We start from the raw sequence: 71,909 nt of genomic DNA on the forward strand, positions 1-71,909 counted from the left end.
CGGCCGGCCAGGCTCGTGGGCCCCACTGCCTCAACCAAGGCACGTGGCGCTTCCCTGTTGGCTCACAACGTTGGTTTGGAGTGCTGCGGCTGGTGGCTCCCTGCTATAAATAGAAGGGGGGTAGAGAATAGAACACACACACCACACCACACACCTTTTCCTCTCTTGCATTCCGTGCATAGTCTTTAGGCTTAGTGGAGTTTAAGAGAAGTTTAGGAGTCATCGAGTAGCCGGAGTTGCTCGAGAGTCTGGTATGGGTTCATCTCTAGCTCTCTCTTACAATATTCGGTCGTTTGTAATAGAATTAGACTATGGTTACCGATATCTGCTTGAAGTATATTCTGAGTTATCGACTATATGCTTCTTGTCATGGTTGCGTTATTATTCAATGCTTGCATTGCATGATCGCCCTGTGCTGGAGATGGTTAGTCTTTTGTTCTTAGAACTCTATCAACTGCTCCAGTATTCTTATGATGTCTGTCCATCTGGAGGGTGGGGGCTCCGCACGGGACACTAGAGTATCCCTTACTAGTGTAGACGTGGTGTTTAGATTAGCTAAGAGTTGCTGGATGTCAACTATACCCACGGTTTGTAGAGGTAGCCGGCAGGTGGTGACAGCCCTGTCTGTGCCTTTTAGTAATCCTCCACGTTCGGTATGGGGGGTAGGAGGTACATAAAGTCGCCGGGGTGTACGGGCTCCTCCCGTTACTTCGATAGCGATCTCCCTGTTGTGTAGTTTAATCTCTGACAAGCTAACTAATGAGAAAGTGTAGATATAGCTAGCCTAGAACAACTGACTTGAGCTATGACTTTTACCTTGCTCCCGGCCTAAAGTAACCTTTATTCTTTTATCCAAGAGAGTAGTTTGTGTGTGTGTCACACTACCTTCTACCATGTTATTATCTTACCCCTGTTTATGCATGAGAATATCCAATCTAGATAGAGCTCGCCAACTGATCTATATATATTCTCTCACTCATCGCCTTCCCTGCGGAAATATAAATGACATCCCGATATACTCCCGGGTAAAATGCTATAGCGGTATTCCGTGCGCTTGCGGATCTATTCATTGTTCATGAAATACTGCCGTCCCAAATTGGCATCTGCGGGCGTCATCGCTAGGTGACGTTGGTAGGCGCCAACAGCATGCTGCAATGTATTCGTGAAGATGTTCCCAGGCTTCCGGGACTGTCTCGTCCTGGAGTTGTTCAAAACTAAAAATCCTGTTCCGAAGGGCATTGGTTTTGCCCATCGAAAAGTACTTGACCAGAAAAGCATTAGAGCACGCATCCCAAGTGTTAAATGCTTCCTTGTAGGTGTAGAACCACGTCTTTGCTTTCTCAAGCAAAGAGAATGGGAACAGTCGAAGACGAATGTTATCCATCGTAGTGCCTCTTTGGTTGATTATGCTGCTCACTTCCAGAAAATTCTGTAGATGAGCGTGGGCATCCTCTGATGTCTTTCCGCAGAAGGGACTTGCTTGAACCATGTTGACAAGCCTAGTCTTTATCTCAAAGCCATCAGTGCCTTGGTAATTGTTTAGTCCAGTAGGGATATGGCTATTGGACGGGGCTGAGAATTGACGGAGTGTCTTCTAAGCCATGGGTATTGAAGCTGGTGTTGTCAAACCTAGGGAATTAACTTGAGCCTCCCTAGTCCGGGCGAGAAAACCCGTAAGGTACGATCCCGATAAACAAGATAGGTACAAAGCCTAAGCTAGAGAATTACTTCCGCACACAACTAAGATAACTTGGGAAGATAAATAAATGCGAAAAGAAAAGCTGACTCGAAAAGATAAAGAAGATAACTTATATTGATAAATGTCAAAGGAAAAGATACAAGAGCTTATACCCGACTTCCGATGATGACTCTGGAATCCCGAGAAGTTGAGCACGAGCCGCTGCAATGTGGGGCCGGCCGGCCTCCCCTAGGCCGGCCGGCCTGGGGATCCCATCATCTGGCCACCGACTTTTTGTGGACGGCTTGGATTGTCTCCTGGAAGTCGGTGGAAGAGGATTGGGTCCAAAGCACGTGATTGTTAGGCCGGCCGGCCTAGGTTTGGCTCCTCTCGGCCCTCCGTTTCACCGACGCATCAATCAACGGTTGCACATTCTTGCTCAAGGTGGTTTAGGTCTTGAAACTGCGTTTGGACACTGAAAGTGGACCCAACCTTCCATTGCTCAAGCCTTTCGGTCTTTGTTTGTGAATTTTGGATGGAACCAAATTGGATTGGCTTGGATTTGTGCTCATGATCACTTTGGCAAAGTTTTGTGGCATGGTATGTTGAGGTGCCAGACCGGCCGGCCTAGGGTAGGCCGGCCGGCCTGGGATTTTGCCTATTTTTCATTATTTTGGGAACACTAATTGCTGCGACCACAATTCATCCAAAACTTATTGCACTTGTTAGAAATAAGCAAAATATGTATGGAACATGGCGTAAAGCTCATGTTATTCTCGAGAAATTGACGGTCAAAATGGGAAATAATGGCCGTCAACACTTGGGATTTCAGCTAGTTATCTTGTTCAAGATCCTACATCATGAAGATCGAGACCGAGACTCATCATCTGGTATCAGAGCTGTGTTGCCACGGTAAAATTCTTTACACTTAGCTACATATATTTTTGTCTTCGTCCTATCCAACATAAAGCCAAAAAAAATTATGTCATAGCCTTTTATATTAATCTGTTTATCTAATGCGTTTGGTTAAGTTTCAGTCCATTAGAGTCTTTGTTTAGTTGTTGATCATTTCATCCTTTGCGTGTTCTTTTGTGCTTTTCATATCGCTGAAAAATTCCTAAAAAAAGAGTAAACCAATTCTATCCTTTGCGTAAACTATTATCCTATCAACATATATAGCTGCTGGTTGCATGAGTTTCTACCTTTAATTTTTGCAAGTACTATATCTGATCTTGTCTTAGTATTGTTAAAAAAGAGTCAAAAAGAGGAAAGAAAAGTTGCAGCAAAAAATGTTCTGTTGAGAAAGTTGGAAAAGAAAGTAGGGAGAGAGTGTTGGTATGCACAAGTGCTGAATTTTCATATCAAGTTGTGTAACCAGTTTGCTATCTTCCTTTGGTGCAATTTTTGCTAGGAGTTTCCTTGTGAACCATCCATCCCTAGCATAATCCTTGTTTGCATCAAGTCTGAAATTTCTTTTTGTGTCTGTGTTACATCCATTACATCATTCATATCTTGTGATCAGCACTAGGCATTGGATCTCTAGCTTGGATTGCTATTTAAATTTACAACAACTAGAATTCAGATTGCCCCTTGTGTATCACCCTTACCAAGCTCAACATAAAACTATCGTGTACGGATTGCTTGATCTTGTATTCACTCAATTATCACTACTCTTTACCACCACACGGATTACTTCTGTGATCTGTAGGGAAACATAAGAGCTTTGGTTGGTAAGAGAAGGTGAGGTTGTGAGATCCACATAATTTCCATTCCACATATAATTGCTATTTTGTTTTCACTAACCATACAACAAGATGTCTGGACAACCCAATTTTGATGAATGTGTTACCATTGCACAATTCAATGAGATGAGGCAAAGCATGGAAGAAAGGCAGGACAGGTTGACACAAGATCTTCAGGCCCTTATGGTTGAAATCAGAAGACGTCGCCAACCTCATGACGGTACAAGAAACCATGGTGATAGTGAAGAAAGTGACGGAGCTGCTGCTAGGAGAGCAAGAGAGCAAGGAAGGAGGAACCGATATGGTGCACATGGTAGAGGAAGGGGACAAGGTAGAAGACATAATGAGAGTGATGATTCTAAAGATGTGGGTGATAATAGCCATTTACAAAATCCATTCGGTCGCCGACCTCATAGAAGAGGTAACCAAGAAGAGAGGTTGGGTAAACTGAAATTTACCATGCCAAAATTTGAGGGAGGATCTGATCCTGAAGCTTATTTCACTTGGGAGTTTAAGGTGGATAAAATCTTTCGCTTGCATAATTATACCGAAGAGAAGAAGTTGGCAATAGCATCTCTAGAGTTTGATGGATATGCTCTGATCTGGTGGGAACAACTTCTCCGTGATCGTGAAGAAGATGGGGAACCTCCTATTACTACTTGGGAAGAAATGAAGTATGAGATGAGAATTCATTTTGTGCCGAAGCACTATCGGCGTGACCTTTTTGATAAATTGCAGAATTTGAAGCAAGGAAGTTTGTCAGTTGAGGAGTATTATAAAGAGATGAAGAAGTCTATGATTAGAGCCAATGTGTATGAAGATGAAGAACAAACCATTGCATGTTTCATGGCTGGGCTGCATCGCAATATTCAGCGCATTGTTGATTGCATGTTTCATGGCTGGGCTGCATCGCAATATTCAGCGCATTGTTGAGTTTCAACCATACCGTCATCTTATTGATTTGGTACATCAAGCAAGCAAAGCTGAGCGTCAATTGCAGCAAGACATGAAGAGCAATAGAGGGACATTCAGTACCAAGAGTACTCCAAGTGGAGGTAAATTTACCCCAAGAGCCAATGAAAATCGAGGTGCAATCACCAACTCAAGCAGTGGGTTACGTTCTAGTGCTCATGGTGCTTCTAGTGGGAAAGAATTGGCTGTTCAAAGTGAGAAAACCAAACCTGCAATATCATCATCTACTTCAATGGCTTCTGCAGCAAAAACTAGTGGAATTCAGTGTTTCAAGTGTGGAGGTCGTGGTCATGTTATAAGGGAGTGTCCAAACAATCGCACCATCATTGTAAATGACCAAGGACAATATGAATCTGCTAGTGATGTGGAGCAGGAAGTTATAGATGGAGGAGAATTAGAAGATGCTACTGAAAATGAAGCTCATACATCTTGTGAATTTGAGGGAGGTGTTGCCCTTATTGTTACTCAAATTTTCAGTCTACACATGAAAGAAGCTGAAAATGGACAAAGGCATAATCTGTTCCAAACAAGAGCCAAGATTGAGGGAAAAGTATGCAAAGTAATCATTGATGGTGGAAGTTGCCATAACCTTGCTAGCAAAGAAATGATTGATAAACTTGGTTTGAAGTTGCTGAAACATTCTCACCCATACCATGTACAATGGCTAAACAACTCAGGTTCCATCAAAATTGCACAAAGAGTGAAAGTTCCATTCAAAGTTGGTGAATATGTTGATACCATAGAGTGTGATGTGGCACCCATGACAGTATGTCAACTGCTGTTGGGAAGGCCATGGCAATATGATCGTTCATCTCTACATTGTGGTGCACAAATCAATACACCATCAAGTGGAAGGGAAAGAACTTTGTACTTAAACCAATGACACCACAACAACTCTTAGCTAAACACTTGCAAAAGAGCTCCGAAGTGCAGATTGACAGTGAGAAAGAAAGAGAGAAAAAGAATATGAGTGCCCTCCACAAATCGGTGAGTGAGAGCCACAAACCAATTGACAGAGATAAAAAGAAAAGAGAGGAAAATAATCTGATCATGTTAGCCACCAAATCTGAAATGAGAGATGTGAGGAATAACCCAAACCAAACACTCGTTGTACTTCTGTACAAGGACACATTGCTTTCAGCTAACAACATAACATCTCTTCCTAGTGTTATTTCACATCTTTTGTAGGACTACAAGGATGTTTTTTTCCAGAGGAAATACCAGCAGGGCTGCCCCCATTACGAGGCATTGAACATCAAATTGATCTCATACCTGGAGCTACATTACCCAATCGTCCACCATACCGCACCAATCCTGAAGAAACAAAGGAAATTCAAAGGCAAGTACAAGCACTTTTAGTCAAAGGTTATGTGCGTGAAAGTTGAAGTCCTTGTGATGTCCCTGTTATTTTGGTGCCAAAAAAAGATGGATCATGGCAAATGTGTGTTCATTGTAGAGCCATCAATAATATCAGTATTCGTTATCATCATCCTATTCCTAGGCTAGATGATATGCTTGATGAATTGAGTGGTTCTATCATTTTTTCTAAAATTGATTTGCGAAGTGGTTACCATCAAATTAGAATGAGGATTGGAGATGAATGGAAAACTGCTTTCAAAACAAAGTTTGGGTAGTATGAATGGTTAGTTATGCCTTTCGGTTTGACAAATGCTCCAAGTACTTTCATGAGATTGATGAACCATGTCTTAAGAGCTTTCATTGGAAAATTTGTTCTGGTTTACTTTGATGATATCCTTATTTACAGCAAGACATTGGAGGAACATGCAGAACATGTACAACAAGTTTTGGATGTACATAGAAAAAAAAATTGTTTGCTAACCTTGAGAAGTGCATCTTTTGCACAGATCAAGTTATGTTTCTTGGTTTTGTTGTCTCTGGACAGGGAATTCAAGTGGATGAATCCAAGATTAAAGCAATAAAGGAATGACCAACCCCCGAGAATGTAAATCAGGTAAGAAGTTTTCATGGACTCGCTGGTTTTTACAGGAGATTTGTAAAAGATTTCAGCACCATAGCTGCTCCACTGAATGAATTGACAAAGAAAGGTGTCGCCTTCAATTGGCGTGAGCCACAAGAGAATGCTTTTCAAGAATTGAAGAAAAGGTTGATGGAAGCACCACTACTTGTGTTGCCGGATTTCACAAAAACCTTTGAGGTTGAATGTGATGCAAGTGGGATTGGAATTGGAGGTGTGCTCATGCAAGATGGAAAACCGGTTGCATATTTTAGTGAAAAGTTGGGACGAGCACAACTGAACTACTCCGTCTATGACAATGAGTCGTACACTTGGTAAGAGTACTTGAAACTTGGCAACATTATTTATGGCCAAAAGAATTTGTTATCCATATAGATCATGAAGCATTGAAGTACTTGAAAGGCCAAGCCAAACTGAACCGTCGCCATGCCAAGTGGGTTGAATTCATTGAAACTTTTCCTTATGTGGTGAAATATAAGAAAGGTAAGGATAAACTTGTTGCTGATGCATTGTCCCAAAGAAATATTTTGTTGAACCAACTTGAGGTAAAGGTGCTGGGACTAGAGGGTATGAAAGATTTATATCATAATGATCATGAGTTTTCAGAACCATATGCCAAATGTACAGCTGGAAAAGGATGGGAAAAATATCATATTCATGATGGATATTTATTTAGAGCTAACAAAATATGTGTGCCAAATTATTTTGTTAGACTCTTGTTGTTACAGGAATCACATGCAGGCGGACTAATGGGTCATTTTGGTTGGAAAAAGACCTATGAGCTGCTGGCCGACCATTTCTATTGGCCAAAGATGAGAAGAGACGTTGAGAGACTTGTGCAGCGATGCATCACGTGCCACAAAGCTAAGTCAAAACTGAACCCCCATGGTTTATACACTCCATTGCCTATTCCTAAAGTTTCTTGGGAAGATATTAGTATGGACTTTGTTTTAGGTTTACTAAGGGCTAAGAGGGGGAGCGACTCTATTTTTGTTGTTGTTGATAGATTCTCAAAAATGGCACATTTTATACCTTGTCAAAAAAGCGATGATGCTTCCCACATAGCCTCTTTGTTTTTTAGAGAACTTGTGAGATTGCACGGGATGCCCAGGACCATTGTTTCAGATCGAGATACAAAGTTCTTGAGTTACTTTTGGAAGACATTGTGGGCAAAACTTGGAGCAAGGTTGCTGTTTTCTACAACTTGTCACCCACAAACGGATGGACAAACTGAGGTGGTAAATACAACACTTTCCATGCTGCTGCGTACCCTGATCAAGAAGAATTTGAAAGAGTGGGAAGATTGCTTGCCACATGTGGAGTTTGCATATAACAGGGCAGTACATTCTACCACTCATATGTGTCCATTTGAAGTTGTATATGGATTCAAACCGCTTCCTCCCATAGATTTGTTGTCATTACCATTGCAGGAATGGTGTAACATGGAAGCCTCCAAGCGTGCTACATATGTGAAGGAGATACATAAGAAGACAAAATAAGCAATAGAGAAGAAAACCAAGTACTACGCTAAATGGGCGAAAAAGCATCGTAAGAAGGTGACATTCGAACTGGGAGATTTCGTTTGGGTACACCTTCGCAAGGAGCGCTTTCCAGAGAGACGTAAATCAAAATTGATGCCAAGAGGAGATGGACCATTCAGAGTACTAGAAAAAATAAATGATAATGCATACAAGATTGAGCTCCCTGATGACTATGGTGTTAGTACAACATTCAATGTTGCTGACCTAACACCATACTTTGGCCTGGAAGAATCAGAGTCGAGGATGACTCCTTTTCAAGAGGGGGGGATGATGAGGCCATCTCAACTAAACAAGATATAAACCAAGCACATGATGTGGAAGATGTCAACCAAGTAAGAGAACAAGTGTACATTGGACCAATTACACATAGTCGAGCTAAGAAACTACAACAAGAGGTGAACGCGCTACTTTGTGAAATTCATTTTAATATTAATGAGAATTATATACTGCCTAAGTCGTGCACGTTGCTATTACTCAGGTTCACCAAGGAGGATGACAAGAACACAGAAGGAGAATATTACAGAGAAGGACCACACTCGAACCCGTCCAGTGCTGCAGAACAGTCCGAAAGAATCAGTCATAACTTTTGATTCCCAAAAGCTATGATAGTCAATGAGGATATTTTGGAAAGCTTATCAAGTCTACTTTCCAATGGCATACTTACCGAGTACTTTTGATTACCCAGTAATGGATCTGAGTACTTTAGTGAAGACTGGTCAGAATGTCAACAGTCTGCCAGACGTTCAACTTCCCATGCAAAACTGTACTACTGTAGAATGTTTCGTGCTTCATGCTGCACATAGTTGGAAAGCTTATCACGTTAGCTTTCCAACGCAACAAACCTCATATCATTTGGACTTCCCAATAAGGAGTTATGGCCGATTTAGTGGAGACTGCACAGAAGGCCAACAGCCACGCGAAGCTCCTCGGGTTTTCAGTTCGTGTTGACTTTTGAGTTACCATAACTCCAGAAACTCCAAGAGTCATTCACACCCAACAAGGAGGGTTGTTTCTTGTATAAGTACTTCATGTATCTCAGAGAATAATCAAGACTTTGATAATGAAATAGAACCCCTTTTGTTCAACTGTGTGCTAACAAATTCAGAGAGTGATCTCTACCCCTTTGCTCTTGTGATTTCCCTTGGAATTACAGAAGCAGCCGCTTCATCGGCACCCAATCCGTGCTCCTGCTACTTCATGTGCAGGTTGCGTAGGTTGGTTCTTTGAGAGTGTGATTGGGCGAATCCTTGGTTCAGGATGCCGTATAGAGACGGTGGTTGGCTCCTTGTGCGTGTCGTCAGGTTGCACTAGTTACCCGACTGGTTGTAGCTAGTTACCTTGGATGGGATTCAGCTAGTTTTCTTGTTCAAGATCCTACGTCATGAAGATCGGGACCGAAACTCATCACCCCTAGATCTTCTTGCACTGCTGCCACCAGTCCTTCCCGAGAGTCGTTCTTTGGGGGATTGTAGCTACCTGCATGGTTAGTTCGTGATGACCGCCGGGACGGGTTACCCCATCTAGTGGACACCATGCTGACATTTTCATCAGGAGCCTCGGGTTGTCCCGGGATCTTCCCACTTTCAATAGCAGGTAAAGAAGCAGCAATTTGTGCAAGTTTAGTTTCTATTGTTTTATTGATACTTAACTGATTTCTAAGAGTTGAAGACAAAGTTTCAATTTTAATATTTAGATTTTCTAGGGTTTTATCATTGGCCAAAAGCTTTTTATTTATATTTTTGTTAATTTTAATTTGGCCTAGAACTAGTTCTCTTAAGGGAGGTTCGAATTGAAATTCGAATTAAAAGAAGAGTTATAACCTCCCTGGAATGGTGGACGCAGCTGGTTCCACCCCTGGCCTCCTTGTAGTGGACGATACCCATTGTTGCTATTGAGGTATGCGCAGTCTTCATGGGTCTCGGGGCAGTCGTTCCCCGAGTGTCCATCATTGCCACAAACTTCGCACGTAAAGTGCAAACCCATGGCATAAATGGGAGCATGGATCTGTTGTTGGCTCCATTCTCCCAACTTCTTGATTAGGAGGTCCAGCTTCGCAGCAATCATATCCTTCTCCTTGACAGTATGCATGCCCTTCGTCCGAAGATGGAGTCGTTCTTCGCTCCACCCCTGATTGGAGACCATTTTCTTGACCAAAGCTTTGGCTTTCATGATGGTCATGTCGAGAAAAGCTCCTCCAGCAGTAGCGTCGATATGGGCTTGGGATGTCGTTGTTAGCCCATTGTAGAAGCTTTGGAGGACGATCCATTCGTCCATCCCATGATGAGGATAGGCTGACATATATTCTTGCAGCCTTTTCCAAGCTCCCGGGATGGATTCCATCCCTGTCTGCTGGAAACTTGATATCTTCCCACGAAGGACATTCGTCTTGCCCAGCGGGAAGAACTTTTTGCGAGGAACGCCTTGGAGCATTTGTCCCAGGTATCGATGTCTTTTTCCTTGTAAAACCATTGTTTCGCCTTTCCCAGCAGGGAAAAGGGAAACAAACTCAGCTTGATAACATCGGCAGCGACACCCCATATCACCACGATGTCGCAGAGCTCCAGAAAATTTTGCAAATGTGCATTTGTGTCCTCATTTGGATTGCCATAGAACGGGCTAGCCTGCACCATGTTGATGAGGCTGGACTTGAGTTCAAAATTCACGTCCCCAATGTTGATGCTAGATCCAGTAGCCATATTGGCGGTGGAAGGGATAGAGAACTCGCGGAGAGTCTTCTCAAATAGCCTCAGGAACAGTGGGTGCTTCGAACTGGATTTCTTTACCGAAAGAGTAGCGGGAGAAGGAACGACGCGAGGTCGTGATCTTCTCACAAGCTTCTCTGGATTTTCTGTGTAGTTTTCCAGCAGGGAGAAACTGGTCATACACTACCCCTATCTTCTTTCAAAAAAATAAAATAAAACATAAAGTGACATTAGCCTGAAAGAGTAATGACTATATCTTGAGTACGAAGCCTAGATTAATATCAGCACAATAACTTTGTTCACATGCCATCCCCGGCAACGGCGCCAGAAATGCTTGTTGGCATTTCTTAACGTCGCCACCATTAGGGGTTAGTTCCCGGCAACGGCGCTAGAAATGCGTGTTGACTTTCCTTGGCGTAATCACTAGAAATGGGGGTGTTAAGCCCATCACTAGCAACTACACCAAGGAATGCCACTTTCGTGGTATAGTCTATACGATTACAGATGGGATCCGCAAGCACACAGATATACAGTTATAGCATTTCACCCGAAGAGTACGGGTACCATTATTTATATTTTCCCAAAGGATGGCAGTGACAAAGGTATTGTACTTAACATTAATCATGACATTGTTCCTCAAGTAGTAGGCACAACTCTAGCAGGGATAAGTCGTAAAGAAGATAAATAAGGGTAATGTGACACAGGCACACATCCAACACCCAAGGAAGAAAAGAATAAAAGAACAAAAGAACGAACTAAATTATCCTATATTAAGTTAGCTGGAGCTTAGGCTAGGTTAAGGGTCCCAGTGTATCTATTCAAAGCAAAGGTTATGTTAGAACATGGTTAGGGCAGCTGGAGCTTAGGCTAGGTTAAGGGTCCCAGTGTATCTATTCAAAGCAAAGGTTATGTTAGAACATGGTTAGGGCTGCAGGTGCCAGGAAATTGAGATAGCGGGGAGAAGATCATGCACTGGAGAACGTCCAGTCCTATTACCTCTTTGCATGAACTCCTACACCATAGCCGAACGTCGGGGAATGCACTAATCGCAACACAGCTGTTACGACGGATGGACAGGGCGGTCACCTCCTACCGTCTACCCCAGTCACACAGTGGAGCATGGTCATATCCGTAGGATTCCACATAACCGAGAACCACGCCCGTGTATGAGGTCACTACTCTAGCGTCCCCGGGTCTCCCCCCCTTCGGATGGACAAGTAAAACACTAGAGCAAGCCCGAAAGCACAACGAACCGATATTTGTACCCAGATCATCTGGCCTAACCATACTCGTCACACAACTCATGATAAACCAAAGCATGTATTGATAAACTATCGAAATATTAAAGCAACCATGATCAAGCTCTATATTATGAATAGAGTACTGACAAATAGAATACAAAGCCATCCCGAGAGTCGATGATCGCTCAACGACTCCGAGGACGACTTCCTTCGCTAAAGGAAAACCAGCCTAGCTCCACTACCTAAGCAAGAGGGGGGTGGAGAGGCCCTATTTATACTGTTGGAGGTCGATTCCTGCCAAATGCAAGTATGGAAGGTAATCAGGTGCCTTGGCCGTGACTCCTCCTCAAAGTGCACCTAGACAGGGGCCAGGCCAGGTTCGGTCGACCCCACCTAGTGTCCCCTCATCCTTATCCTCTTCTGGCCGGCTGACAGGTGGGCCCTCAACCTTATCCTTTCGTGCATCTTCCGTGGCGCCTCCATTTGCTCTACTAGGTGGACCCTCCTTGTATGGGTGTGATGCCAGACGGGATCTTATGTGTACTTGTGTGGCGCTTTCATCGTGTTTTTGTCTTATTCCACTCTTGCTCATCTGAAATCATGTAAACTCCAAAATAGTTGTGGAACTAGGTTAGTGATACAAATATGCGAGTGGGCGTATAGTTTTCCTTTATTATTGAGTCGAGTTGACGGTCCAATTTAGCACTTAACGATCGTCAACAGATATCTTTATTTACAGCAAGTCTCTTGATGAACATGTTGAACATATAAAATGTGTGCTTGCTGTTTTGAGGAAAGAATGCTTGTATGCTAACCTTGAAAAGTGCACCTTTTGCACCGACAAGGTAGTCTTCCTTGGCTTTGTTGTTTCAGCTCATGGTGTGGAGGTGGATGAGGAAAAGATCAAGACTGTTCGTGAGTGGAAACCTCCACAAAATGTGAGCCAAGTACGAAGCTTCCTTGGACTAAGGCTTCTACCGTCGGTTTGTGAAAGATTGCAGTTCCATTGCTGCCTCAGTAAATGAGTTGACAAAGAGGGATGTACCATTCCAATGGGGTGAAGCACAAGAGAAAGCATTTGACGAGTTGAAGAAGAAATTGACATTAGCCCCACTCCTTGCACTTCCAGATTTTGGTAAGATCTTTGAAATTGAATGTGATGCAAGTGGTGTAGGGATTGGAGGCGTGCTCATGCAGGACAGAAGGCACATTGCATACTTCAGTGAAAAGCTAAGTGGTCCAACACTGAATTATTCTATTTATGACAAAGAACTTTATGCTCTTGTGAGTAGTTTGGAAACTTGGCAACACTACCTTTTGCCCAAAGAATTTGTGATACATTCAGACCATGAATCTTTGAAACATGTAAAGGGCCAACTAAAATTGAACAAAAGACATGCTAAATGGAGCGAATTCATTGAATATATTCCATATATTGTCAATTACAAAAAGGGAAAGAAAAATATTGTTGGAGATGCTTTGTCTAGACGCCATGCTTTGCTATCCCAACTTGATGCTAAAATTCTCGGTTTGGAGAACATCAAAGATTTGTATGCTACTGATTCTTTCTTTGATGAACCATTTGATAAATGTTGTGATGGCAAGGGCTGAAACAAGTTCCATTTTCATGATGGATTTTTGTTTAGAGCTAACAAACTTTGCATTCCAGAAAAACAGAGCAAGTGTTGGCTCATCATTTCTTTTAGCCAAAGATGCGGCAAGATGTGGAGAGACATATCCTTCGCTGCGTAACCTGCCACAAAGCTAAGTCACGCTTGAACCCTCATGGTTTATATGCCCTGTTGCCTATTCCTAATGTTCCATTGGAAGACATTTCTATGGACTTTGTTCTTAGATTACCTCGAACCAAGAGGGGGAGGCATTCAATCTTTGTTGTGGTTGATCTTTTTAGCAAAATGGCACACTTTATTCCCTGTCATAAGAGTGACGATGCTTCACACATTGCTGAATTACTTTTCAAGGAAATTGTGCATCTACATAGAATGCCACGTACCATTGTGTCGGATCGTGACACCAAGTTCTTGAGTTACTTTTGGAAGACTTTGTGGGGTAAACTTGGGACAAGGCTGCTGTTCTCCAAAACATGTCATCCACAAACTGATGGGCAGACCGAAGTTGTCAACCGCACGTTGTCAACAATGCTGCGAGCTGTCCTTAAGAACCTAAAATTATGGGAAGAAAGTTTGCCTCATGTGGAATTTGCATACAACATGGCAGTACATTCAACTACATAATTTTGTCCATTTGCGATTGCATATGGTTTTAAACCTACTGCTCCCATCGATCTTTTGCCTTTGCCTATGGAGGAATGTGTGAATTTTGATGCAAGCAAGAGAGCTGAATTTGTCAAAAACATTCATGATCGAGCTAGAGCGAACATTGAAAAGATGACCAAGCTGTATGAGAAGAACGCCACCAAGGGTTGCAAGAAGATGCTATTTGAACCAGGAGATTTGGTTTGGGTGCACTTACGCAAAGATCGCTTTCCTGGACAATGCAAGTGCAAGTTGCAGCCCAGAGCTGATGGTCCCTTCAATGTTCTTCGAAAGATCAATGATAATGCATATGAAATTGATCTTCCAAATACATATAGTGTTAGTACAAGTTTCAATGTCTCTGACCTTTCTGCGTTATATGGATCAGAAGAGTTGAGAACAACTCCTTTTCAAGAGGGGAAGGATGATGAGGACATCCCAACCATACATGCTACTTCAAGTGTCAAGAATTCACCATCCAATATCAAAAATACAAATCAAGGTGTATGACCACGTCGAACACACCATCAAGCAACATGTTACAACCTCCAACTCAAGTATCACCTACATCGACACCAGCCCAAGTCTTTGATGGACCAATTACGCGTGGCCGAGCTAAGAAACTACAACAAGAGGTGAATGCGCTACTTTGTGAAATTCGTTTTCATATCAATGAGAATTATATACTGCCTAAGTTTTGCACGCTGCCATTACTTCGGTTCACCAAGGAGGATGACAAGAATACAAAAGAAGACAAAGAGAAGAACCACACTTGAACCCGACTAGTCCTGCCGAACAGTCTGAAAGAAGTAGTCTTACTTTTTGATTCCCAAAAGCTATAAAGGTCAATGAGAAAATTTTGGATAGCTTATCAAGTCTACTTTCTAATGAAATTCATACCGAGTAATTTGGATTATCCACTATTGAGATCCGATTACTTTATATTAAGACTGGTCAGAAGATCAACAGTCTGCTAGATGTTCAGTTTCCCATGCAAAACTGTACCAATCTACAAGGTTTCATGGTTCAACCTATACATGTCTGGAAAGGTAATTAAGTCTACTTTCCAATGCAACAAACCACATGTCATTTGGACTTCCCAATAAGGAGTTATGACCATTTTACTGAGAACTGCACAGAAGCCCAGAAGACATGAGAGGGAATTAAAGACCTCGTGAATGCTTCACTAGTTGGCCTTCCACCTTCCAACATGGAGACTTCAGTTCATACCTATCTAGGAGGGTTGTTCCTAGTGTAAATATCCCCTATGTGTATTCAGAAAACAACTTCTGATGATTTGATAAACCGATGTGGTATTGCAGCCATGCTGCTGTGTGTCTTACACACCTTTGTTCTTGCGAGTTCTTCTTGGACTTGTGAGGAAGATCTTTCTGAGATCCCCTACTTCGTGCTCTACGGTTGGCAGTTCGGCTGTGCCATTTTGTGTGGATTAATACTGATTTGTGGTTCTGCGATCGTTCGGAGATCGAGTCGAAATCCTCAAGGTTTCGGTGCCTCTCTCCACGTCGCTTGGTCACATCCAACCTTGGTAGATATAAAACTATTTACCCGCTGTTCACAGCAAATTTATCCTTGTTCTTGAACCTACTGTCATGAAGATTGGGCCATCCTTGTGCCGGATTATATCTGTACCTATCACCAAGGGTTACCCGGAGAGTCTGGGTAATTCTCCGGATACTTCGGGCTTGAAGCCCGAACATTCCGGGCTAAAACCCGAAGACTCCGGGTTCATCAGTATTCCTCACTCAAAAGATTTTGTGGATGATTCACTACTAGACTTTCCCCCTGTAACCACGAAACTGTTAGGCAACACAACTCATTTTGGTGCAATAGGGTGGGTACTATGGCACCCAAACAGTGAATTGATAGTAATAAGTGTGCATATTGCTGCACATGAATTGTGTTGCGATATTTATTTTTGTGTTGCAATAGGGTGACGTTGATGCACCCATTTTTAGGATTTGTGTTGCAATTGGTTGGGAGTACTGCTACACAATTTTGAGTTGCATTAGCATTTCGTGTTGTAATACAAAGGTGCTACAGCAACCATAGTAGCGTTGGTTGCCTTTTAAGGGCAATGTCACAACTGTTGATTCGGGTTGCAACTTTCTTGGTGCGTTGTGGCAATAGCTAGGTGGCTATTTAATCCTTTCTTGCCGCGAGATGCAATAGCATGTACGTATTGCTACAATTTTGCGTGGTTGTAATACTTGTCATAGTCATTGAAACTGTAACACGCCTATTGCAATGAAATCTTCATTGGTTGCACTTAAATTTGTCTATCACCACGCTTTCTATTCCTACAGGTGGGCCTCCAATAATCTATACAGCAGAGCATCGATCAGATCGGGACTCGTCCTAGATCTCGAGTCGACAATATCGATCGATCTCGTGATCTTGTGTCGAGCTAGATAGGTCAACAAGCAACCTACATCTTTGATCTGGATGAGAATTAAGCTACCCTCGACATCATTCTACATCTGCGGCGCCACCGGTATGGTTGTCATGATCTCGTATGCCTATTGCGTGCGTGCGTGCGTGTGTTTGTCCCCTACATATATGCATGCTAGATCATGCTCTCATTCTGATCATGCAAGCATATAAATGTCTACACACAAAGATAAGTGTTGGATGCGCTTGCCTCGACATTAAGAGGAGTGGAAGGCGAATTTCCGAACTTCTATTGAAAACTTCGGCAGATCATCATCGTGAGTTGGTGGATCTGTTGTGTGCCCATGTGATACATGTCAATGCATGATAAGATATAATAACATGTTTCAGATTCATCTTCATTTAGTTAATAGAGGGTTTGTTGATTGTTTCATCAGTAAATTCGAAGGCCAAACTTCTTCATTAGCTGAGGGTCGTGTGAATCCTGGTGTCAATCCTAATCTCAATCTTGGTATAAGAGAACCTGAAGATGCACAACCTACAGCTGATGTAGGTCTACACAACGAAGCCCCACCGCCTTATCTTGGAGAAGACGACGAAGAATACGCAAGTGATGACCCAACTGCCACTAATACTCTGATTTGAAACATTATCCGTGGCTCTATACATGGACATTCATAGATGATGGCGAGAAGCCAAATAAGGCTGCAGAGATATTTTTGAAATTATTACAAGAGGCAAAGAAAGAAATGTATCCATTATCGGTGGCAACTAAGGTTTCTTTTATTGTGCAACTTTTTTAGATAAAGTGCTTGTACAGTATTAGTAACAAAGCATTGGAGGCCATACTTAATCTGTTCTCAAGGGTTCTCCATGAAGACCATTGTATCCCAAATTCCTTGGATAAAGTGCAAAGGGTGGTTCGAGACCTAGGCTTGGACTATATGAAGATACACGCATGTAAGAATGATTGTGTGTTATTTTTTAAGAAAAAATCAAAGCTGGAGACATGTCCCATATGTGGGGAGTCTAGGTGGAGAGGTGTAGAGAACATCTCTGAGAAGGACGTATAGATGTCCATGCAGCCTGCAGCCCGTTGGATCGGCCCAAGCACGGTCAAATTGGCCTGGCCCAAGCACGGCCCGGCCCGCTCTCCACCGAGCCTGGGCTGGCCCGCCCGTCAACCGTGCCCGGGCTTGGGCCATCACGGCCCGACACGAAATTAGCAGGACGGCCCGATATAGGCCCATTAACTCCAAATATGCACAGCCCAGCCATCCCATAGGCCACTGATCCAGCGCCCCCAAAACACAAAACCCTAGCCTACCAGGTACCAGCCCCCGAGCGCCCGACCCCCTCCCCCGCACCGCCGGCGCCGGCCGCAGGCGTAGCGCGCCAGTGCCTCGCAGCCCCCACCCCCCTGTCCCAGTCTCCTCCCTCCCCCGGCCCCCGCCCCCCGCCTCCCCAGGGCTCGGCGCCGCGCTCCCAGGAAGCCCAATGGGAACGGCCACTCGGCCGCTGAGCTACCACAGGCGGTCGACCTCGGCAGCGGAGCAGGGGCCTTTGGTGGTTGGGTGCAGGCCTTGCCGTCGGTCCTGAGGCCTGAGCTCGGCCAGGGAGAGAACGGCACGGCGGTCGACGTCGGCAGCGGAGCAGCGACCTTCGGTGGCGCGACGGGGATGGCCGGTGGACTCGGCGGGCATGGATGTGCGGCCGGCGGCCCCATGACCCCGTCCTAGGCTCCACGGCGCCGGCCGCTGCCTCTTCGTCTCCGACCCGCCGGCTGTCGCCGCCTCCTCGTCTCCGACGGCCTGACCCGCCGGCTGCCGCCTCCACTGTCGGCCTCTCCTCTAGTCCCCTTCCCCTCCATCTCCGGTGGGCTTCGGACGGCCCGACCTCTGTTGATGGGCCGGGCTATGTCAGGCTGGCCCGGCACGAAACAGGCCCATGGGCTCGTGCCTGGGCCGCCAGGGGAGCCCGTGGGCTATCACGGCACAGCCCGCAAAGAGATTGGGCCGGGCTAGGCACGGCCCGTTAAAAACGGGCCAGGGCCGGGCCGGGCCGCCCGAATGGCCATCTATAGAAGGATGTTGCGGATGGTGCTACTGTTACGAAGCAGTTTCCAGTGAAGATCCTACCCTACTTTCCACTTATTCCTCGGCTGCAAAGAATGTATATGTTGAAGCACACATCAGAGGAAATGCAATGGCAAAAGAAAGAATTGGTCGACAATCAAAAAATGTGTCACCCTACTGACTCATTGGCATGGAAGCACATGGATAAAGAATATATCTGGTTTGCATGAGAAGGCCATAATATTAGGCTGGGTCTTGCTTCTAATGGCTTCAACCCCTTTGGGATGCAAAATGTTACATATTCCATATGGCCTATTATCCTAATACCTTACAATTTGCCTCCTTGGATGTGTCATAAACAATCTAACTGGTTGTTTTTAATGTTGATACCTGGTCCCAAATCTCCTGGAATGGATATTGATGTATATTTGAGGCCTCTTATATTGGTGCTCAAGGAGCTTTGGGAAAAAGGGTGTTCCAACATGGGATGCACATACTAGGAAGAAATTTAAATTACATGCTATTCTCCTTTGGACAATTAATGACTTCCCAGCATATGCTATGCTTTCTAGTTGGAGCATGAAAGGAAAGTTTGCATGTCCATACTGATTATTTGTGGTTTAAACATGGGTCGATGCACTGCTACATGGGACATCGACGTTTCTTGCCCTCGGACCATCCATGGCACAAGAACAAGGTCAGCTTGAACACCAAAGGTCGAAACCAGGGAGGCACTAGTACCACTGACTAGTGCACAAGTACTTGAGCAATATGAAAGTTTTGAACAAGTGAGATTTGGAAAGACGACATCAAAAAAGAGAAGCGTGACGAAGACCAATGATGGCACAACTGGAGGAAGAAGAGAATTTCTTGAGATCCCTTACTGGTCTTCTTTGCTCATCTGGCATAATTTGGACGTCATGCACATTGAGAAAAATATATGTGAGAGCATATTAGGCACTCTGCTTGAATTTGAAGGTAAATGTAAGGACAGGAAGAAGGCTCGGCTTGACATGGAGCATCTAGGGATACGACCAGATCAGCATCCTATGATTAAGAATGATAAGTATACCTTGCCATCAGCCTACATCTCAGCTCATGCGATCCTTGCATCATGCTCTACATCTTTTTCAACTTATTCAGTCCTGTTTATACTATTTTATGTACTGTTTCTTATTTTGTACATATGTTTCTTGTGTGATAGTGTAGACGACGTGCCGTTCGAGGGGGATCAAGAGCAAGTGTTCGAGGAAGAGAATCAGCAATTTGGCGAGGAAGGCAAGTGGTCTTCCCCATCTTCATATTCTATTTTAGCCCAATAATAGCATGTTAATTCACATTACTTTATTGTTGTATTGCATGAACTTATTGGGAATCCTATTAAGGACTTCACCTAGTCTTTTATGCAAGCCTTGGAAGACTGGGTTTAATATAAATTTGTTGGGTAGAATTGCTTAGATGCTTTATCTTGGTATTTTTATGGTTATAATCTTTGGAATATTAAACACAACTTATTCACTGTTATGTTATGGTTAATGTACAAGATCACTTTGTTTAATTGGAACATGGAGAACTACCCAAGAAGACTATACAACCACAAGGTCACATGGCTCTGACCTTAGCCGACTAATTAGACGTGTAGTTAACTGATAGCCTTACCGAAAGGGCAAGGAGGGGATCGGTGATGGGGTACATCCCGGTCCTCTTGGTGTAGTAGCCTTTGCAAAGGTGATGACCATTAGGGAGGGTTATGGTCCGATCCGCTACTGAAACTCTAGCTGGCTGTTAGTTTTCTGCGTGTCTTTGTAAAGGGTTCATAGTGGACCCTTCGCCACTCACCAAAGGAAGTGTTTAAGGGCTTGCAAACTCGGGCGACACAGGGGAACACGAATTGTGGGGAAAGTGTACAACCTCTACCGAGTGTTAAACTGATATATCAGCCGTGCTCACGGTCAAGAGCGGCTTGGACTCTCACATGATAATTGAACTTGAACAATAGTTAACTTGTGGTTCCTTGGTTTATGTGTTGGTTTCTTTATGCTTATGCTTAAGTGGGTTGGTATAAACTTATACCTAGTAAATATATGCTTGCTAATAAAATTTGACCAACTAAAATGCTAACTACTATAAACCTTAGCTTACTTGATGGCGTTGCATCTTCCCCCCACTTGCTGAGTATCAACCATAAGAGTACTCACACTTGTCTAATTGTTGTTCAGAAGAAAACAATAAAGTGGAGTACATTAGTGACTTTGAGGAGTTCTAGACGTGTTCACCAGTGAAGTTCCTATGGGAGTTGATGAAGCTTTGTTGAAGATCTCGCATATCGGTGGAACATTTAAGACCTTCGTATCTAATTAACGAAGTGTGTAATAAAGTACTTTTTCTATTTTATTTACGTTGTTGAACATTTTTCTTTGATATATTCGCTTATGATGTCCTTCATATGTATGTATACTTGATCCTGGCGCACATATGAGATACATCTAACTTCTTTTTGAAACCGGATGTGACAGCCGCCACCGTTGTGCCGGCAGCATGGTAAAAACCTTGTCGGTTGGGTTCCCGAAGGTAGTTCCTTCCCTAGGGCGCACATGCGTCCCTCTACCATGGGTTCTCGCCGGAGAGGGCCCCCCGACCAGGGCTTGCGTCACAGCCTTCGCTGCCCCTGTTGGGCCGGATTTTTTTTTCTTTTGAGCCGGTTCTGGCAACTTTGTTTAGACCTAGGGGCACCCCTATTCCTACGGTGCTAACACCATCCTTCAGAGCAGCAAAGAGTATTATAGTTGTCATTTGGACATGTATACATTTTATTAGTTTTAATGTACACTTTGAGTTACACCCTCAACTTGTTCTTCCTAATTCTTACTCCACGGGATCTCCGATCACATAGGATAGATTACCATTGTGGCATAACATACCCAAATGGGCATCATACCCATGTTGTTAGACATCACAGAAATCAGATTCCGTGATTATCCATCTTGATGTTCTTAGCATCACAGAAATCACATTCAGTGATTATCCATCTTGATATAGTGACTAGAGATTTTCAGCATGCATGAGTTTAGTTTTGCTTTAACATCAACAATGAATATCCATTTAAGCTCCATATCTTCAAATACTTTGTTCTTCACTTCTCAATTGAATATTCCATAACTTTGTTGACAAACTTTCTATTTACTGACATAAAAGATATCAGATAACATCATATCTCTTGATCATTCATACTACCTTGCCATTTCTTCTTTCAAAAGTCAGTATATTGGAATTAAATATCACATTGTTTGCCAACAAGGCTTTATATTGTTTAGACACCTTATTTTGCATGACACTATGTCTCTAACATATGGGATCACTCATTTACTTGCATGTATCAGTACCAGCCATCAATTAAGCACACATCTTATAAGATAATATCACGATATAATCATAAGAATAAATTTCTACTTGAAGCCTTGAGCAAACAAGTTAATCCTTTAATATAATATTCGTACCATTTGCACCTCTAACCATGCATATGGAGACCTAGGATTGAGGCGACCAAGGCTCATATGTCCTTTCCCAATAGTTCTAGATAGATTAGGATTAAGTACTAGTTCATCGTCGATTTCGCAACCGTGGAGAAGTTGAGGTGCATCATCATTTCCTGAATATAGGTTTTGGTGGAACTAGTTCTTCTCCCCTTTGATGGTCTCCGCCGTGGAGAAGCTAAGGTGCGTCTTCATTACTCAAATAAAGGTCTTGGTGGAACCAGTTCTTCTCCCATAGTTTGGGTGTTGGCTATTCTAGGTTGCAGGCGCCAGGTCAGCGATTTCATCAGTGGTGTGGGTCTGCTGCCTAGCTGTGTTACCCAGGATGACGAGCATGGGTTAGCGATTTCATCACTGGCCTAGGTCCGCTCCCTAGCTTTGTTGCCGAGTATGATAACCAACGTGCTTCAACAGTTGGATGTTTTAGGCGAAATAGCCAAATACATCCCTCAACTTTAGTTTAAGGATTACTTTGGTCCCTGAAGTATCAAATAGTCCACCTAAGTTCAACTTTTCATATCGGATCAAAATAGTCCTTGGGCTGATGTGGCATGCCATATATTCATGTCATGTCAGTTTTTTAGTTGTCCTTGGATGAGTAAATATGTTTATTATGTCTCATTTAACCCTTGTTTTATCCAATTATAAACAATTCTTCATGTGGATTTGATAGTATACAAGAAACCTATGTTAATGAATCACCACAAAATATTATGTCCAATAATAAATAATACCTAGTGCACAACCATTATAACAGGTATGATGAAAAAGGTGAAAATCTACTATTTTATCATGCTGACTCATTTAAATGATGCCCTTATTGCTGACATGGCAAGAACATATGGTATGTCAAGTCATCTTAGGGACCATCTTGATCCAAAATAGAAATTTTAGGGACTTTAAGTGACCTAGTTGATAGTTTAGGGGCCAAAATGACCCTTAGAGTAAAGTTCATGGACGTAAATGGTAATTATGCTGATGTTTTATGGCTTACCAACGTCAGGTGTCTTCTCGGATGGCATTATCTTGAGCCAAGTCCCGGCTTGAGAGTCTCTTCTACTATCGATGTGGGTGGCGACACTCACAACAGAGCATGGAGAAGGTCATGTTGACTAGTAAAGACTCTCTTATGCATAGTCTTGCTATATATCTATATACAATATATATCTAGATGCATAGTAAAAATTATACAACTCAAAATACCAAAACCAACTTATAAATTGGAATGGGGGAGTAACTATTGTGTCTTACAGGGTCATCCATGATAGAAGTTGTAACTGGAGAGTGACTAGGTGTGAGTCTCGATGTAATTTTGTTCTTCTCCAGGGTCTGTTATGAAAGATGAATCAAGGCGTGTAAAAGAACCGCAGACGACAATTTTCGAGCATTGTAACCGCTGGTGACAGATATGAGTCATCATCGTTGTTCCTGAGCGTCAGCCAAACGACAACAAAAGTGTAGTGGACTAGCGATATAAAAATGCGGCATGATATACAAATGGCTTTCAAAGAAATTTAAACTATTCAGACGGAGAGAGCGCTTTTGGACTAGCGATCACACAATTAAAACACAGTAATGCCACGGTGCATCCAATGTAAACAATTTTGTCCTCACTCTTAATTCATTTTGATTCCTCCACTTTTTTGGGTCAACCAAGACTTAGATCCAGTGAGGATAGACTGAGATCTGAACTTATTATAATCAAAGACTACCGCAAAAATATAGTCGAAGGCACACATAATGCTTCCACACGTCAACTGTATGCAACAATCACTGATTACATTGATGTTAAAAGGGGAAATTCACAGCATAATTACAGCTTCACAATTGTGTCTTGGTTACTTTTCCAGATCACAAAGACGTGAATCAAAATAAAATTATGTGATGAACTCTGACATTTAACGCTATAAGTGAACAAAAGCTTGGATAAGCATCAGAATAGCAGTCAAGTAAAAAAAACATCCCATTACGTGAATCACCAGACTAATTCGGTCCAAAATTCCAAATACAACTTATGTCCAAGAAACTTATGTGACAATCATCAGCACGGACACATGTTATGTCCAAGAACGTAAAGAAACAAGGCTTGTGTTGGAGTAACCACCATCAACAATGGTGTTGGAGTAACCACCATCAACAATGGCAAGTCAGACAAGCTACAACAATCTTCATAAAAGCAAAGGAAATCTTCTATTCTAACAAAAAAAACAACACATAAAACCATCAGGTTTAATCATATCATAAAAGACCTAAAAAGACAACAATCTCAAGAGCATAAACTAAACTAGTGGGTAGCTTTAAGTCACTGAATTGTCTATCTATAAAAGCGCATATGCAGTCTTAAGTATGCTTAAATTCCAAACACTAAAATAGTGGCTTTAAGTTCTACAAGTTGATCTAAAAGTAGTACAGCGAACTGAGCATATTGAACTTCAATAGGCCTTTCTAGATGCAGACAAATCTCTCTTGAACACACATCTAGAATTGATCTTCTGCAAGCTTCTCTAGCAAACAGCAGCCTCTGATGCTTTTCTATCTTCCATATGGATGATAACGGCCAGCAGCACTACTGCCACCAGTGCTACCATAGCCTGTCCTAGCACCGTAGAGTCCACCCATGCCATACCCAGAACCAGAACCAGCACTAGCACCTGAAGAATCATAACTAGGCCCATAGCTAGAACCACCATAACCCCCAGCATCACGCCCATAGGCACCAGCTAATCCACCAGCATAACTGCCACCACCATACCCGCCACCAATGCTTCCTCCATAAGTGCTACCAAAACGACTAGAATAGAGCGAGGATTCTCCCCTGTATCCTCCTAATGCTCCACCATATGCACCATAGCCACTACCATAATCAACAGGACCATAAGCACTACTGTAGCCGCCAGGCCTAGCACCAAAACTTCCAGGTGATCTATAGGGGCCAAAACTACCACCATAGTTATAGGAGCTGCCAAATCCATCATAACTTTCCGCATATGGACGGCCCCTAGGTTCACTATCAATTGATCGAGGTGGTGGGTTAGAGGGTTTCTTTGGTTCTGCCTTCTTGATCTCCACCTACAGCAAAGCAAGAAAGTCAACCTATATTTCCTTTCAAAAGGTTTTACTTCCAAGAACGGAGTGCTAATAACCCGCCACTCATATAAGAGTGCGACTAAAGCAACAGAAACAGAAGACACAACAGGATCTGCTCTTAGAATTAACTAGAGTGCCACAATTTATTGCTGTGTGCGGGTCCAACTGTACGAAACTACATAGTTCAGAAAGCACTACGTGAAATCTCACCTGAGAGCCATTTAGATCAATCATATTGCCTTTCTTAGCTAATAACTCGTGTACAGTTTTTTCTGCATCGAAGACTATAAAACCAAATCCACGTGACCGGTTGGTTGCATGGTCACGAATGATTTCATACTCCACCACCTTTCCAAACTTTGAAAAGAACTCCTTGAACTCATCTGTAAATCAATTTATGTTGGCAGTATCAGCAGAGTATCCAAAATATTAGAGCTAGCTAGCTACTATGCAGCCAATAATACACACATGTATACCTTCTTTTAGAGCAGAGGGTAATCCACCAACAAAAATCTTCTTTGTCTTGAAATCTTTCAAGGGGGCAGCACCCTTGGGGATAGTTCTTTTGATTTCAACCTGAATTTTAACAGTGAATGAGAATTCTAACTCTACACGAGAGTCCCTGCTATGTACTGTGAGCAGATATATCAAGATAGAGACATTAAACCAAGGAAAAAGGGTGTACCCAGTGCCGTAGGCTTCCCGCACTGTGCGGGGTCTGGGGAAGGGTTGTCTTTAAGCCCCAAGCCTTACCCACACAAATGTGTAGAGGCTGGGGCTCGAACCCGGGACCTTCCGATTACAGACGGTAGGCTCTACCGCTGCACCAGGCCCGCCCTTCACATTAAACCAAGGACAACCAAAAAATTTACCTGCTTTCCATTGATAATATGATCATCTTCAATCACTCTGTCAACAACAGCAGTATCTGCAAAGGTAATAAATCCAAAGCCTCTGGGCTTTTGAGTGTGGCGGTCCTTCATTATGACGGCATCAGTTATATCCCCGTACTTCCCAAAATGCTCTTTGAATGTACCTGCAAGTTAATAAGTAAAGCAGTTAGTTGCAAACTGAAGGTCCTAGAATAAAACTTGCGACTAAGGGTAACTTAGTATCTTCCATGATGACTAGTGATTATTCGAGTCACAGACATACTGACATACAATATTAAAAAAATTCCAATACAGCTCCAAAACACATAGTAAGCAAGTTTAATAAACATGCATGTTACATACCCAAATTGATCAGCTTAAAATACATACAAAATGTAGGTCCTAGAAAGCCATGTATCATAATATGCCAGAAAAAAATATGCAAGTACATATTACTGTATGCTTTTAGTATTTTCCTTCAGAAACTTATAACATAGACATCCGACAATGTAAACAAACAGCGTTTCACCATAAATCAAGAGATGCCAAGTTAGCAGAGAATACTAGTAGCAGCAGGGATAAAAAAAACTTGTCACCATTTCACAGGCACAGCTTGTGTGGACGTTTCATAAGAATATGGCAGCGCTGCAGAGCAAAATAATAACCATGTATTTCTATAACAGGGACCTAACGACAGGATTAGTTCATCCCCAACCTGACCAACGCCATGTGCTCATAAGTATATCACAAGAAATAACTACCACGTTACCAAATCCTCAACAAACAAGAAATTCAAGGAGTAGCTCCTCGTCCCAACTAAACAAAACAACAAAAACGTAATTCAGCGCTCCCACGATTAAATTAGACATGCTTGCTTAGTGTAAGCACAACCACATGCCAACACGAAACACAAAATTCTCAAATCAATTAATCTCCACTGGATCAACTAAACGCCATTACAAGCAACTAGCGACCAGATCTGAGCTAACAGGAGCAAATCCTAGCTAATTCAAGGAAAAAGACGCCAGAACGAACAACGGAATACACGAAAAGGCAAAGCAGGAGTGGATCCGTACTTACCGATGCTTGTGTCCTTGGAGAGCCCGCCGATGAAGATCTTGCTGCATGAAGAACACAAAATTCAGCGAATACCGTTCCCGCGGCGCAAAAAGAGACCCAATGGGGGCGTACGCGGAGGAGAGAGAACTCACGCAGGGCTGGCGCCGTCGAACTCCTTCGTCTTGCTGGCCATGGCGGGGGAGATCGGAGCCGGATTAGGGTTGGGGTTTCGCTTGCGGGACGGTGCCGTCGACTACAGAAGAGGGAAGACGCGTCCGAGCGATTTATCTGGCGTGGGTGATCTGGAAGCCTTAGCGGCAATGTTTTACAGTCTTCAGTCGGACCTAGTCCTCATAGCATCGACAAGGTGATTAGTCGAAATTAGTCATCGATCAGGCTGATTAGTCGAGTTTAGTCGTACGTATACTCATCCTATCATGCTAGAGCCGATATAATACGTATACTATATATTACATAGTGTATATCAAACATGAACACCGTAATGATGGTCAGTTGGTCACTCATTTGTGAGATTTGAGTGATAGAAGTCTGAAGCACATGCATTTGTGCATATATACCTAAAACCTAATGGGCCTAATGCCAGCCCAGCAACCCAACCACACAGTTGACCACACAGTTGACGCGACCCATTACTACAAATCTGATCGTTTTCCTACCTAGTCGAACGACTAATCGCGACTAATCGACGACTAATCGGACGACTAGAATTCTAGTCGCTCATACCTAGTCGTTGCTCCTTATCGGTGCCAAGGGAACGATAAGCCTGACTAATCGCGACTAATCGGGATTAGTCGGACGGCTGTAAAACATTGCTTAGCGGTAGTATGTTCAGACGTGGGGTAGCTACCTTCCGCTGGATCGGAGGATGCGGAAATTTTTCATTTTAATCCTTTTTATTAATCTAACTAGTAAAATACCCATGCATTGCAATGGAAAAAAATTCCTTTAAGATCTTGTCTATTTAATATAGCTAAAAACTTAGTCTTCTGCAAGAAATAAAATTAATGAATGAATGTTCAATGTCATAAGTAATAAAATGGTATATTACATTAATATCAACATTATCCGGATAATCCATCTAACCAAGTTAGAAAACCATAAGCCTTACCGATCTTCTCAGCCGTATATTTTTTCTAAAAAATCGACGCTGCTGACACCCACCATGTGCGTAGAGTATTTCCTAGTTAGTCTTTTTTAAAATACAAAATGATCCAAAGTGAAAGGATATTTTCTTTTCTATTTTAATTTGAACAACGATAATTTGATGTGATCTGTATTCTCTCTTTTATCTAATGCCGATAAGTCAAAAGAAAAGGTGGCAAAGGTAAACATTGAAATTGAACGTTTGTTCAGTTTTTTATGTTTGCTCCTCTTAGATCATTTCTAACAGAGTTGTCAGTTCATACTATCTATATCTTTGTTTACATATCCACTTCGGAAGACCCATTCTAAATTTCTGCACACCCCTACAAACTCATCAATTTTTTTGAAAGATCATGAACCTTGTGGTTCAGCTTATATTAATAAGGAGATGAAGAAAATTGACTGTGTTTATAGATAAACTAGAGTACTAGACCCAAAAACATTACAAATAATTAGACCAGCTAAGTTTGTTTTTCCGATTCCAATGGTTATATGTCCATAGTCTATATGTTCGAAAGGTTGTTGTTTTAACGGTTAGAATCTATACAACTTTTTTCCGATGAAGTTCATAGGACTACATAGTTCGTACAATAACATAAATCACAAAACTTGTTTGTTCAAGGAATGCGGCAGCATTCATCATGCAGCTAGCACATCCCAGTCCAATTGCAAAAAACAGCAGTCAGCTTCACCAATTGCAAAAAAAACATCATTTAGCTTCACCTGCATTTCATTAATAAACAATTAAAGTGCATGAAGTGTTGTTCATGAAATGTCACAGTAATACGGACATAGAGCAAGCCTCAGAACTACTGCTGGGTAGATCACGATTGCATAACCAGGGAGGTGGTGCGCCGACAGGGCGGAACATCGCCCCTCTACGTGCGCATGCCCTTTCAACAAAAAGCTGGACGTTTTTCAAAAAGAAAAAACAAAAAACAGATGTCGCGCAAGAACAGGTGCAGTCGGACTCGGTCACTAACTCAGAGATTGGTCGGGGCATCTAATGCTCTGTTGGGAAACGCTTAACTCAGATTTTAAGCGAAAAAGCCAAATAATTCCACCAAACACTTTGATTATGAACCAGCTTATTTGCATCGCCACCGCAGAAAAATCCTCCTCACTGCGGCATTTTGAGGCCCTATTTGGAACCGTGGTCTGCGGAAGCGCTGCGTAAAAGCGATAAGCGGCTGCTCCCTCGTTTCTCGCATTTTCCTGGCTTAACAGTTCATTTGCTCGCTTATTGCGTTGAGCGCGGCCGGCGAACACGCGTCCACTGCACACCGTTTGGCGGGATTTTTTTTTTGCTTTTTCCGCTCAAACGCGTCGCAGAAGCTGTCCCAAACACGGTCTGAAACGCAGCGCGGGCCTCGTTTATCTGCAAACGCGGCGCTTTTCCCTTCCAGCCCCTCTCCTCCCGCACGGATCTGGGCACAAGCCCTCTCTTTTCTCCCTGCCCCGACCGGATCTGGGCGCCGGCCTCTCCTCCCTGCCGTCGGCGCTCTCCTCCTCGCTACAGCGCCCGGCCGCCCCTGTCCGCTTTCCTGTTGCGCCCACCCGGCCGCCGGGTCTCCTCCTTGCTGCAGTGCCCGGCCGCCCCTGTCCGCCTTCCTGCTGCGCTCGTCCGGCCGCCGGGCCTCCTGCTTCACCCGTCCGCAGTCTCCTCCCGGCCTGCTGCGCCCACCTACCTGTCTGTCGGCCTGCTGCACCCGACCGCCCTCCCTACTGCGCGCGCCGTGTCGTCCTCCGGCTTGCCGGCCTGCAGCGCCCTCCTGCTGCGCCGACTGCCCTCCGTGCTGCGCGCGCCGCCCTCGAGCCAGGAGCAGGCGCGAGCAATCGGAAGCACCCTCAAGCTCCTCCTTCAGAAAAGTGCAGCTCTGTAACACCCGGTTTATAAAAGAACATAAACCGAGCAATCATATACGTGCCAGGATCAAGTCACACGTATATACAACAGAATGAACAGTATATCACAGCACATATCATGAATAAGACATAATAAATCGAAATACGAATGTTATTTATTACATTAATGACAAAAATATCTGATACAGAGTAAGCGAAGTACAAATACGATAAAAGCTCTCCGAAGCTGAGCAGGGCGCCACAGGGACGTCGACTGGGAGACGAACACCTAGAAGTCCTCGTAGTCCTGGTAGCGCTGAGAGAACTCCCTCGTGTCGGCAGGAACTGAGCAGCAGTAGCGTAGCCAAGAGGAAAAAGTAGAGAAGAGGCAAGAGTGAGTACACAACTTGTACTCAACAAGTATAACACAAACTATGAGGCTCTAAGGTTGGTTGACTCGACTGCATTAGCTTTTAAGTCTTGGCAAAATTTTATTAAAGCTAATTACTACGAGTTGATGAATTACCATTAACCCAGTTACATAGTAATTAATCAAATTTAATTAAGAACTACTGAGAACCAAACCGAAACCAAGCCATGAAGGTAACCCCGAGAGGCACCTCCCTCGTCGGAAGGAGACAACCCCACTAATCAAAAGGAGGATCTGGGCCGCTCATAACCGTGAGCACGGCTAGTATACCAGTTTTACGCTCTGCAGAGGTTGCACATCTTTACCCACAAGTCGTGAGCTACGCCAGAGGTCCATCACACTTCCTTAGGTGAGATGACTAGCGGCTCACTACGAGGCCGTTACAAAGAATCTCGTTGGTAAGGCGTAACCGCGAGAGTTAGGTCAGCGACGATGGGCCCACCTCCGGGGGTACAAGCACAGGAGCGCAATCCAAGCACAGACCAAGCCGGAGGAGCAGGGACCATTGAAGCTTACTACTCTTGCCCCGCAGGTAAGTTACTCCAAACCAAAAAGACCTAATTAGTAAGCCAAGTCTATCCCATTCTAGCCTTGTGGTAGCGCTGTTGTCCCAAGTTGTCGCTCTATGAACCGGTCCTTATGGAGAGTGGCCAACCTAGCACTAAGCACCGTGCTGGCCCCCTAAACCATGTTTCTACAAAAACCATCTTTTAACGAGACGTGAGCCACTCAAGCCACACAGAGTGCCACTCTCAGAATTAAGTTCAAGTAAACCATTAATCAAATTAATTAAAAAGGACCAGAATTAAGCTCAACTAACCAAAATGCAACCCAAGGATATATATAAAGGAAATAAAGTGGCTAGGAAATCCTTATAGGCATACAGTATTAAAATGCAGTATGAAATTGTATTTAAAGATGATAGGTTGTTCATGTTACACTTGCCTTCCTCATACTGCTCCTGCTGCTGCTCAAAGTGCTCGGAAGATGGCTGCTCCGGGTACTGGTACTGGGGCTCCTCAGATGGATCAACGTCTACTCACGAACACATGGCCAAAACAATGCACAATAATAAGCATACAAGCAAACACAAACAAAAACTAAGAAACAGTACATAAATACATAAAAACAGCACACTAAACTAGTCTACAAGTATTCTACGCGTAACAACGATCGCGTGGACATAAAGAACGCCTAAATCGGAGCTAAAACGCATAATCTAGGCTAAAAACAAGGTTCAGGGGCTTATCTGCGAGAAAAACTAAGTTTCAGGGGGTTTTCTGCAAAAACTTAAGGCATAAACGTAAATAAAGGTTAGTTCTAGGGTCTAAGGCGTGCTACAAGGTCTACAAGCTAGCGCAAAGAGAGCAGGGAGGACTCGGGGTGCTTACCCAGGGCTTGGGTCTGCCGGAGCTGCAGCGGAGCGACGCCGGGGGCGAGCTCGGCGTGGCGCAGAGGCGGCGCTTGACCGGAGCTCGTGGGGGAGGCGTTGCAGAGGCACTCTGGGCTCCTCGACCTCCCGGATAGACTCGAGGTGGTCCTGCGGAACGGGGAAAGGGATTAGGCAGGCCGAAGATGTGCCGGTGGCGAGAAATCGGGACGAGCTCAGAGCTCACCTACGGCGGCACTGTTGGGGGAAATCGACGGCGAGAGAGCTGTTTTCGGGGATGGATGGGATGCGCAGGGGTGCGGGGTGGGTTTAAAGAAAAGGAGCCCGCTAATCTCGGCGTGCCCGCTCGGCTGGCGCAGCGCGGGGATCGCGGCGAGCGGTTGTAGCACGGGGAAGGCGGATCTCATCGCGATTCCGCGGGATCCCGGCTCGGGGTGGAGTTTCTAGAAGGAGGAGGGGTCCTAGGAGGCCGACCAGTGGACCTTGCAGGGCTAGAGTGGTCCACGGGCAGCGGGTGGCGGCGCTGCGGGGAAGAGCAGAGCTGCGGGCGTCACGGCGGGGAAGATGGAGCTGCCAGGTGGGGCCGCGACGTCAGTGAGGAGAAGGCGGGGGCGCGGGGCGAGCGTGTCACGCACGCGGGGCCGCTGCGCGCTGGCGGGCCGAGTGTGTGCGGGTGGAAGCGGACCCAAGCGGGACTGGTGCGGCCTGGGCCAGCGGAGAGGGTAAGGCAGTGGGGAAGTCTGGGCTGCGGGAGAGAGCGGACCGGGCCGGCATCAGGGAGAGCGGGGCCGCGCGGGCTGGGCTGCGGCGGTTGGGGTTTGGGCCGGGTTTCAGGCTGAGTTGGGTTTTCTAGTTTTGGGTTTTCTCTTCCTTTCTATTTCTAAACTTTTCTCCTAATTCAAACAAGGTTTGAATTCAAATACAAATTTGAATTCAACCACACTCAAATCAATGAAACTATGCACCAGCATAAATGCAATACCAAAATTTAAACCTATGATAAAATTTTAATTACTTATAGAACAAAAATTGAGATTAAATGCAAGTCTAGCACAATAAACCTTAGAAAATCTGAATCGAGCCAATTAAATTTATTATAAAATGCTGAAATTGAAACTAGGGTGTTACAGACCCTACCCCCTTAAAGAAATCTCGTCCCCGAGATTTAGCTGGGCTGGCTAGCAAAGAAATTTGGATATGTCTTCTTCAACTCATCTTCTCGCTCCCAAGTAGCCTCAGCTTCACTGTGGTGACTCCACTGAACTCTGCACATCTTGATGCGCTTGTTCCGAGTAACCCTTTCTGATGTCTCCAGAATCTTTACCGGATGCTCAGTATAAGTCAGATCTTCCTGCACATCTACTCCATCCAGTGGTGCCTGCTCCTCGGGTACTCGCAGACACCTCTTCAGCTGAGATATATGGAAGACATCATGAACTCCTGAGAGGCTGAGAGGTAACTCCAGGCGATAAGCAACTTCGCCTTTCCGCTCTAGCACCTTGAATGGACCAACATACCGAGGTGCTAACTTCCCTTTGACATTGAATCTGCGGATTCCTCTCATCGGAGACACCTTCAGATACACATAATCACCGACACTGAAGGTCAGATCTCTCCGTTTGCCATCTGCATAGCTCTTCTGTCTGCTCTGTGCAATCCTCAGATTTTCTCGCACAGCCTGAACCATCTGCTCTGCATCATCTATGATCTCAGGGCCAAAGAGCTGCTTCTCACCAATCTGATCCCAATAGAGAGGAGTTCTGCACTTTCTGCCATACAATGCCTCAAAGGGGGACTTCTTCAGACTGGCCTGATAGCTGTTGTTATATGAGAACTCAGCATATGACAGGCACTTATCCCAACTAGTACCGTACTAAATGGCACAAGCTCTCAGCATATCCTCCAACACTTGGTTGGTTCTCTCTGTCTGCCCATCTGTCTGAGGGTGATAAGCCGTACTGAAACGCAGCTTCGTATCCAGCGAATCATGGAGCTGCTCCCAGAACCGAGAAGTGAACTGAGACCCTCTGTCAGATATGATCTTCTTGGGCACACCATGCAAGCAGACAATCCGAGAGATGTACAACTCTGCAAGTCTAGCACCGGAGTAAGTAGTGTTCACTGGAATGAAGTGAGCAACCTTCGTCAGACGATCCACTACTACCCAAATGGAGTTGTACCCTTTCTGAGTACGAGGCAATCCAACAATGAAGTCCATAGTGATCTCCTCCCATTTCCACTCTGGAATCTTCAAAGGCTGTAACAGACCTGCTGGCCTCTGATGCTCAGCCTTGACACGCTGACAAGTGTCACAAATAGCCACGTACTCTGCCACTGAACGCTTCATCCCATACCACCAGAAACGTTCCTTCAGATCATAATACATCTTCGTGCTGCCCGGATGAATAGAATAAGCTGTATCATGGGCCTCACTCAGAATCAACTTCCGGAGATCATGCACATCAGGCACGCAGATCCGGTTCTTGTACCACAAGGTACCCTGATCATCCTCTCTGAAATGAGGAGTCTTGCCCTTCTTGAGCAACTCACGAATCTCCTGCAGCTTCTCATCATCTTTCTGATGCTGCCTGATCTCTGACTCTAGAGTCGGTACTGCCTCAAATGCTGCACTGGAGGTATGATGCAAGAAGCCCAGACTCAACTGCTCGAACTCCTCGCATAACTCTAGAGGCATCTGGAAAGCCACGGCCATGTTGACATAGCTTCTTCTGCTCAGTGCATCTGCTACAATATTGGCCTTGCCTGGATGATAGTGAATCTCCAGGTCATAATCCTTGACCAACTCTAGCCATCTTCTCTACCGCATGTTCAGCTCATTCTGCGTGAAAATGTACTTGAGGCTCTTGTGATCAGTGTAGATATCACACCGCTGCCCATACAAGTAATGTCTCCAAATCTTCAGAGCATGCACAACTGCGGCTAACTCAAGATCATGGGTGGGATAATTCAGCTCATGCCGACGTAACTGCCGTGAAGCATAAGCGATCACTCTGCCCTCCTGCATCAGGACACACCCAAGACCATCCTTCGAAGCATCATAATATACCGTGAACCTCTTCATCTGGTCTGGCAGAGTCAGGACTGGCGCCGTAGTCAACCTCTTCTTCAGCTCATCAAAGGCTTTCTGACGCTCATCAGTCCATATGAATGCCACATTCTTCTCTAGCAAAGAAGTCAAAGGCTTCGCGGTCTTGGAGAAATTCTCAATGAACCTCCGATAATATCCAGCTAAGCCCAAGAATGACCTGACTTCCTTTACTGTCTGCGGTGTCTCCCACTCTAGCACATCCTTCACCTTGCTCGGATCAACGGCAATGCCTCCCTGAGAGATAACATGACCGAGGAATGGAACCTCGTCAATCCAGAACTCGCACTTGCTGAACTTGGCATATAGCTGATGCTCCCTCAGTCTCTGCAATACGAGTCTCAGATGCTCGTCATGCTCTTCTTCTATCTTGGAGAAGATCAGAATATCATCAATGAAGATCACCACGAAGACATCCAGATAGTCCATGAAAACCATGTTCATCAGATGCATGAAGAAAGCTGGGGCATTAGTCAAGCCGAAGGACATGACTGTATACTCATATAGCCCGTACTTGCAGGTGAATGCCATCTTCGGAATATCCCCAGGACGGATCCTCAGCTGAAAATAACCCGAACGAAGATCAATCTTCGAGAATATACGAGCACCTCGAAGCAAATCAAAGAGATCCTCAATATGGGGCAGTGGATGCTTGTTCTTGATAGTAACTGCATTCAGCTCCCGATAATCAACACACATTCTCTTCGAGCCATCCTTCTTATCTACTAGCAACAATGGAAAAGCCCAAGGAGAGAAGCTGCGACGGATATAGCCCTTGGCTAGCAACTCATCAATAGTTTTCTTGACCTCTTCATGCTCTATAGGTGCCATACAGTAGGGCCTCTTTGCAATAGGAGCTGTGCCAGGCAAGAGATCAATACAAAACTCAATGGCGCGTTCAGGCGGCATACCTGGCAGATCATCCGGAAAGACATCCGGGAATTCAGACACCACGCGAATACCGTCCGTGGGTCTAGCCTCCATCTGATGAAGAAATCCAGAAGGCTCTACTACACTGATAACAACCTCTTGGCCACTGGAAGCTGATAGCAAGACTGTCCTCTGAGCACAATCTATCCGGACTCCCCATTTGGCCAGAGTCTCCATTCCCAGAATGACATCAATGCCCTTGGTGTCTAGCACCATCAGATTAGTACAGAACTCTACTCCCCTCAAGGAAACACTGACTCTCGGGCAGTAAGTGTGAGATCTCAACTGTCCTCCCGGTGAAGATACTAACAGGCACCTCTTTAATGTGCTAGTATGAATACCATGATGCTCGACAAAAGACTGAGTAATGAAGGAATGCGTAGCACCAGTATCGAAAAGCACTGTAGCTGGATATGAATTAACCATGAACGTACCAATAACCACGTTGGGAGCCTCGGCCGCTGACTCGGCCGTCACGTGGTTCACCCTGCCCTGGGCTGAGCTGGGCGCCCCTGCTGTCCCGCCTTCGCCTTCCGGGGGCAAGCATTGGCGTAGTACCCCGGCTGGCCGCAGTGAAAGCAGGTGCGAGGGGGTCCCTGAGCCTGCTGTCCGGTAGGAGCTGCCGGACGTGGAGCCTGCGGTGCCGGTGGAGCAGCACGAGCCGGAGGTGCCGGTAACCTCGGGCCCTGCCCCGCCTGCTGCTGCTGTCGAGGCGGGTACTGCTGCGGTGGCCTCTGCTGGTACTGCTGAGGAGGCCGGTACTGAGGCTGCTGGTACTGCTGAGGCTGCTGGAGGCGTGGACGAGTGTTGCTGCCGGAAGCAACGGGGACAATCTTCCTCTTCTTGTCCTCCATCTCCAAGTGCTTGCGCTCAGTGTTGAGCGCGCTGTCAACCAGATGGTTGAAGTCGTCGAAGCGGAGGTTGAGCAGCGCGTACTGGAGGTAATCCTCAAGACCCTCCATGAAGTGCTCCTGCTTCTTGCAGTCATCCACAACATCGGCAGGGGCGTAGCGAGCCAGCTGAAGAAAGCGATCACGATACTCCGTGACCGACATAGTCCCCTGAATTGACAAAGACAGATAGATATCGAAAGATTAACTCAAGATTCATAAGGATAGAACAAGGGGCATTAGCTCAAAAGAAACCGCTGAATGATTATATTTAAGATTACCTGCTTCAGTGCAAGGAACTCCTTCTGCTTCATCTTCATAACGCCCGCGGGGACGTTGTGGCTGCGGAAACGCTCCCTGAACTGGAGCCAACTGATAGACTCGCGGTCATGAACTGGGTTGGACTCCCACCAGTCCAAAGCTGCCCCTCGCAGATGTCCTGCTGCGTACAGAACTCTCTCCCGATCATCACACTGGGCGATGTCCAGCTGACGCTCCACTGCACGGAGCCAGTCGTCAGCCTGAAGAGGGTCGGACGTGTGAGAGAACGTCGGCGGGTGACCCCTCAGGAACTCAGCACGCCTGTCGCGAGGCTGCGGCGGTGGAGGAGGCGGAGGCAGAGTGTGAGCCTGCTGAAGAGCCTGAACAGTGTTGTTCAGGGTGGCCATCATCTGCATCTGGAGCTGGAAGTACTGCTCCGGAGTCAAAGGCGGAGGCATCGGGATCCCGGTCCCCTGGGTGTTCTGACCCTGGTTGTTCTGCCCCTGCTGGTCAGAACCACGCCTGGTGTTCACCATCTGATTTTTGGACAAAAGATTTCACGAGTAAGGATATTGCAGGAATAAATTCAGATGGATATGATAACTCTTTGCGGAAAAAGACTCAGCCATGATAAAGTAGACAGGATAGAGTGGACTGTTTTACCCCCAACGATCTAACTCGTTTTATTAATTAGTTAACTTTAACATGAGAGTAATTTTCTCTAAACAAATTTAAACTACTAAGCTATGCAATCATTCAAAAATCCAAATCAAACATGTAGCATAATAACAAGCAGACAATTTTCACAACTTAGCCGAGTTTAACATACGACTCGACTAACACAACGCGTCGCAGAGCGTGCTATCATATTATTATAAAAGGGTCACTAGCTAATACTCATGGTGGTCAGATGATTGATTCAGGCCAAAGTCTACGGAAACTATTCTTCAGAGAGAGAAATCAAGGCAAGACGGGTAAAAGTCATAGAAGTCAAGGGGTATAATAATAAAATAGTTTCAGCAGATAAGGATTGGAGAGAAGAAGTCCTAAAACTCGACCAGTTCTATCTAGGCTTCGTCCTACAGTCGATATGGCTCTGATACCACTCTGTAACACCCGGTTTATAAAAAAACATAAACCGAGCAATCATATACGTGCCAGGATCAAGTCACACGTATATACAACAGAATGAACAGTACATCACAGCACATATCACGAATAAGACATAATAAATTGAAATACGAATGTTATTTATTACATTAATGACAAAAATGTCTGATACAGAGTAAGCGAAGTACAAATACGATAAAAGCTCTCCGAAGCTGAGCAGGGCGCCACAGGGACGTCGACTGGGAGACGAACACCTAGAAGTCCTCGTAGTCCTGGTAGCGCTGAGCGAACTCCCTCGTGTCGGCAGGAACTGAGCAGCAGTAGCGTAGCCAAGAGGAAAAAGTAGAGAAGAGGCAAGAGTGAGTACACAACTTGTACTCAACAAGTATAACACAAACTATGAGGCTCTAAGGTTGGTTGACTCGACTGCATTAGCTTTTAAGTCTTGGCAAAATTTTATTAAAGCTAATTACTACGAGTTGATGAATTACCATTAACCCAGTTACATAGTAATTAATCAAATTTAATTAAGAACTACTGAGAACCAAACTGAAACCAAGCCACGAAGGTAACCCCGAGAGGCACCTCCCTCGTCGGAAGGAGACAACCCCACTAATCAAAAGGAGGATCTAGGCCGCTCATAACCGTGAGCACGGCTAGTATACCAGTTTTACGCTCTGCAGAGGTTGCACATCTTTACCCACAAGTCGTGAGCTACGCCAGAGGTTCATCACACTTCCTTAGGTGAGATGACTAGCGACTCGCTACGAGGCCGTTACAAAGAATCTCGTTGGTAAGGCGTAACCGCGAGAGTTAGGTCAGCGACGATGGGGCCCACCTCCGGGGGTACAAGCACAGACCAAGCCGGAGGAGCAGGGACCATTGAAGCTTACTACTCTTGCCCCGCAGGTAAGTTACTCCAAACCAAAAAGACCTAATTAGTAAGCCAAGTCTATCCCATTCTAGCCTTGTGGTAGCGCTGTTGTCCCAGGTTGTCGCTCTATGAACCGGTCCTTATGGAGAGTGGCCAACCCAGCACTAAGCACCGTGCTGGCCCCCTAAACCATGTTTCTACAAAAACCATCTTTTAACGAGACGTGAGCCACTCAAGCCACACAGAGTGCCACTCTCAGAATTTAGTTCAAGTAAACCATTAATCAAATTAATTAAAAAGGACCAGAGTGTGTTATAACGCAGCAACCTAGCTCAACTAACCAAAATGCAACCCAAGGATATATATAAAGGATATAAAGTGGCTAGGAAATCCTTATAGGTATACAGTATTAAAATGCAGTATGAAATTGTATTTAAAGATGATAGGTTGTTCATGTTACACTTGCCTTCCTCGTACTGCTCCTGCTGCTGCTCAAAGTGCTCGGAAGACGGCTGTTCCGGGTACTGGTACTGGGGCTCCTCAGATGGATCAACGTCTACTCACGAACACATGGCCAAAACAATGCACAATAATAAGCATACAAGCAAATACTAACAAAAACTAAGAAACAGTACATCAATACATAAAAACAGCACACTAAACTAGTCTACAACTATTCTACGCGTAACAACGATCGCGTGGACATAAAGAACGCCTAAATCGGAGCTAAAACGCATAATCTAGGCTAAAAACAAGGTTCAGGGGCTTATCTGCGAGAAAAACTAAGTTTCAGGGGGTTTTCTGCAAAAACTTAGGGCATAAAGATAAATAAAGGTTAGTTTTGGGGTCTAAGGCGTGCTACAAGGCCTACAAGCTAGCGCAAAGAGAGCAGGGAGGACTCGGGGTGCTTACCCAGGGCTTGGGTCTGCCGGAGCTGCAGCGGAGCGACGCCGACGGCGAGCTCGGCGGGGCGCAGAGGCGGCGCTTGACCGGAGCTCGTGGGGGAGGCGTTGCAGAGGCGCTCTGGGCTCCTCGACCTCCCGGATAGACTCGAGGTAGTCCTGCGGAACGGGGAAAGGGATTAGGCAGGCCGAAGATGTGCCGGTGGCGAGAAATCGGGACGAGCTCAGAGCTCACCTACGGCGGCACTGTTGGCGGAAATCGACGGCGAGAGAGCTGTTTTCGGGGCTTGAGCAGCGGCGGCGGCGTGGATGGGATGCACAGGGGTGCGGGGTGGGTTTAAAGAAAAGGAGCCCGCTAATCTCGGCGTGCCCGCTCGGCTGGCGCAGCGCGGGGATCGCGGCGAGCGGTTGTAGCACGGGGAAGGCGGATCTCATCGCGATTCCGCGGCATCCCGGCTCGGGGTGGAGTTTCTAGAAGGAGGAGGGGTCCTAGGAGGCCGACCAGTGGACCTTGCAGGGCTAGAGTGGTCCACGGGCAGCGGGTCGCGGCGCTGCGGGGAAGAGCAGAGCTGCGGGCGTCACGGCGGGGAAGATGGAGCTGCCAGGTGGGGCCGCGACGTCAGTGAGGAGAAGGCGGGGGCGAGGGGCGAGCGTGTCGCGCACGCGGGGCCGCTGCGCGCTGGCGGGCCGAGTGTGTGCGGGTGGAAGCGGGCCCAAGTGGGACTGGTGCGGCCTGGGCCAGCGGAGAGGGTAAGGCAGTGGGGAAGTCTGGGCTGCGGGAGAGAGCGGACCGGGCCGGCATCAGGGAGAGCTGGGCCGCGCTGGCTAGGCTGCGGCGGTTGGGGTTTGGGCCGGGTTTCAGGCTGAGTTGGGTTTTCTAGTTTTGGGTTTTCTCTTCCTTTCTATTTCTAAACTTTTCTCCTAATTCAAACAAGGTTTGAATTCAAATACAAATTTGAATTCAACCACACTCAAATCATTGAAACTATGCACCAGCATGAATGCAACACCAAAATTTAAACCTATGATAAAATTTTAATTACTTATAGAACAAAAATTGAGATTAAATGCAAGTCTAGCACAATAAACCTTAGAAAATCTAAATAGAGCCAATTAAATTTATTATAAAATGCTGAAATTGAAACTAGGGTGTTACAAGCGCCCTCGAAGCTTTGGTTGCTTTATTTATTGTTGTATTTTTTTTTGTATTTTGTAGCATTTTCAATGGTTCAAATGAGAGTTAATTTGAATTATATTGTATGGTAAATTTTAATGGAACTGATTGGTTTCTCAAACTTCACAAAGATGGCAAAATTATCTTCACATCAGTGTTACAAACAAAAATAGGTATTATCAGCCTCAGGGGTATAACAGTCATTTCATACCCAGGATAGATAATTTACTAGCAATAAATCAGGTCAGCCAAATACTATGCTTATTCCGGAGAGCAGATTGTTCAAATCGTGGCTTATTAGATAAGCATGCTCAGCTTATAACCGAGTATGAGAAAAGCTCTCCCAAACAAGGCCTAGAGTCGGACCGCTTGTAAGAGGTTTTTATTGGGTCCATTTATCCATACTATAAGAATTCTAAAGAATTGAAATTTTTTTTTACCAAACTTAATTTGTCCTCTCACCGCGACTCCACATGACAAGCTTACATTCTGAATGACTCATGTAAAAATTGAAGGATGCAATATGAATGAATCTGACGAAAACGAATTTTTTTTGGCAGTGGGCGCTAGGCTTACCCGCCCACCGATACCCACTGCCGAAATTTCCACACGTCAGTTCTCACTCCACGCCCCTGCCCGTCTAGAGAAGAAAACGATCGGGAACGATTAGAAAAACCACTTAACCATTTCCTTTTCTGTATTTTTTAGCCAGGAACGGGATCGGAAACGGGAAATTCAGACGGGAAAACGAAACCGATATTACGGTATATCGGAAACGAAATATTTCGATCGGAAATCTGTCGATTACATCGGGAATCGGTAATTTATAACAAGAACACCGACACATATAACCACTCCAAAGAGTTAGCTCGATGCAACATTAGCAACCATGCATAATCTATATGCAAACAAATAAACTCCAAACAGCTAAGATCATAAGAATATAAGGTCATAATTTATAACCACAGTACATCATATAGGCACAGCCGCACCCACACAGACATGCCAACCACGCACTGACCAACAGCGGCAAGCAATAGCAGCACAGGCACAACAAAACCACACCCAGAGGCGGCGCTTGGATGCTGACGAGTGACGAGCCAGCAGCAGAGGCGGCAGCACCTCCAGTAAGCGGCATCATCGACGGGGTCAGCCAATCGCCAGGGCCCAGGGGCTGGCCAGCTGGGGGTGGCTGCGGAGGCCAGCTCGGGGCGGCGATGGAGGCCATCGGCTAGGGGCGGCAGTGGAGGCCAGTTGAGGGGCGGCGGCGGAGGCCGGTTGGGGGCTGGCCACCTGGGGGCGTCGGTGGAGGCCGGCTGGGGGGGGGGGAGGCGGAAGCCAGGTTCGGGCCTGGGGCGGCAGCTGGCGACTGAGAAGAAAAGTCCTAGGGTTTGCCTTGCACGTAGAAGAGGGGTGGGGCTTGGGAAGTTGGGTGGGTCTGGCGGCCATTGGGCCAGGCCGCTGGGCGCGCAACGCGGGAGGTTTCGTGGGCTAAATGTTTGTGTGGGCTAAACATGAGGTTTAGGTGTATAAAAAATGGGAATACCGCCGGGATTATTCCCGATTGAATACAGGATCCGTGAAAACGGTCAGGAAACAGCCTCCCCTGATTCCGTTCCCATTCCTGCCGACATTTCCTGGATTTTTGAGTTGCCAAAATAGTTCCGCCACTTGCCAAAGGCTTGGCTAAGAGGGATTTTGGGTTTGTTCATTTCTCTGAAAGATCAAGCGTACTGAAAGCAGTTAATGGCATTGAAAAATATGAAACTTTTGGTAATCTTCGTTGGTGTCTGGAGTGGTGTACGCAGTGCAGGTAACCCACGCCGAGTGGGAGCAATTCAAGTGCACCATGGCTGGAGCATTCGTCGATCCTGGGGGTGATGAGGGCATATCTGTTGTTCGTTGGTTGGGAGGTGAGTGATTGAGTGTATTATTACACCATTTGAACATATGGTTTCTTGTAGAATAGATTTGGTGCTTCCCCTGAGTTACTCTTTTATAAGGGCAGGACTTTTGCTTACATGCTTCTCCTGTTGTTTCCATGCATTTGTTGTGTTTGCTAACCAGAATTTAGCAAGCAGCCCCCTGAGCTTTTTAGATATAGAACCCGCCGTCCAGTTAGGGCCTTTTTGCTCGTTAGCCCTCGGATCTTTCTGGTTATTACGTTTTAGTCCTCGGTTCTGCCCAGAAACCCCCTGGAACTTCAATTTCCTTACAAATAGGTCCCTGGAACTTGTTTTAGGCCTAGATTTTGCGTTTTAACTCCGTTTTAGCCGTTCTTTATGTCCACGCGATCGTTGTAACACGTAGAATAGTTTTAGACTAGTTTAGTGTGCTGTTTTTATGTATTGATGTACTATTTCTTAGCTTTTGTTAGTGTTTGCTTGTATGCTTATTGTTGTGTATTGTTTTTGGCCATGTGTTCGTGAGTAGACGTTGATCCATCTGAGGAGCCCCAGTACTCGTACCCGGAGCAGCCGTCTTCCGACCAGTTTGAGCAGCAGCAGGAGCAATATGAGGAAGGCAAGTATAACATGAACAACCTATCACTTTTAAATACATTTACATACTGCATTTTAATACTGTATGCCTATAAGGACTTTCCTAGCCACTTTATATCCTTTATATATATCCTTGGTCCTTTTTAATTACCTTGAGTTGCATTTTGGTTAGTTATGCTAGGTGCCGCGCTATAACACACTTGGTCCTTTTTAATTAATTTGATTAATGGTTTATGCAACTTAATTCTGGGAGTGGCCCTCAGTGCTTCGTGCTTGGGTAGCTCACGTCTCGTTAAAATATGTTTTGTTAGAAACTTGGTTGAGCGGGCTAGCATAGTGCTTAGTGCTTGGTTGGCCACTCTCCATAAGGACTGGTTCATAGAGCGACAACCTGGGACAACAGCGCTACCACAAGACTGGAATGTGACGGTCTTGGCGTAATAATTAGGTCCTTTTGGTTTGGAGTAACTTACCTGCGGGGCAGGGGCGGTAAACTTCTATGGGCCTCTTGCTGAGTGGCCTCGTCTGTGCTTCGTGTCTTGACGCCCACTAGACCTGCTCCATAGTCGCCGATCCACCCTCGCAGTTACTCCTTACCAACGAGATTCTTTGTAAAGGTCTCGTAGTGAGTTTGCTAGTCATCTCACCTATTGAAGTGTGATGAACAACTAGCGTAGCTCACGACTTGTGGGTAAAGATGTGCAACATCTGCAGAGTGTAAAACTGGTATACTAGCCGTGCTCACGGTCATGAGCGCGGGGTTATCTTCCTTTGACGAGGCAGGTTTCCCCGGGTGGCTTGGTTCGGTTTGGTTCTCAGTAGTTTCTTAATTAATTCTGATTAATTACTATGTAACTGGGTTAATGGTAATTCATCAACTCATAGTAAATAGCTTTAATAAAATTTTGCCAACACTTAAAAGCTAATGCAGTTGAGTCAGCCAACCTTAGAGCCTCATAGTTTGTGTTATACTTATTGAGTACAAGTTGTGTACTCACTCTTGCCTCTTCTCTAATTTTTCCTCTTGGATACTCTACTGCTGCTCAGTTCCTGCCGACGCGAGGGAGTTCGCTCAGCGCTACCAGGACTACGAGGACTTCTAGGCGTTCGTCTCCCAGTCGACGTCCCTGTGGCGCCCTGCTCAGCTTCGGAGAGTTTTTATCATATTTATATCTTTTTCATTAATGTATCAGACATTTTTGTCATTAATGTAATAAACAACATTCGTATTCGCTTTATTTATATCTTTTTCGTGATATGTGCTGTGATATACTGTTCATTCTGTTGTATATACGTGTGACTTGATCCTGGCACGTATATGATGGCTCGGTTTATGTCCTTTTATAAACCGGGTGTTACAGAGTGGTATCAGAGCCATATCGATTGTAGGACGAAAGCCTAGATAGAACTGGTCGAGTTTTAAATCTTCTTCTCTCTCAGCCTTGTCTGCTGAAACTATTTCGCAATTATACTCCTTGAATTCCAAGATTTATACTCGTCTTGCCTTGAATCTTCTCTATAGAATTAGTTTCCGTAGATTCTGGCCTGGAGTAAGTCGTCTGACCACCATAAGTACCAGCTAGGTGACCCTTTTATAATAATACGATAGCACGTTCTGCGACGCGATGTGTTAGTCGAGTCGTATGTTAAACTCGGCTAAGTTGTGAAATTTGTATGCTTGTTATTATGCTACATGTTTGATTTGGATTTTTGGTTGATTGTATAGTTTAGTAGTTAAATTTTGTTTAATGAAAATCAGTTTTAAGTTAAAGTTAAATTAATTAATAAAATGAGCTAGATCGTTGGGGGTAAAACCATCCACTCTATCATGTCTACTTTATCCTGCCTAAGTCTTTCTCGCAGAATGTTATCGTATCCGTCTGAAATTATTTCTGCAATATCCTTGCTCATACATCTTTTGTTCAAATCAGATGGCGAACACCAGGCGTGGTTCTGACCAGCAGGGGCAGAACAACCAGAGTACTGGGATCCCGATGCCTCCGCCTCTGACCCCGGAGCATTACTTCCAGCTCCAGATGCAGATGATGGCTACCCTGAACAACACTGTCCAGGCACTTCAGCAGGCTCACACTCAGCCTCCGCCTCCTCCACCGCCGCAGACCCCCGACAGGCGTGCTGAGTTCCTGAGGGGTCACCCGCCGACGTTTTCTCACACGTCCGACCCTCTTTAGGCTGACGACTGGCTCCGAGCAGTGGAGCGCCAGCTGGACATCGCCCAGTGCGATGATCGAGAGTGAGTCTTGTACGCAGTAGGACAGCTGCGAGGTGCAGCTTTGGACTGGTGGGAGTCCCACCCAGTTCAGGACTGCGAGGCTCTCACCTGGCTCCAGTTCCGGGAGCGGTTCCGCAGCCACAACGTCCCCGCGGGCGTTATGAAGATGAAGCAGCAGGAGTTCCTTGCACTGAAACAGGTAATCTCAGAAATAATCATTTAGCGTTTCCTTTTGAGCTAATACCCCCTTGTTCTATCTTTCTGAGTCATGAATTAATCCTTCGATATATATATCTGTTTTTTTCACTTCAGGGGACTATGACGGTCACGGAGTATCGTGATCGTTTTCTGCAGCTTACTCGCTACGCCCCTGCTGAGGTTGCGGATGACCGCAAGAAGCAGGAGCACTTCATGGAGGGCCTTGAGGACTACCTCCAGTACGCGCTGCTCAACCTCCGCTTCGACGACTTCAACCATCTGGTTAACAGCGCGCTCAACACGGAGCACAAGCACCTGGAGATGGAGGACAAGAAGAGGAAGATTGTTCCCATTGCTTCCGGCAGCAACACCCGTCCTCGCCTCCAGCCGCCTCAGCAGCAGTACCGGCCTCCCCAGCTGTACCGGCCTCCCCAGCAGTACCAGCAGAGGCCGCAGCAGTACCCGCCTCGACAGCAGCAGCAGGCAGGTCAGGGTCCGAGGTTACCGGCACCTCCGGCTCGTACTGCTCCACCAGCTCTGCCAGCACCTCAGGCTCCACGGCAGGCAGCTCCTCCTGCCGGACAGCAGGCTCAGGGACCCCCTCGCACCTGCTATCACTGCGGCCAGCCGGGGCACTACGCCAACTCTTGCCCCCGGAAGGCGCAGGCGGGACAGCAGGGGCGCCCAGCTCAGCCCAGGGCGCCAGCACAGGGTCGGGTGAACCACGTGACGGCCGAGTCAGCGGCCGAGGCTCCTAACATGGTTATTGGTACGTTCATGGTCAACTCTCACCCCGCTACAGTGCTTTTCGATACCGGTGCTACTCATTCTTTCATTTCCAAGCCATTTGCCGAGAAGCATGGTATACCAGTTTCTTGTATGAGGACAGCTATGGTAGTTACCTCACCTGGGGGCCAGATACATACATGTTCTATATGTTCCAGAGTTAGTATGGTCATAAAGGGGGTAGAATTCCGCACTGGTTTGATCGTCATTGATTCCTCGGGGATAGATGTAATTTTGGGCATGGAGACCCTTATCAGATGGGGAGTCCGTATTGATTGTGCTCAGTGGACAGTTCACTTGTCAGCATCTGATGGCCAAGAGGTGACAGTCAGTGCTTCAGAGCCCTCGGGATTTCTTCATCAGATGGAGGCTAGACCCACGGATGGTATTCGCGTGGTGTCTGAATTCCCGGATGTCTTTCCGGATGATTTGCCAAGTATGCCGCCTGAACGCGACATCGAGTTTTCTATTGATCTCTTGCCTGGTACTACTCCTATTGCAAAGCGGCCCTATCGCATGGCACCTATAGAGCATGAGGAAGTCAAGAAGACTATCGATGAGTTGCTAGCCAAGGGCTATATCCGTCGCAACTTCTCTCCTTGGGCTTTTCCATTGTTGCTAGTAGATAAGAAGGATGGCTCGAAGAGGATGTGCGTCGATTATCGGGAGCTGAATGCAGTTACCATCAAGAACAAGCATCCACTGCCCCGTATTGAGGATCTCTTCGATCTGCTTCGAGGTGCTTGTATATTCTCGAAGATTGATCTGTGTTCGGGTTATTTTCAGTTGAGGATCCATCCTGGGGATATTCCGAAGATGGTATTCACTTGCAAGTACGGGCTATATGAGTATACGGTCATGTCCTTCGGCTTGACTAATGCCCCGGCTTTCTTCATGCATCTGATGAACATGGTTTTCATGGACTATTTGGATGTCTTCGTGGTGATCTTCATTGATGATATTCTGATCTTCTCCAAGACAGAGGAAGAGCATGAAGAGCATCTGAGGCTCGTGTTGCAGAGATTGAGAGCGCATCAGCTGTATGCTAAGTTCAGCAAGAGCGAGTTCTGGATTGACGAGGTTCCATTCCTCGGTCATATCATCTCCAAGGGAGGTATTGCAGTTGATCCGAGCAAGGTGAAGGATGTGCTCGAGTGGGAGACACCGCAGACAGTGAAGGAAGTCCGGTCATTCTTGGGCTTAGCAGGATATTATCGGAGATTCATTGAGAATTTCTCCAAGATCGCGAAGCCTTTGACTTCTTTGCTAGAGAAGAATGCGGCATTCATATGGACTGATGAGCGTCATATGGCCTTTGATGAGCTGAAGAAGAGGTTGACTACGACGCCAGTCCTTACTCTGCCAGACCAGAGCAAGAGGTTCACGGTGTATTGTGATGCTTCGAAGGATGGTCTTGGTTGTGTTCTGATGCAGGAGGGCAGAGTGATTGCTTATGCTTCACGGCAGTTATGTCGGCATGAGCTGAACTATCCCACTCATGATCTTGAGTTAGCCGCAGTCGTGCATGCTCTGAAGATTTGGAGGCATTACTTGTATGGGCAGCAGTGTGATATCTACACTGATCACAAGAGCCTCAAGTATATTTTCACGCAGAATGAGCTGAACATGCGGCAGAGGAGATGGTTAGAGTTGGTCAAGGATTATGACCTGGAGATTCACTATCATCCGGGTAAGGCCAATGTTGTGGCAGATGCTCTGAGCAGAAGAAGCTATGTCAACATGGCCGTTGCTTTCCAGATGCCTCAGGAGTTATGTGAGGAGTTTGAGCAGTTGAGTATGGGTTTCTTGCATCATACTTCGAGTGCGACATTCGAGGCAGTACCCACTCTAGAGGCAGAGATCCGGCAGCATCAGAAGGAAGATGAGAAGCTGCAGGAGATCCGTGAGTTGCTCAAGAAGGGCAAGGCTCCTCATTTCAGAGAGGATGATCAGGGTACCTTGTGGTACAAGAACCGGATCTGTGTGCCAGATGTGAAGGATCTCCGGAAGTTGATTCTGAGTGAGGCCCATGATACAGCTTACTCTATTCATCCGGGCAGCACGAAGATGTACTATGATCTGAAGGAATGTTTCTGGTGGTATGGGATGAAGCATTCAGTGGCAGAGTACATGGCTATTTGTGACACATGTCAGCGTGTCAAGGCTGAGCATCAGAGGCCAGCGGGTCTGTTACAGCCTTTGAAGATTCCAGAGTGGAAATGGGAGGAAATCACTATGGACTTCATTGTTTGATTGCCTCATACTCAGAAAGGGTACAACTCTATATGGGTAGTAGTGGATCGTCTGACGAAGGTTGCTCACTTCATTCCAGTGAACACTACTTACTCCGGTGCTAGACTTGCAGAGTTGTACATCTCTCGGATTGTCTGTTTGCATGGTGTGCCCAAGAAGATTATATCAGACAGAGGATCTCAGTTCACTTCACGGTTCTGGGAGCAGCTCCATGATTCGTTGGATACGAAGCTGCGTTTCAGTACCGCCTATCATCCTCAGACAGATGGGCAGACAGAGAGAACCAACCAAGTGTTGGAAGATATGTTGCGAGCCTGTGCTATTCAGTATGGTACTAGTTGGGATAAGTGCCTGTCGTATGCTGAGTTTTCATACAACAACAGCTATCAGGCCAGTCTAAAGAAGTCCCCTTTTGAGGCATTGTATGGCAGAAAGTGCAGGACTCCTCTCTATTGGGATCAGATTGGTGAGAAGCAGTTCTTTGGCCCTGACATTATAGAAGATGCAGAGCAGATGGTACAAGCTGTGCGAGAAAATCTGAGGATTGCACAGAGTAGGCAAAAGAGCTATGCAGATGGCAAACGGAGGGACCTGACTTTCAGTGTTGGTGATCATGTATACCTGAAGGTGTCTTCGATGAGAGGAATCTGCAGATTTAATGTCAAGGGGAAGTTAGCACCTCGGTATGTTGGTCCATTCAAGGTGCTAGAGAGGAAAGGCGAAGTTGCTTATCGCCTGGAGTTGCCCACCAGCCTCTCAGGAGTTCATGATGTCTTCCATATATCCCAGCTGAAGAAGTGTCTGCAAGTACCCGAGGAGCAGGCACCACTGGATGGAGTAGATGTGCAGGAAGATCTGACTTATACTGAGCATCCGGTGAAGATTCTGGAGACATCAGAGAGGGTTACACGGAACAAGCGCATCAAGATGTGCAGAGTTCAGTGGAGTCACCACAGTGAAGCTGAGACTACTTGGGAGCGAGAAGATGAGCTGAGGAAGACATATCCAGATCTCTTTGCTAGCCAGCCCAGCTAAATCTCGGGGACGAGATTTCTTTAAGGGGGTAGGGTCTGTAACACCCTAGTTTAAATTTCAGCTTTTTATAATAAATTTAATTGGCTTTGTTTAATTTTCCAAGGTTTGTTGTTTTTAGAATGGCATTTAATCTAATTTTTGTTCCTCAAGTATTTAAAACTTTATCTAGGTTGAACTTTGTTGTTGCATTCATGCTGGTGCATTGTTTTAATTGGTTGAGTGCATAGGGTTTGAATTCAAATTTGATTTGAATTCAATTAGTTTGAGTGATGTTTGAGAAAGAAAAGAAGAGGAAGGAAATAGAAAAGAAACCCAAAACCAAACCTGTGAACCAGCCCAGACCGGCCCAACTCACTCCTTCTCACCCCGCGCGGCCCGCACCGGCCCACTCCCTCTTCCCCGCTCAGTCCGGCCCGGAATGCAGCGCCTCAGCCCAACCCCGCGAGCACACTCGCCCTCAGCCTCTGACAAACCGGCTCCACCTGTCAGCCACGTTCCCCCCCCCCCCGCACGCGCGCGCCCAGCCAGCAGCTCGTCCCCGCTCGGCCTGCAGTGCACGCTCGCCCCGCTCTCACCCGCCTGCCACCTGGGACCCGCTCGTCAGACGCCCCCTCCCACGCCCGCGCGTCGCCCGCGCTCACTGACAACGCTGGCCCGCCTGTCATCCCCCTCCTCCCCCTTCCTCTCTCAGCGCCTCCACTCCGTGCAACCACCTCGACTTCACCGGCGAGATTGCCGGGGATTCCTTTCCCCCTTCTGCGCCCCGCGACCCCAGCTTCCCCTTTAAACCACCCCGCACCCCAGGAACCCATCCCATCCCACTAGCGCCGCCGCCCCAAACCCTAACAACCACCCCGCCATTGCCTCTGCTCGGAGCCACCTCTGCGCCGCCGCGCTCTCACCACTCTACCGCTCCCAGCCTCCGCAAACCCCGCCACGGTGCCGCCTCAACGTCCAGAACCACTCCGTGCTGCCTGATCGAAGGTTAGACCCGAGCTGCGCTGGATTTCCACCCACGTCCCGCCGCCAGTGAGTTGCTACTCCGCGGCAATTCGACGCCGTTGGAGCACCCCGGATCGACCTGACCGCCGTATCTCCCTAGCAGGCAACCCTAAAGTCGATCCGTGCAGTCTAGGAGCCCGGTGCACCTCTGCAACGACTCCTTCCCCCATCTCCGTCCAGCTCCTCCGCCCGAGCTCGCCGCCAACTCGTCTGCGTCGCTCCCCCGTCCGATTCCGCGCCCGGTGAGCACCACCCAGTTCTCAGTTACCCTTTTGTGCTAGTTTTGGTAGCCGTGGCCCCCTAGGGACCCCGAACCGCCTGCTCCGGCGAGGTCTCGCCGCAAGAGCCACCTTTGTCGCCGAGTCCTACGCCCCGAGCCTCCCCGAACACAACCAACGCTCCAGGTGGACTACGCGTGCCATGGTGATGCTCCACGGCCAAGCCCCGGCCCGATTTGTGCCCTGTAGTGCTGTTTTGCCAACTCCGGTCGTGCACCGCCGCGGGAACCTGCCGCCGGCAAGTCGCGCCGCCGCCCTCACTCCTTTTTTTCCCTCTGAGCCGCCCGTTTCGGAAACAGCGGCCCAGATTAGATCGTGGGCCCCTCTAATCTGATCCGTCAGATCCAGATCCAACGGCCGAGGATCGCGCGTACCAGTTCGCCTAGCACTTTTGCTAAAGAGCCCCTCCTCTTCTTTGAAATCACCCCGCCGTCCTGGTTAGTTCAAAAATAATTGCAGTTTGGCCCAGAATTTAGCAAGCAGCCCCCTGAGCTTTTTAGATATAGAACCCACCGTCCAGTTAGGGCCTTTTTGCTTGTTAGCCCTCGGATCTTTCTGGTTATTACGTTTTAGTCCTCGGTTCTGCCCAGAAACCCCCTGGAACTTCAGTTTCCTTACAAATAGGTCCCTAGAACTTGTTTTAGGCCTAGATTTTGCGTTTTAACTCCGTTTTAGGCGTTCTTTATGTCCACGCGATCGTTGTAACGCGTAGAATAGTTTTAGACTAGTTTAGTGTGCTGTTTTTATGTATTGATGTACTGTTTCTTAGCTTTTGTTAGTGTTTGCTTGTATGCTTATTGTTGTGTATTGTTTTTGGCCATGTGTTCGTGAGTAGACGTTGATCCATCTGAGGAGCCCTAGTACCCGTACCCGGAGCAGCCGTCTTCCGGCCAGTTTGAGCAGCAGCAGGAGCAGTACGAAGAAGGCAAGTATAACATGAACAACCTATCACTTTTAAATACATTTACATACTGCATTTTAATACTATATGCCTATAAGGACTTTCCTAGCCACTTTATATCCTTTATATAATTACCTTGAGTTGCATTTTGGTTAGTTATGCTAGGTGCCGCGCTATAACACATTTGGTCCTTTTTAATTAATTTGATTAATGGTTTATGCAACTTAATTCTGGTAGTGGCCCTCTGTGCTTCATGCTTGGGTGGCTCACGTCTCGTTAAAATATGTTTTGTTAGAAACTTGGTTTAGGGAGCCAGCACGGTGCTTAGTGCTTGGTTGGCCACTCCCCATAAGGACCGGTTCATAGAGCGACAACCTAGGACAACAGCGCTACCACAAGACTGGAATGGGACTGTGGCAGAACCACCAGAATTATCCCGGCTCAAGTGCGCAGGCCAGCACCATAAAGGCAACACTAGCTCAAACGCACTTCAAACGGAACAATTCTTGGTCTGTCGGGTAATGTCCCGATAGAACCACCGGTTCTTGGATCGAACAAGCATACCCCGCACGAAGGCGAGTCCAGAGATATTACAACCACAAGTTTTGCATCACTGGCATAAAAGTTATTACAAACTAGTTCTAAAACATTATTACAAGTACAAACTTTAAAAAGCAGTTATACAAACCATAACTATAAGTTCAGAGTTTAAACAGCGGAAGATAAAACCCGACGGCTACAACACGTCGCAAAAGGATACCAGGCTAGCCCAAGCATGGTATCACTCGTCATAGTCATTGCCGGTCGAAGACGTGTCCCCCTCTACGGATCAGCCAGGAGGCAAAGAGCATGGATAGATGAAACTAGCGATCTGCTCTTCGAACTCAAACCTGAAAAAGGGGTTCAACAGCAAGGCTGAGTATTCTAATACTCAGCAATACTTAACCGTCAACGGGTATAAGTAACCCACTATAGCTAGACTATGCAAGGTTTGTGAGGCTCTGGTTTTCCTTTTTGCTGAAAAGCAATAAAGAGTAGATCCTTACTTTCAAGTTTTAGCTTTCAAGATTCTAGTTGATTAACCATTCTATGTAAGCAACTACTAACCAATCATGGTAGAAAACTAAGCAAACATCAATAGTGATAAATAATATTATTGCTCTTATTACTCTGTGTGGCAAAGGGATCAAGCAGTCTCATTTCATCGTGAGAGGCGGACGATTCTGAATCAAAATTCAACCTTGCAAGGATAAACCTAGCACACACGACTGGAACACCGTCGGGTCATTCCCAAACAACCGTTGACCTTTCTTTCCGGCTTGTGGATAGGAACACTCTCCCCGACTACAGGGCTCCAAGGTCCACCCGTGCCCGGTCCACCCTTGTCCCTTGAAGTCGTAGTGTTGCGCAACATAAAAATAAAACCTATCCCTAAGAGAGAGTGTCAGGTATATCCACTCCCCGGTCCAATCGGCTACTAGGCTTGCCGCGTACCATATTTACGGCATGTGGCTAGTACTTTCAAAAACTTAACCACTGCTACCACACACCGCTACCTTAGCAAGTTCATCAATATAGACGGGGTCTCACCAAAGGTCATGATATCGAACACGACCCCGTCCGTCGTCCTTATATTGATAACAGAAGGTAAACCAATAATTCCTATAAAGCTTGCGAGTGACAGGCAATCACTCGACTTTTACCGGTCCTATAAGCTTAGCAAGTAGTCGAACTCAAGTCTAGTGTTCAGTACATAGGTTCCTAGGATCATGCATCTAGGGTTTCAATTCAAATCCTAAGAAGTGTAAATGCACAAGTAAGTAACAACAGCAAATGATCATAATTTGAAATATGGGTTATGTCCGGGGCTTGCCTTCTCGGTAGTCGCTAACTATTTCAGCTCTAGGCTCTTCCGAACTTTGGTTCGGGGCTTCAGTTAGTTCAGCGGCGTTCACCTGAGCTTTGAGATCACCTCCGTCAGACTCCGAGATCACCTACGAATTGATATTGAATTTCAAAGTTCACAGCAAACTATTACAAACAAGTCCCTAAGCATTATTCATCTGAGTCTCTGACTATTCAAAGAACCCCCTGGGTTTTCTTGAATTCAAAACCGAAGTCCCTGGGTCGAGTCAGAGAGGGGAGGAGAGGTTTGACCGGCCGTTTCCCGGCGAGGGGCTCACCGGCGGCGAGGGGAAACAGGAGTGGGGGCTAAAGGGGTCCAAGGCGCACCTCTGGGTGCTTGGAATCGAGGCTAGGGTGGTCGGAGATGGGGTGTCGACGGTGAGCGGCGGCTTGCGGTGCTCGGAGCACGGCGGCGGGGTGGTTCCGGTGGGGTTTGGGCGAGGAGAAGCGGTCGAGGAGCGGCGCTAGGACGAGGCAAAACTATTGGTGGGGGCTGTAGGGGTGGAGCTGCACTGGAATGGCATCTCCGCGGTGGGGTGAGCACGCCGGGGTTCACACGGGGCGGCGGCGATGTTCTGCGGGTTCGGGGTAGAGAGCGAGCGAGAGGGCGAGTGGATTGCGATGCTGGGTCTCCAGGGGTGCAGAGGCGCGCGCAAAATAGGAGTCCAGGGTGCTGCGCTGCTCGGGCCACGGCGGCGGCGAGGTGGCAGCCGCGAGGAGGTTCTGGGCGGCGTGGCGAAGGAAGGGAGCTCCAGCGCGCGGGGGCAGTGGGTCCAGGGGCTTGTGGGGGCGCCACGTGAAGCGGAGACGAAGTTGTATTTGGCCGGGGGCGTCCCAGCGCGGCGGGCGGGCGGCGCACGGCACCGGCGGCGAGAGAGCAGAGAGGCAGATAGGGGAAGGAGAAAAGGGACCCAAATGCTATTTCCAAAAATTCCAAGGACCATTCTGTAAACTAGCGATAACTTTTAAAATAGGGCTCAAATGGAAAAGTGCCCAACATGAAAGTTGTTCAATTTTTCAAGATCTACAACTTTGATGTTGTGCAAAAATTTATTTGATCAAAGATTCAAGATATAAAATTAAAAACATTGAAGGGATTTTGAATTCAAAGGAATTTTGTCTTTTTCAATGCAAATTCACTTTAAAATTACACTTAAAAGCAAATTTTGCTGCCATGCATTAAATGCACTGAATTTTGCAAAAACACCCTCCACAAAAGCTATAATTACACAACCTATTCAACATATCTATAGAAAGGACCTTGCATAAAATTATAATTACACATATAACCTTTATATTTACAAAAAGATCCTTTTCAAGCAATTCAAGCACATGATGCATATAAAATATACACAATTACTGTGCAGACACCTATTTAATTACTGTGCAGACACCTAGGGTGTTACAGCCTTCCCCCCTAAAAGGAATCTCGCCCCGAGATTCTAAAAGATAGACTCTCGAGGGAAAAGGAGCAGACCAATCATCAAGCCAGTAGGACAAAGTCACACTAAAGAATAATGATGTTGATGATATGATCTTTTGTAGATAAGGATTGAGAACTTAGAGAAAGTTCAAGAAACAAGGTATGAATTTATGAGCGAGAAAAAATATTGTGCGATTGTGTGAACTAATCAATTGTTTTTCCACACTAAGGCTCTAGGATTTCATTCTTTGCAGCAAGAGTCAGTGGATAAAACATGAGATCACAATCACCATCAAAGTCGGCTGGAAAAGACTGGTGGATTACTCTAGTACTAACATATAGTAGGATTTTTGTAAAGAAGAGAGGACCTAAATTCTGGGAGAATCAAGGTCTCAACCTGGTGGTGAATCTAGATAGAAAAGATATCAAAGTGAGTTTTTGCTCAAGGACATTCTTGCTCAAACTGTTGATTAAATTAAACATTATGATGCGAGATGCATATGCTCGATGACCATGAGAATGATGCATCCTCGAGATGTATGATTGCAATGCTGGTTAGTGACCCAGAAGGATATACCAGAAACTCACGGTTTTTGTTGGCCGAATCAGAACCCCAAGTCAACACAATATTCAGGTCGCGAAAAATGGATTGTCGGGGTATTGCTTACACGTACCAAGATACCAGCGCTCTCCTAGTGGCACAAACGTATGGCTGCAGCACACACGAGGCCCTAGGTCCCATCGCGGCACCATTGGTCAGTGACAGAGACCACGACAAGGTAAAAATATAGCAACCTAAATAATGTGCATGGCTAGAAAGAAAGACGGAGGGTTAGGTGATAAACGCAAAACCCTTCCCAGATGCATACGATGTTAATTGTAATTGAGCCCCAAGATGCACATGTTTAAATAATGGCCATGCAACAACCATGCTAGTAATGATCCTGCATGTTATTCTAGTATTCTTGATTGCCACTCTTTTTAGTTTTCAAGGAGAGTTATACGAGCAAGGAGGATAATGAGATTTCCCTTTGATATGCAAAGCATGGGCTAGACGGTTTGAGAATAGAGAATATACCCGTCATAACCGGTGCACCTTCAAGAAGATCAGACAGTGGGGTGCCTCCAACCCTTCCTTGTAAACTATCTTGTCTCTTGCCCTAATTTTTGTTGTTCTGCATAGAATCTTGACCCCGTTTTGGTCGTCTAGGCTGGGAGCAGTGTCGAGCGAAGTGGTTAGGATTCCCACAATTGAAGCAATGTTTTATTTTGCCTGAACCACCAAGTGGGATGAAATCCGTGCAGGTAATTTCCCACCCAGTCAAGTCTATGTCGCTTGGGTCATGCTTGAGAGTCCGACGCTTTGCTTGTCGAGCCTTAAGTTCCATCGGAGGTCGCGAGGGTGGCGTTAGGGAGTCTAAGTAAACATCCCTCGTTTCCTTTATTTCTTCATTGAGCTCTTGATAATCCGCAACCAGAGGTTGGGGGACATTATACCCATCCCCTAGCTGGTGTTGCTGCTGTAGGAGTTGATAAATCTCTTGTTGTCTCTGAGCAAGTTGCTGGAGTAGTTTGGTCTGGGTAGCCACGAGTTCAGCCAGGTTGGATAGTAGTGGCTGTCCGCTATCACAAGCACTTCCCAACCCTGCAGGAGCATTGTGTGTCCCTTGCACCATCTGCAATACGTAATTCTTTCATTAACTAGGAAAAATTTAGTAGCAGCCAGAGAACACATTTTCGAATAAAACTTTCCACATGATCAACTATAGATCAGGTCACAAACTAGGCCAATTAATTTTGGTTTTCCCAGATACAATAGAAAGACAGATTTCTAGATAGATCTTAGGCGATCGAATAGACATGGTTCTTGTGCTACACTGCCAATCAACAGCGATCATAGTAGTGATTGGACTAAAATATAGTCTCACAGATTCAATAGGCTAGAATTTGATGAGCACCCATGTCACAAAATTTGCAACATTTTTAGTATTCATCAAACAGCCTAGAAATGCACAAATGAAGAGATTTGGCAAGTAGGAAGGATTATGATCTTCCAAACTGGTAGTCCAAGTGGTACTGGTTTATCATTTGAGATTCTAAGGAATGAAAAGATCCTTATAACAACAAGATGGGGCTTAGGATGAAAGCACGACTCAAAACCATCTTTTTCATTCAAGAAAATCTAAGCATTTTAACAAGCATGCTCCTAAAATCAAAATTTAACTCACTTATGGTTTAAGCACACTAACACTTATCTATGAGGATTCATTCTAAAAATTCCTTGAAAAGCTCATGTAACAACTTCAAATACTAGGAACCAATCAAACATCAACCAGATATGTATGCACGTCCTGACCGTCCTCACAAGATAAACAATTGCCAACTATCGTTGGACTTATGTGGTTAGCACGGTGGCATAACATAGGTACGGCTCTCCCTATATAGCTAGTCGATACATTCTAACCGTTCTTAACTTACTGATTCGCGGTTAGTGTACCTGCAGAAGATTGACAGAACATATATATATCCAATGAACCTTTCATGCCAGCACTCATGAAAGCGTCCCCAAACATTACCGCTCACTATAGAAGCGGCAGCCATACAATTTCCGCCGTATGGCCAACGTTAACATACGCTACTCAGAGGCGTATTCACAAGTTCCTTGACTCCCAATATAGTCGACCGAGATCGATATATTGGTAGTAGCTCAAGTAGGCCACTGCTTGAGCGCAGCGTTCGGTTCGCATCGCCGACGGGAAGGTCAGACACCCTCAGCTGACTGAGCACACTTTACTTCCAATATAGTCAACTAATAGTCGGTATATTGGAAGCACCTCAAGTAAGCCACTGCTTGAGGGCAGCGTTCGGCTCGCATCGCCGACGGGAAGGTCAGACTCCCTCAGCTGACTGAGGATCCTTACCTTCTTACCTCAACGTAGGTGCGTCGTTACAGGAATTAAGAGTTGCTTGTGAGTATGGTTTAACAAAATGTAAAGTGCTGGAAGTCAGATAACATAAACCATACACAAATAGCCACCTAGTAATTCCCGTAAATTCCCTAGGACTTTACGTTCTAGGCACAACCCTTAACGAATCCAACGTAGTTTTTCCGAAATACCTCGTTGTTCCAATTTTATACGGAAAATGATTTTTAAGGTTCCAACACCTCTGGTGTACGCTTGCAGCTCTGATACCAGCTGTGGCAGAACCACCTGAATTATCCCGGCTCAAGTGCGAAGGCCAGCACCATAAAGGCAACACTAGCTCAAATGCACTTCAAACGGAACAATTCTTGGTCTGTCGGGTAACGTCCCGATACAACCACCGGTTCTTGGATCAAACAAGCATACCCCGCACGAAGGTGAGTCCAGAGATATTACAACCACAAGTTTTGCATCACAGGCATAAAAGTTATTACAAACTAGTTCTAAAACATTATTACAAGTACAAACTTTAAAAAGCAGTTATACAAACCATAACTATAAGTTCAGAGTTTAAACAGCGGAAGATAAAACCCGACGGCTACAACACGTCGCAAAAGGATACCAGGCTAGCCCAAGCATGGTATCACTCGTCATAGTCATTGCCGGTCGAAGACGTGTCCCCCTCTACGGACCAGCCAGGAGGCAAAGAGCATGGATAGATGAAACTAGCGATCTGCTCTTCGAACTCAAACCTGAAAAAGGGGTTCAACAACAAGGCTGAGTATTCTAATACTCAGCAAGACTTAACCGTCAACGGGTATAAGTAGCCCACTATAGCTAGACTATGCAAGGTTTGTGAGGCTCTGGTTTTCCTTTTTGCTGAAAAGCAATAAAGAGTAGATCCTTACTTTCAAGTTTTAGCTTTCAAGATTCTAGTTGATTAACCATTCTATGTAAGCAACTACTAACCAATCATGGTAGAAAACTAAGCAAACATCAATAGTGATAAATAATATTATTGCTCTTATTACTCTGTGTGGCAAAGGGATCAAGCAGTCTCATTTCATCGTGAGAGGCAGACGATTCTGAATCAAAATTCAACCTTGCAAGGATAAACCTAGCACACACGACTGGAACACCGTCGGGTCATTCCCAAACAACCATTGACCTTTCTTTCCGGCTTGTGGATAGGAACACTCTCCCCGACTACAGGGCTCCAAGGTCCACCCGTGCCCGGTCCACCCTTGTCCCTTGAAGTCGTAGTGTTGCGCAACATAAAAATAAAACCTATCCCTAAGAGAGAGTGTCAGGTATATCCACTCCCCAGTCCAATCGGCTACTAGGCTTGCCGCGTACCATATTTACGGCATGTGGCTAGTACTTTCAAAAACTTAACCACCGCTACCACACACCGCGACCTTAGCAAGTTCATCAATATAGACGGGGTCTCACCAAAGGTCATGATATCGAACACGACCCCGTCCGTCGTCCTTATATTGATAACAGAAGGTAAACAAATAATTCCTATAAAGCTTGCGAGTGACAGGCAATCACTCGACTTTTACCGGTCCTATAAGCTTAGCAAGTAGTCGAACTCAAGTCTAGTGTTCAGTACATAGGTTCCTAGGATCATGCATCTAGGGTTTCAATTCAAATCCTAAGAAGTGTAAATGCACAAGTAAGTAACAATAGCAAATGATCATAATTTGAAATATGGGTTATGTTCGGGGCTTGCCTTCTCGGTAGTCGCTAACTATTTTAGCTCTAGGCTCTTCCGAACTTTGGTTCGGGGCTTCAGTTAGTTCAGCGGCGTTCACCTGAGCTTCGAGATCACCTCCGTCAGACTCCGGGATCAGCTCGTACGTCCCGTCTGACAAAGTAGTCGTATCTATATGTAATGCAAGAACAACATTATAAACACACATGGGCAATCATTTCTAGAGTAGTTAAATAACAAATTTCACTACAGAAGGCATCATGATCAACAGCACAAATGAAGTATGCTAACTTTACAAACAAGTGGGGGTGATTTCCTATAAGAAATAACTGATGGTTTGCAAATAAATAACAACTCAGAGCACATTCAGCAATAAAATCAGAAAATATTATCCTAAACAGAACATGAACAGAGTAGGCTACCCTGTAAAAATCATGCCAAGACATGTAACCATTTAATCACAACAATTTATTCATTCAGACTACACCTAGAACAAGCTTGAATTATACAGGTCAAACTAGAGAAGATCAGAAGCTCAAAATTTAACAGCTGGTCTACACAGGGATGATTTAGATACTGTGAATTTTTCAGGATTTTATCTACACAGAAATAATTATGAGAAAATAAATAAAACAGAAAACAGATTACCAAGATATATTTTTAGCTCCTGATCTAGCCATGAACTGAAGCTCAAACTTCCTGGACAAGCTAAGACACTCAAGAAGAACATACAGAAATATTTTCATGATTTATTATGAAGAGAAACTATTTACCATAATTAAAGTCTTCTAAACAAACATTAAATCAAAGAAAAAGCTACACCTAAGAACTGATCACGAAATTTTTATAGAAAAACTAGTGTCACATGAGTAAACTACCCTAAACATTTCAGAGCAAGACAAGTTTTCAATCAGCAGATAAGAAAAAGATTAAAAAACTAGTCTTTATTTACCTAGTGACACAAAACAACTTGTACAGCAAAAACTTGCAACAAACACCTACCCTATTATGGTTCTACTGCAAAGACCTTCACACAAGGATTCCAAAACATCAAGATTTGCTATTTTACGAATTTCTACGAATTGATATTGAATTTCAAAGTTCACAGCAAACTATTACAAACAAGTCCCTAAGCACTATTCATCTGAGTCTCTGACTATTCAAAGAACCCCCTGGGTTTTCTTGAATTCAAAACCGAAGTCCCTGGGTCGGGTCAGAGAGGGGAGGAGAGGTTTGACCGGCCGTTTCCCGGCGAGGGGCTCACCGGCGGCGAGGGGAAACAGGAGTGGGGGCTACAGGGGTCCAAGGCGCACCTCTGGGTGCTTGGAATCGAGGCTAGGGTGGTCGGAGATGGGGTGTCGACGGTGAGCGGCGGCTTGCGGTGCTCGGAGCACGGCGGCGGGGTGGTTCCGGTGGGGTTTGGGCGAGGAGAAGCGGTCGAGGAGCGGCGCGAGGACGAGGCAAAACAATTGGTGGGGGCTGTAGGGGTGGATCTGCACTGGAATGGAGTCTCCGTGGTGGGGTGAGCACGCCGGGGTTCACACGGGGCGGCGGCGATGTTCTGCGGGTTCGGGGTAGAGAGCGAGCGAGAGGGCGAGTGGATTGCGATGCTGGGTCTCCAGGGGTGCTGAGGCGCGCGCAAAATGGGAGTCCGGGGTGCTGCGCTGCTCGGGCCACGGCGGCGGCGAGGCGGCAGCCGCGAGGAAGTTCTGGGCGGCGTGGCGAAGGAAGGGAGCTCCAGCGCGTGGGGGCAGTGGGTCCAGCGGCTTGTGGGGGCGCCACGTGAAGCGGAGACGAAGTTGTATTTGGCCGGGGGCGTCCCAGCGCGGCGGGCGGGCGGCGCACGGCACCGGCGGCGAGAGAGCAGAGAGGCAGACAGGGGAAGGAGAAAAGGGACCCAAACGCTATTTCCAAAAATTCCAAGGACCATTCTGTAAACTAGCGATAACTTTTAAAATAGGGCTCAAATGGAAAAGTGCCCAACATGAAAGTTGTTCAATTTTTCAAGATCTACAACTTTGATGTTGTGCAAAAATTTATTTGATCAAAGATTCAAGATCTAAAATTAAAAACATTGAAGGGATTTTGAATTCCAAGGAATTTTGTCTTTTTCAATGCAAATTCACTTTAAAATTACACTTAAAAGCAAATTTTGCTGCCATGCATTAAATGCACTGAATTTTGCAAAAACACCCTCCACAAAAGCTATAATTACACAACCTATTCAACATAACTATAGAAAGGACCTTGCATAAAATTATAATTACACATATAACCTTTATATTTACAAAAAGATCCTTTTCAAGCAATTCAAGCACATGATGCATATAAAATATACACAATTACTGTGCAGACACCTATTTAATTACTGTGCAGACACCTAGGGTGTTACAGGGATGGTCTTGGCGTAATAATTAGGTCTTTTTGGTTTGGAGTAACTTACCTGCGGGGCAGGGGTGGTAAGCTTCTATGGCCCTCGTGCTGAGTGGCCTCATCTGTGCTTCGTGTCTTGACGCCCACTAGACCTGCTCCATAGTCGCCGATCCAGCCTTGCGGTTACTCCTTACCAACGAGATTCTTTGTAAAGGCCTCGTAGTGAGTTTGCTAGTCATCTCACCTTAGGAAGTGTGATGAACAACTAGCGTAGCTCACGACTTGTGGATAAAGATGTGCAACCTCTGCAGAGTGTAAAACTGGTATACTAGCCGTGCTCACAGTCATGAGCGGCCCAGATCCTCCTTTTGATTAGTGGGGTTATCTTCCTTTGACGAGGCAGGTTTCCCCGGGTGGCTTGGTTCGGTTTGGTTCTCAGTAGTTTCTTAATTAATTCTGATTAATTACTATGTAACTGGGTTAATGGTAATTCATCAACTCATAGTAAATAGCTTTAATAAAATTTTGCCAACACTTAAAAGCTAATGCAGTTGAGTCAGCCAACCTTAGAGCCTCATAGTTTGTGTTATACTTATTGAGTACAAGTTGTGTACTCACTCTTGCCTCTTCTCTAATTTTTCCTCTTGGATACTCTACTGCTGCTCAGTTCCTGCCGACGCGAGGGAGTTCGCTCAGCGCTACCAGGACTACGAGGACTTCTAGGCGTTCGTCTCCCAGTCGACGTCCCTGTGGCGCCCTGCTCAGCTTCGGAGAGTTTTTATCATATTTGTACTACGCTTCCGCTGTATCAGACATTTTTGTCATTAATGTAATAAACAACATTCGTATTCGCTTTATTTATATCTTTTTCGTGATATGTGCTGTGATATACTGTTCATTCTGTTGTATATACGTGTGACTTGATCCTGGCACGTATATGATGGCTCGGTTTATGTCCTTTTATAAACCGGGTGTTACAGGATGGAACGCCGACGTCATGTGAAGCTTGGTGCCCATCAGGCGCATCAGCTCGCGCCAGAATGTTGAGGTGAAGATGGGGTCTCGATCGGACACCGTGGACCGAGGCATGCCGTGAAGACGAACGATGTCGGTGAAGAACGCCTGGGCGACAGACTCGGCGAAATATGGGTGCGCCAGGGGAATAAAGTGATAGTACTTGCTGAACATGTCCACCACTGTCAAGATGACGGAATTGCCATGAACGCGCGGTAGGGCCTCCACAAAATCCAGGCCGATGTCCGTCCAAACACCCTGCGGCACGGGCAGAGGAAGAAGAAGACCCGTCGGATGAAGGTGCTCCGACTTGTACCTCTTGCATGTAACGCACGAACAAACAAAGTCCTGCACCAGCTCTCTCATGTTAGGGAAGTGAAAATCACGGCGGAGACGATGCAACATGCGATGGACGCCTTCATGTCCGTCTTCGTGTATAGCCCGCATAATCTTCTGAATGAGCGGAGACGCCAGGGGGATGTAGAGGCGTCCGCCGAACTCCACCATGCCGTCGACGAGCAACCAGGGCGCACCGCGGGAGCCAACACTGAGCTCGTCACGTAGTGCGACGAGGGCAGGGTCGGTGAGCTGCGCCTGACGTAGACGCTCGACAAAGTCGAAGTGTGGCGCAGAGATGGCAAGGGCGGGCCCCCCTCATCCGTGTCGCGGCAGAACAAGGCGTCCGCCACCACGTTCGATGTTCCCGGTTTGTACTCAATGGCGAAGTCGAAGCCGAGCAGCTTCCCCACCCAATGGTGCTGGGGAATCGTGGCGAGCCGTTGATCCAGCAGATACTTCGGACTATAGTGGTCCGTCTTGACGATGAACTGGCGACCCCACAGATACGGCCTCCAATGCCGTATGGCGTGTACAAGGCCAATGAGCTCCCGTTCGTAGGCGGTGAGGGAGCGATGGCGCGGCGCGACGGGGCAGCTGAAGAAGGCGATTGGGTGGACGGCCTATACAAGCACCATGCTGAAGCCGTGTGAGGATGCGTCGCACTCCACAACGAACTCCTTGGCGAAATCTGGCATTGCCAGGATCGACACCGAGGTGACCGCTGCCTTGAGAGTGTCAAAGGCTACGGCTGCTTCCGCGGTCCAGGAGAACCCTTCCTTCTTGAGGAGGGCAGTCAGGGGCGCTGCGACGGAACCATAGTTGTGGACAAACTTGCGGTAGTAGCCTGCGAGGCCGAGGAAGCCGCGTACCACCTGTGCAGATCGTGATGCCGGCCAGTCGTGGATGGCCTGCACCTTGGCCAGGTGCACGGCGACACCCGCCTCTGAGATGACGTGCCCGAGGTGACGCCGAATGCGAACTTCGTCTGCTTGACGAAGAGTTGATGTTGCCGTAGCAAGGAGAGGATGGCGCGAAGGTGGCATAGGTGGTCTGCCCATGTCTTGCTGTATATCAAAATATCGTCAAAGAAGACAAGGACAAAACGTCGGAGAAAAGGTAGCAGGACGTCGTTCATGAGCGACAGGAACGACGCCGGGGCGTTGCACAACCCGTACGGCATCACCAAGAACTCATACAGACCATTGTGGGTGCGGAACGCCGTCTTGTGGATGTCCCCCAGGCGCATGCGAACCTGATGGTGCTCGGTGCGGAGGTCCAACTTGGTGTAGAAGCGCGCGCCGTGGAGCTCGTCCAGTAACTCGTCCACCACCTGAATAGGGAACGCATCCTTGACGGCGAGGGCGTTCAGCACGCGGTAGTTGACGCGGAAACGCCAAGATCCGTACGGCTTCATGACGAGGAGCACCGGCGAGGAGAACGCCGAGACACTGCGGCAGATGATGCCCTGCTCCAGCATGGCGGCGCATTGCCGCACCAACTCATCCTTGTTGGACGCCGGGTACCGGTACGGCCAGACCGCCACAGGGGTCGAGCCCGGCTGGAGGACGATGCCGTGGTCGCGGGCATGCGGCGGCGGCAACCCCTTGGGTTCGGTGAAGACATCGCCGAAGGAATCCAGCAGCTCCTCGAGGAGGGACTCGCTAGCTGAAGCGGATCGGAGGCCGGGCTCGCTAGGCAGCACCACGCCCGACCAGCGCACGTCGCGCCCGTGGCGCTGGAATGACATCCGCCAGGCGCCAAAGTCCCAAAGTACAGGGCCGAGGGCCGCCAGCCACTGCATGCCGAGGACCAAGTCGTATCTTGCAAGCGGCATCACGAAGAGGTCGACGCTGAAAGTGTTGTTGCCGATGACGACCGGGGCCTGCCAAAGAACGCCCGGGCAAGTGACACATTCACCGTTCGCCGTTCGCCATGGTCTCCGTGAGTCGTGGACAATGTTGCATGGGCAGCCCGGTGCGGAGCGCCGCGTCCTCGACGATGAAGTTGTGCGTGGACCCCGAATCTAGGAGCGCGGCCCACGAACGCCCGGACCTGCATGGTGTCGCGGCAGGTGATTCCGGCGATCGCGTTGAGGGAGAAGTGCGGGGTCTCATCCTCAGCGAGCGCCTCATCAGCAGCAACACTGTCCTGGGAGTCGTCCTCGGTGGCGATGTTGAGGAGGAAGAGCCGCTTGCAGATGCGGTTGTGCCTGGCGGATACGCGGATACGTTTCACCTAAAAAATTTTAAATAAATAGATAATAATGCATATTAAATAGCCACACTCAGATACAAGGAACAACAGTTAAAACACATAAAACAGAGTGGGCATTTTACTTTAATGTGAAGTAAATAACCACACAAGCAGATAAAGGGGCTCTAGGGATTAAAACGTAGGGAAATAGAAGCTCTAGGGACTAAAATATAATTATCAAAAAAGAAAAGGGGAAAAATAGAAAAACCCACTGGCGGCGGATCGAGTGCGGGCGGCGGCGGATCGAGAGCGGGCCGGGAGGAGCTCGCCGGGGACCCGCCGGCTCGCCGCCCCCATCCTCCCCTCAGGCTCGCGCAGAGGGCGCCGCGACATCGTCGCCCCCCCCCCCTCCGGCAGCCTCCCAACCTCCGCGCGCCATCTCCTAGCCCCTCCATGGAGTTGGGCTACTGGGCCGTATCACACACCGATACGTATCCAATCTTAAGTTTCCAGGCCCAATACAGCCCAATACGCCGATACGGCTTGGATATGTATCCCCAGCGTATCCGTGGCATATCCATATCTGATACGTATCGGATACGGGATACGGTGGCACCCCCACATATCTGTGTTTCTGAGGTGCCCGCGGCCGAACTTCTCATCGCAGTTGTAGCAGAGGCCGAGGTGGCGACGTTCCTCCTGCTCGGCCTAGGACAGCCTGCGAACCGGCCGGCCCTCCATGGTGACTGTCGAAGGCACGGCCTTGTCCGCCTTGTCCCCTATTGGCGCTGGCAGGGCGAGGCGGGGAGCGGGTTTGGGCAGGAGTGGCCGATCGCGGGTCGGCGCTCTTGGCGCGGGGGCGACGTAGCTGTTCCGCAGCTCGAGTCGGCAGGCGAGACTGATGGCTGCTGCCAGCGACTCAGGGTTGTGGATCTCCATGTGGTGGCTGAGCGAAGGGAGAAGGCCGGTGATGAACAGCTGCACCCCACTGCGCCTCGTCCAGGCGGCCTGCGCGAGGTAGCAGGGCCTGGAAGCGGTCCTGGTAGTCCTCCATGGTTCTAGTACAGCGGCACGCCACCAGTTCGCCTAGCGGGTTGGATCGGAGGGCGGGTCCGTATCGCTGATGGAGAAGTTCCTTGAAGCGGCGCCATTACAGGGTGCCCTCGTCCTGCTAGATCTGGTAGTACCATAGCTAGGCGCCTTCCTCCAGGTAGTACGAGGCCATCCAGACGCGTTCCTCGTCCATGATCTGCTGCTGAAGAAAGTAAGACTCGCAGCGATTGATGACGATCAATGAAGCTGACTTGCCGTCGTAGCGCGGGAAGTCCAGCTTCATAAACCGCGGCGGTCAGTCCTTATGGTGTTCGCTCGAGGCGAATCTGTTGCCCGAGAACGAGGACGACGTGTGTTGGGTGTCGGAGAGGCGCTGGATCGCCGCATCGTTGGCCTCAACGGAAGCCTAGAGCGACTTCAGCGTGGCGGCGAGGGTGTCCAGGGTTGTCTGCAGGGCGTCAGCGTCGGCCATGGTAGCATTAGGGCTTGGTGTGGTGGGGTTGGGCGGCGGCGAGGGTGAGTGGCGCCGTGGGGACGGTTGGCGCGAAGAGGAACCCCTGGATCATGATACCAGGTTGTCAAGGGCGTCGAGGGATAGGGTAGCCGGACCTCGGCTACGTAGGTTGTAGCCTCGATCCGTGGTTGGGGCGAGGTTTTGCCCCTCAGCGCCCGATTGTTTGGAGAAGAGGAAGAAGTAGGATAATTGATATTCCTTGACCTCAATAGTTCAATTACAGATACTCTTATAGGCCGTGGCCTCAACAAACCCTAACAATCGACTTCCTAAAACAAAGGACTCCAGATAACTTCTCTGAACCTAGCCAAGTTCAGGCGCTGGACCATCACCTGCGCGCGCCTGGGCCTGAAGCTCCTCCATGCGGCGCACATCTCTGGCCCGTCGCCTCCTAGAGTATGTGCGGCCCCACATGACAATGCTACGAGTTCAGAATGTATACTACATGACTTGACATCATTTAAATTCCCAGTGACAAATCCTAGACCTATGAATATTTTGATTAATGGTCAGGGATAACAAAATATTTTGGTTGTCAAATTGATTCACCAGAAGAAATGGTGTTCCCGGATGCAAATCCATGGGTGAGTCTGTGCTCTCTGTTTTGTCTGGTTGCAAATCCATGGGTGAGTCTATCCTCTCTATTTATAAGATCAGGATTACACCCTTTATCTATTCATTGTGTATTGTGCTCCAGTAATATTGAAGAAACTGCATATCACGATGTCCATTCAGTAAAGAATGTTGGCAGATGATTGGTCTTCAATGGAATTCTCTACTGCCTTTCTATGATATGATGTCAGCCTCAAAAATCACTTTCCATAAGCAGTTTTTCATGGAGGTTTTTATCATCTCAACCTGGTGCATCTGGAAGCAAAGGAATGGCTTTGTCTTTGATAACAGGCCACCCACAATCTGACAACTGGAAGAGCAACTTCATTGATGAATGTTTTTTGCAGGCTCGTGGATTCAGTCAAACTCTCAAAACACCTTTCTTAGAATGGGTCAACTCAAGAATTTAGTCTTTTCTACTTGTATATAGAGTAGTAAACAGTCTGTTTTCTCCACTACTAGAAAACCTCCCTTTTAGACACGTTGTAGTAGTAACACCACTTGAAAGCGTCTATACTTCGGCTCGTAAATACGTTTCATGTAACGTTTTCGAGTACGTGTCAAATTGTCACGATATTAAACACGCTTATTGCATCAATAGTGTTGTAAAGACATTTCTTAACACGCTATTTGAAATCGTCTCAAAATGACACGAAGTTAGACACACTTCTAAGCGTCGTTGACCTATAGACACATTGTAAAGTGTATCGGACATTTGTCTATATTCATGTAAAGACGTTTTTTGACATAAATGTAAAAATATGTCAAACTGATACAAATTTAAACATGTTTTCAAATGTGAGTAGCATGTAGCCGCATCATAAAACGTATCAAATATATTTGGGCATTTTTATGTCAGAAAATCAACAAAAAAATGAAAAGAACATATAACTAGAAATTGAACCTTTGACCTATGTCTATGTGCAAGTAGAAGCTCCAGCCACTTCACCAATAGTCCTTTCGGTTTTTTTTTTGGGGTTACACTCTATTTAACAAATATCTAGCGAAGCTAAAATGGTAAAAAAAATAAATGTACAGTGGAGCTAAAATAGTAAAAAGATGAATAAATAAATAGTGCCGATAAAGATTCGAAACCTACAACCTTCCGCTCAACAAAGATGATAGGCACCACTAAAATTCTGCTTTGTTCGTTAGAATCTGGAGCTAGAACATATCTATTCACATATTAGATGGAGTTATATGGAAAACTATGGGGTAAGAGGAATTCGAACACGCAAACCCTCGTACAAGCTAACAGAGAGGACAAGGTATATTCATTTGTAAACAATATATAGTGACAAATTTTTAGAACCACTAGATTTTTACGGAATGCAATAGGACCAAAATTTTGTTGTCATTCCGATTTGTAGAATTTTCTGACCAAATTTTAATATTATTATAATTATTGTATGGTATCTTAAGTATAGAAGTATAAAGTATACATAGGAAACAATTGAATTATTTATCTATGTGGAGAATATGGGTTATAACGGAACTTAGGAGGCTAAATATGACTTTATAAAAAAATTTAAATCATATTTGATGTATACATAGTTCGATTTGAATTACTACCAATCAGCACGTCAAACATGATGAAAAATCTAGTCAGAGTTTCCCCCCTTAAGTCGGACTTGTCTTGTCCTTCCATCTTCGATCCAACGATTTGGATCGATACGAGATGAATAAAACGTAGACCGTCTGAAAACCCTAGCTCTGTCTCCTACCCTCGCCAGCCGCGGCACTCCTCCATCTCTTCCCTCCTCTGAGGGAACTGGGACCTTCTCGTTCCTTCCGTCCCCATCCCCCTCCTACAGTTGCTCGGAGCGGAAAGGAGGCGACGCGTGTTTCCGGCGGCGATTCCGCCAGCCCCGTCCTTCTCTGGTGCCCGGAGCGGCGCCGGAGATGAACATGGGCCGTGGAATCATTGCGCGGATGTATATAGTCTAGGTGTGTGCTCATCTAAGTCTAGGGTTTGCTCGCCGTCACTGCTTGACGGCGGAGCTAGAGTTCGGCCAGGGGACGACGCTCCTCTGCGCTGTGTGTTCCATGGCGGCGTCGGCGCGGCGGAATAATGCTCCAACTTTTCCCTGCCCCGCTGGCTTTTCACTCCGGTGTCAGCGGCGAGTTCGGGAGCTTTCGTTTAGGAGTCCGGCCTCGGTTCTTCTTCGTCTCCGGCGGGCGGTGAAGGTACGAGGCTTTTGTCTTGAGGGTGCAGAGCAAGCTGGTGGTCCTGTGGTTGCTTGGTGGTTGGCCCAGACTCGATCTTCCCTCGGCGGCGACAGTCTCCGACGGTGAGCCATGGGCCAGGGTCGTCGGAGCTTGGGGCGGGTCCCCGACCGATGGACTTTCGCTGTTTGCTTCTTCTACTGCGGTTCTTCCCAAAGCCATGCGGCGACGGCTGGTGGTGGCGGATTCCAGAGGATTCGGCTTGCTGTGGTCCCATGGACCTTAATGTAATTTCTTCATTTTTCAGGGGCCTTTGTGCAAGTAGACTGGTGGTACAGCTTTGTTTTGTACCTACCTGGGTGTATCTGTATTTGTACTGGATTTTGTACTGTATCCTTAACTTAATACATAATACAGGTATGTTCGATCAAAAAAAATCTCTTCCCTCAGATCTGCACCACCCCAATTCCCCATCGGCCGCCGCCTCCGCCCCCAGCCAGCTCCGATTCCCAGCCCTCCCCTTTGCGCCCCTGCTAACCCCGCCCCCTCGCGCCCTCCACCTCCCGCCACTGCCGCCAGGAGCGCTCCACCTCCCGCCACTGCCGCCAGGAGCGCGGTGAGGCGCCGCCTTCGCGCGAGTCCGTCATTGATGCCATGCTTCAGAGGGCTGGGGAGGCCGACCAGCTCGCAAAGGCCGCTTCCGTCTCCTCTGACTCCAACCTCGTCATCGACCTATGAGTGCCCGTCCATCTCCTCCGCCTCCTTGGGGGGAAATTTTCAGTTGGTGTTGCGAGATTTGCGTCTCCGCCTGCTTTGGATTCTCATGGATTAGGTTGGTTTGGCGCAGGGACGACACGACGGGCGAGACGGACGAGGAGAGGCGGCGGCTGCGGAAGGAGCAGGAGGCCCTGGCCTCAGTTTCCCTGGACGGTTAGCACTTTCGTTCATTGGTGTCATTGCTGTTATAGGTGTGTGGTTTTAGGACTGTTCTTCTGTGATTGTGGCTCCTTTGTGCGTGATTGCAATCCACTGTGGCATAATCAGATGACCGTAGAGGAGCTAGATGCGAACAAGAGGCGGGCATTCCTTGTGTGGCGTATAATTCTTGCAAAGTTGGTACCGAGTTATACTATTACTCTACTCTGTTGATTATAATTAGAACTGTTAAGTGGGATGGAATGATATTGATATTCTCTTGTAAGATGACATATTCATGACTTCACTACG

The 71,909-nt window shown here is 46.5% G+C and overlaps 2 protein-coding genes, 1 long non-coding RNA gene and 1 other non-coding gene across 4 annotated transcripts in view; 3 read left to right on the plus strand and 1 right to left on the minus strand.

The window, feature by feature from the left end:
- The first annotated feature begins 1,019 nt into the window (after positions 1-1,019).
- LOC120679581 lies at positions 1,020-9,014 on the plus strand. The gene is made up of 2 exons (XM_039961194.1): positions 1,020-4,261; positions 4,311-9,014. The coding sequence occupies exons 1-2, from the start codon at positions 3,493-3,495 to the stop codon at positions 5,273-5,275; spliced, it is 1,734 nt and encodes a 577-aa protein (XP_039817128.1). The 5' UTR covers positions 1,020-3,492; the 3' UTR covers positions 5,276-9,014.
- Positions 9,015-10,201: 1,187 nt separating this feature from the next.
- On the plus strand, positions 10,202-10,308 carry LOC120680332. The gene has a single exon (XR_005677602.1). It is a non-coding gene; the product is annotated as a small nucleolar RNA R71 (small nucleolar RNA).
- A 13,810-nt stretch (positions 10,309-24,118) lies between these two features.
- On the minus strand, positions 24,119-27,525 carry LOC120678870 (heterogeneous nuclear ribonucleoprotein 1-like). The gene is made up of 6 exons (XM_039960289.1): positions 27,339-27,525; positions 27,208-27,248; positions 26,128-26,291; positions 25,732-25,831; positions 25,466-25,638; positions 24,119-25,237 (listed from the first exon to the last, which is right to left on the minus strand). The coding sequence occupies exons 1-6, from the start codon at positions 27,377-27,379 to the stop codon at positions 24,701-24,703; spliced, it is 1,056 nt and encodes a 351-aa protein (XP_039816223.1). The 5' UTR covers positions 27,380-27,525; the 3' UTR covers positions 24,119-24,700.
- Positions 27,526-71,112: 43,587 nt separating this feature from the next.
- LOC120679447 overlaps positions 71,113-71,909 on the plus strand; it is a 1,239-nt gene continuing 442 nt past the window's right edge. Inside the window, exons 1-2 of the long non-coding RNA XR_005677197.1 lie at positions 71,113-71,612; positions 71,727-71,794. This is a non-coding gene — a long non-coding RNA (uncharacterized LOC120679447). The remainder of the gene's footprint in view (positions 71,613-71,726; positions 71,795-71,909) is intronic.

This window comes from Panicum virgatum, chromosome 6N (assembly GCF_016808335.1).
Source record: "Panicum virgatum strain AP13 chromosome 6N, P.virgatum_v5, whole genome shotgun sequence".
NCBI classification, from domain to species: Eukaryota; Viridiplantae; Streptophyta; class Magnoliopsida; order Poales; family Poaceae; genus Panicum; species Panicum virgatum.

Bases quoted from the DNA above. Each gene is read 5' to 3' on its own strand.
- LOC120679581 (XM_039961194.1), top strand. From the start codon at position 3,493: ATGTCTGGACAACCCAATTTTGATGAATGTGTTACCATTGCACAATTC. The intron at 4,262-4,310 runs GTTTCATGGCTG...TGTTGATTGCAT, and splicing joins TGAAGAACAAACCATTGCAT to GTTTCATGGCTGGGCTGCAT.
- LOC120678870 (XM_039960289.1), bottom strand. From the start codon at position 27,379: ATGGCCAGCAAGACGAAGGAGTTCGACGGCGCCAGCCCTGC. The intron at 26,292-27,207 runs GTAAGTACGGAT...ATTAACTTGCAG, and splicing joins CTCCAAGGACACAAGCATCG to GTACATTCAAAGAGCATTTT. The intron at 25,238-25,465 runs GTGAGATTTCAC...GCTTTGCTGTAG, and splicing joins TTGATCTAAATGGCTCTCAG to GTGGAGATCAAGAAGGCAGA.